Source organism: Petaurus breviceps, unplaced genomic scaffold (genome assembly GCF_028583685.1).
Source record: "Petaurus breviceps papuanus isolate PSGF00001 unplaced genomic scaffold, PetGlider_PUasm1.0 138, whole genome shotgun sequence".
Taxonomy (NCBI): Eukaryota; Metazoa; Chordata; class Mammalia; order Diprotodontia; family Petauridae; genus Petaurus; species Petaurus breviceps.
In genome coordinates, this window is record NW_027185694.1 from 1,987,858 (window position 1) to 2,059,946 (window position 72,089).

At 37.9% G+C, this 72,089-nt stretch overlaps 1 protein-coding gene and 1 pseudogene across 5 annotated transcripts in view; one reads left to right on the forward strand and one right to left on the reverse strand.

Moving 5' to 3' along the window:
- Nucleotides 1-20,737: 20,737 nt before the first annotated feature.
- On the forward strand, nucleotides 20,738-38,060 carry LOC138144019 (proline-rich protein PRCC pseudogene; annotated as a pseudogene).
- A 32,391-nt stretch (nucleotides 38,061-70,451) lies between these two features.
- Nucleotides 70,452-72,089, reverse strand: part of RMI1 (RecQ mediated genome instability 1) — a 26,430-nt gene continuing 24,792 nt past the window's right edge. For all 5 annotated transcript variants that reach the window (XM_069105108.1, XM_069105099.1, XM_069105101.1 and 2 more), the window contains one exon: nucleotides 70,452-72,089. This exon is cut by the window's right edge and continues 6,111 nt beyond it. The gene's annotated coding sequence lies outside the window, so the exon portion shown is untranslated.

Below are 72,089 nucleotides of genomic sequence, written 5' to 3' on the forward strand. Positions count from 1 at the left end.
CCAGGGCCATCTCTAGTCATCCTGGCCTATATCTGGCCACTGGACCCAGATGGCTCCAGAAAAGAAAGTGAGGCTGGTGACTTTGCACAGCCTTGCCTCACTTAAATCCAATTCACTTGTATGTCATGGTATCACCTTCCTGATGTCATGGTCCCCTTTGAAAATGAAGGACAGACAAACAACAACAACCACTGGACCACTGACGACTTATCTAAGTCACAAATAGGTTGTGATCTATACTGGTGGAGAAAGTTCCCACACCTAGACTTCCATATCCTTCAGTTTTTTTAGTATCTGTGATTTTGTCAATGCCAGGACTCCCTCCAAAGATGCAGATCTCAACTCCTGTTCCCCTTAATCAACAATCTCCATGAGCTACCAGAGCAAAAAATAAAAAGAGAAAGAGAAAAAAAAGAATAATCAATCAGTGGTCAACCTTCTGGTGATGACCCTCTTTGAACTTGTCTTGGCTAGTCCTCAGATGACAGAAGCCATTGCCAATCTTGTACTTGATGCCTTTCCAAAGTAGTAGGATCTGCTATAGATTATGCTCCACTGGCATTATGTTCAAAAAACAAGGGTCACCTTCATGCCATGATAAGATATCAGATAAGGTTTTAGTGGAAAAGGGTATGTTGTTTCAAAGCAGGAACCATAAAAGGAAACATCACTATGGAATCCTGGCACACTGGACAGAAGGCTTCATCCTCCTAACAGGAGCCGTAAGAGGAAACATCAGTATGAAATCCTAAATACTGGACAGGAGGCTTCATCCTCCTTACTTAACAACTAACTTTAATTACTGATACAATTCAGGACTAGACGTGTTGATCTTCATCACAAATCACAGCTATTATTGGAATAATTTTACTGCTGTTAAACACCTAAATGATGCTACAATCACTTAAATATCTGGAGTACATGTATTAAAACCATAATTTATCTTCATTTTGCCTAAACACTTCTGTAAGAATTTAATTTAATTTCTTCCTATCTTAGTGTTCCAAGTTCATCATTACATTTAATTCCCATCTCTCAGTCAAGGGTACAGTCTCCTTGGTTATTCTTGCTAAGTAATGGAAAACATAAGTGGATGTCCCTAACTCTAAATTTATTGCAAAACTGTGAGTTCTTAAGCTTTTAGTGATTATATTCCATTGTTCTCAGTTGTTAAATCTAGAGATGTTTGTCCGTTTGGGTGTTATTTAAGAGCCAAATAATATCACATCAGACTGCTAATGATAAAATAAACACGGAATTACATTTCAAACATATTGCAGGACTGAAGCTTGACCAAACAATCAATGAGAAAGCAAGCAGAAACAGGCTTTGAGGGGGTTAGCAACCTATGAGAGACATACTCTTAAAAGCTGGTAGTGTCCTAACCCTCCCCAATGTCAAAAGGAAAGGTGTCATACATTGGAAGACCACTTAGTAAACGGTACCAACCCCTATACAACTGGCTAAATCAATACCACCACCACCACCACCCCCAAAGGAGGTAAAAAAGACAGAAGGAAAGGTCCCATGGATACAAAAATATTTGTAGTAGCAATTTTTGTGGCAATAAAAAATTTTGAAACAAAGCTGGTACCTAGCAACTGGGAAATGGCTAACAGCCACTAGACCTATGCTTTCATTTATATAGATAAGGAACTCCCTGGTCAGGAACTTAGAGGGTTGCCTAGAAAACAGAAAGATGAAGCGATTTGCTTACAATGATACAGCCAGTATGTATCAGAAGCAGGACTCAAACCCAGGTCTTACCACTCTGTTCACTACATTGTATCATCTCTCATATGAATGCAATGGAATGTTATTTTGCCAAAAGAAATAACGAATATGAATAATTCAGAGATGCGTGGAAGATTTTTATTAACTGATGCAAAGTGGCATTAATAGAAAGTGTCTTATCTCAGTTCTTTTCTTCTCTCTCATTTTCTGTTCTGTTCATATCTTGTTTGGCTTCCAAAAATCATTTAGTAAGCTATTACATCTATACATTGCAGAGTACTGCCTAGTGCCTTTATTTCACTTACCTCGTAAGAAAAGCCATTCCTGATTCCCCCTTAGTACTTTCTCCCTCCTCAAATTACCATGCTTATTTTATGTTTATATGAGATATTCCTGCTCCCTGATGCTACACAGCCACCCCATGTAAGCTCCTTGGGGGTCAGTGACTGTGCTTCCTTTCATATCTGTAAAGTGCTTAGCATGGAGTCTGACACATAGTAAGTGCTATATAAATGTTTATTCCATCCTCTCTCATACCCTACCCCTTCCAACCCCAGGTCATCTAGGTCCCATAACAAATATTGTACCTGACTATGAGTGACTAAGACCTGAGTTCAAATCCAGAAGACAAAATATATGACAACAACAATGCAAATGAAAACATTAAGAAACAAACAAATTCAGATTAATTGTAAAGACCAGGATCATCTAGAGAAGCCATGATGAAACACTTCTCACTCCTTGAGGCAGAGACATGGAAACTACACACAGGACCAGAATGTGGCATTGTTCTGTGGTTCCTGGGTCAGCTGGTTTGGCTTAGCTATTTTCTTTTTATTATAGAATAGGATTTCACAAGGCTACACCAGGAAATGACTGTAATATAAAAAGAAAAGGGATAAGTAAAACTTTATTTAAAAAAAAAACAAACTAGTAATTCTGAGGGAGGCTCACATAAAACCTAGAGAAGTTTCTGGCCTAGGATCAATGCCAGAGAGGATAAGGGCTTAAGAAGCCATCTAGTCTGATCCTTTTGTTTTAACAGATGTAATAACTGAGGCCCAGAGAGAAATTACTTTTCCAAGGTCCCACACAGCTGATTACTAACAGAACCAGTACTGGAAGCTGGGCCTCTGTAATAGGAATGGAATTTAAAGATTCCCCCTGTATTGGCTTGGTTTTCAAATTGGGTTCCAAGACTTCTGCAACAACAGCACTGTCCTTCACCAGTGGACAGTATTCACTCTGTCTGCAGAACAGTCTCTGGAGCTCTGAACCAACAGCAAGGTTCCCTGCCTTCTGCAACAACAGGACTGTCCTTCACCAGTGGACAAATCTGGCAAAACAACATCATAACAGACAAAGTACCAGCATAACAGCCATGTCTCCTCAGTCCTTGGCAGCTCTGGGTGGCAGCTCTCAAAAGTCCTGGGCAATTCAAACTGGCCCTCAGCAATCCTCTCTATCTCTCTCTGCCTCCAAAATGCTGCTTCCAAAAAGTTCTTCTGCCTCTCTCTTGTGTCTCTCCAAATTTATGTCACCAGCTTCTCCCAGTTCAGCCCTCTCTTTTTACGTCAACAAGTCCATCCCACAAGTGGGATTCACAAGCTCTGGGTTTTAACACGATCAAACCAAAAACCAAGCCAATAGGGGGGAATCTTTAAATTCCATTACTATTACAACCTCCTGACTCTCAATGTCTTGTGGTATTCTCCATCATACTATATTGCCTCCTATTAAAGAACAGAAAATGAGGGAGAAAAGAAGAACTGAGAGAAGACACTCTAGTGAAAGGATTTTATAAAAGAGGAGAAAGGAGAGAGAAGCACTAATGAGGTGACTAAAATGGGTAGGAAATAAGATGCAACCACTAACTAGGAGAATTTCATTGCTATAATTTTGCAAATCTTACTTCTTTATTCAACAAGAGCAAACATTTCATGAAACTAAAGAAAATCTTCCCTGTTTTCCTGCACTGATGATGCCATGACTATCAAGAATTCTAAGGTACAGGGGCAGCTAGGTGGCACAGTGAATAGAGCACCGGCCCTGGAGTCAGGAGGACCTGAGTTCAAATCTGGCCTCAGACACTTAACACACACACACAGAGACAAAACTAGCCGCGTGACCTTGGGCAAGTCACTTAACCCCAATTCTAAAGTACATTTCTTCTGAATCACCAGACACCACAGAGCATGTTACCTATCTAATCCCATCATGAACAACTAACTGCTTCTACTACTACTAAGCTAATACTTATATAGCACTTTAAACTTTGCTTTCCAGTTTTTTTCTTACAAAATATTCGCAAATTTTTTTTTGCTTACAGAAATGCTTACCAATCTCATTTGTCCTGCCTCAGACACCAACTAGATGTGTGACTCTGGGCAAGTCGTTTAAACTCCTAAAGGATTAGATTTAGCTTTAGTTTCCTCATCAGTAAAATGGGAATAATAACAGTATTTACTTCACAGGGTTGTTGTGAGGACAAATGAGATTGGTAAGCATTTCTGTAAGCAAAAAAAAACATTCAACAGGAGGAATAGAGACTAGATCATATTTGGGAAACTGCATTGTTTTCAATGATCCCAAGGGACTCACTAACCTCCAAAGTCCATCTTGTTAATATTCACATTATCCCAGTGATATTCTCCATCTGTAAATCATGGAAAATTATGATCTTGGTAGAATCTAAACTTCAAGACCCAAAGATCAATGGAATGATGCATGGTGGGTCTAAAAAGGCTGTAGGAAATAAATAAAAATGTGTTACACAAAGAAGTGGAGTTAAGATACATTATTCAGGAACATATCTTGGGAAAAAGCAATAAGCCAGTGAGGGAATAACAGGACAGCCCAAGTCCTGCACCAGTATTCATAAAAATCTATGTATTTTAAACTTAGAGGGAGGCCTCTCCCATACTGAGTAGACATTAACAAGAATCATCCAGGAGAATCACAGAATTTCAGAGCTGATTCACAGTGAAAAATGCCATCCACCTCCAGAAAGAGACCGGATGGAGTCTGAGTGTAGACTGAATCATAATTTTTCACTTTCTTCATTTTTCTTGCTTTTCTTTTTGTAACATGGCTAGTATGGAAATACATTTGTATGATTTCACATATATAATTGATATCACATGGCTTGCCTTCTCAGTGGGTGGGGAGGTACTGGAGGGGGAAGAGAATTCAGAACTTAAATTTTAAAAAATGTTTTAAAAATACAAATTATATGTTTATTTGAACATAAATATTTATGTGAATATACATTTATTTAAAATAAATATATTTTAAACAACTACAACAAGAATTTCAGAGTTAGAAGGGACCTCAGGGCCAGTTCACATCCAAAAATGAATCCTTACTACAATACAGCTGACAAAACTATAGCATACCCAGCAAGTGGTCATCCGCTTCTCCTTAAATGCTTCTAGTGAAGAGAAGCCCAGCACTTGCCAAGTTAGTCCATTCTGCTTTGGGAAAGCTTTACATGTTAGGAAGTTTGTCCTTATCTCAAGTCTAAATGCACCTGTTTACAATTTTAGCACTTCCTTTCATTGTTCCTACTTCTGTCCCTTGTGACCAAGCAGAGCAAATATAATCTTTCTTCTACATGGCAGACAACTATCATGTGTCTCCCCTCCTTCCCTCACCCCCTTGCGTCTTCTCTTCTCTAGGCTAACCATCCCTAATTCTTTTAACCAATCTTCATAGGTTATGGACCCTTCATTACTCCAGTCGTATTACTCTGGACATTCTCCAGTTTATCAATGAAGATGGATGGATTGCAGTCAGCACCAATGAAGGGACAACCTATATCAGTGAAATCACAGATCAATCAATATATTGAAGTAATAAGGTACTGTGGTAAACTCACCTCAAATAAAGTAGTGAATGGAACAAAAGGAAGGAACTAAAGTCTAGTACAACTAAAAAAATCATTCTTTATGAAAAAGAGAGTTTGTACATACAAAGGCAAGTAGGTGGCAGAAGACATGAGCTCAAATCCTGCTTCACACTTTTACTAGCTTTGTGACCCAAGGCAACTCGTTTAAGTCTCTCAGCTTTGGTGTGTGTTCCCCCAAGGTTCTGTTCTGGTCTCTCTTTTTTTCCTCTATACTACCACTTGATGATATGATCAGCTCACATGGGCTCATTGAACAAGTTTATGCAGATGTTTCTGACATCTATATATCCAGTCCTAACATCTCTCCTGAGTTTCAACGTTGCATCACCAGCTGTCTCTTAGACATCTCAAACTAACTGTCCCAAATTCGACATGTCCAAAACAGAACTCCACTATCTTCCCACCCTATCCTCCAAACCCATCCCTCTTGCCAATTTAAGGGCATCACGATCCTCCCAAGTTACCCAGGTTCAAAATCTTGGTGTGATCCACAATTCCTCTCTTACACTTTCCCCATTTAGCCAATCTGTTACCAAGTTCCGTCATTTCTACCTTCACATTACTACTATGCATCTCCTCTCTCTATTCACAAAGTAACTATCTTGGTGCAGGACCTTATCACTTCATGACTGGACTATTCTGGTTGATCTCCCTGCCTCAAATCTCTTCCCATTCCAGACCATTCTCTACTCAAGTATCATCAAAATACTCATCCTAATGACATACCTCCCACACACACATCCTACACATTAAACTCTATTGACTGCCTATTACTTCCAGGATGTAAAAAAGAAACTGGGAAGCCTCTCTGGGCAAAGAAACCCTCCTTTATTAATAGAAACAAAGATGTGGTCTACAGTTCTCCCAGCATGGTCTGAGACCACAAGATATAGAATTCACAGTTATTTATAGGTCTCAATTTACGTATGGTGAAACAAAGTGCTCTAGACACTGATTCATGCAAAATTGCATTTTGCAGGTCATTATGTTCTAACTTTATATGACATCTTAACTCTGTGCTTTCCATGATGTCTCAGTCAGCCCTTTGTTATCTCAATTAGCCTTTTACAGGACTTTCTTACTTTATCACTTTAATACAAAGATTAATATATAGGCATGATTGTTATGGTCACATACTTAAGATACACACTTTATAATAATTTAGCTACACTTCAAAGGTTAGCTAACACAGGAATTTTCCTAGAACTATGTCATAGCTTGACAAATTTACTATAAATCACACAGTTATTTCTTATCCTAATGATTATAGCTGATAAAAAATTTGCAAGGCAATAGAGAGCAGAGCACTTAAGGCACTGATTACTGATCTTTTTCCTTTGAAGGATCAAATAATTCCCTGTTTGCTTCTTAAACACCTTCAAAACCCACCCCCTTCCTAGATTTTCAGTCTTTTTACTTTTGAATTTCCTCTACATACTCTGTGATCCATGGACACTAGCCTCCTTGCTATGCCTTGAACAAGACACTCCATCACCACACTGTGCATCCTCACTCTGTGTCCCTCATGCCTGGAATTCTCTCATTTTTCTTCTCCATCTCCTGATTTTCCTGGTTTCTTTCAAATACCAGCTAAAATTCCACCTTCGGTGAGAAACCTTTTCCAACTCCCATAATGCTAAGGCTTTCCCTCTATTGATTATCTCCAAATTATCCTCTCTGTACTGGTTTTTGTATAAGTTGTTTTTGTACAAAGTTGTTTGCATATTCTCTTTCCCATTAAACTGTAAGCTTTTGAAGACCAGGGCCTGGTTTTGTCTTTATTTATATCCCTAAGCTTAGCTCAGTGCCTGGCATACCATAAGCCTTTATTAAATGTTTGTTGACTACCACACAGGGTTATTGTAAGGATCAGATAAGATGATATATGTAAAGCATATAACCCTTAATGTGCTCCATAAATGTTAGCTACCATTATAATTATTATCATTTCTATAATTACATGCTTTGATCCTAGTGTGTAATGGCTCTGCACTCTACCTTGGTCTAGAGTATTGTGTTCAGTTCTGAGAGTCACAACGTGGGAAAGACCCTGACAAACTGACGCATGTCTAGAGGAACACAATCAGAATGGGGGCAACCTGGAAACCCTTCCATCCAGGGACTGGTTGAAGGAACTAGAGAAGTAAAGCCTGGAAGAGCAATGGGAAGAGAATGGAGAGATTTAAAGCTACCTTCAAGTATTTGCAGAGCAGTCATGTAGAAGAGATCAGATGTTAGCACCAAAGGGCAAAACTAAGAACAATGAGTAGAACTTGCCAAAAGCAGATTCTGGCTCCATGAAAGGGAAACGCTCTGAACACTTAGAGTCACCCATAAATGGGATGGGCTGCCTTGGAAAATTGTGGGTTCCCCATCATAAGAGGTCTTCAAACAGAGACTGGATGCTTACTTGCCTAGGATACTTGTAGAGGAGGTTTAATGTGGGATTAGATGATCTCTTCCAACTCTGTGATTTTTTTCTCTACTATAAACTCTTCAAATATGCAGTCTGCCTTATGAATGAGCACAAGTAATTGCCTTTAGGGTTTAAGATATCTGCATCCAAAAATACTTCAGTCTGATTATTGAGCCTGAAATTTTAGGATTCTTTCCTGTGAATTACAACATTAAAATGAAAATAACTTGAGTAGTGACAATGCTGTATTGCAATACTTCACTACACATGTGAAGTGATCTATGTGGGTACTCCTCCCATTATTGAATCACAATCCAACAGTATCTTATCAATCAACAAATATTTATTAAGCACCTACTGCATGCCAGGCATTGTTCTAGATGTTAGGTACAGAAATTTAAAAAATGAAACGATCATCCTAGCAAGGAACTTAATTTCTAATGAGGGATAACACAGGATATATAAACACATGATATATACAAAATAAATATGTAGCCATTTGGTGTGGGGCTCTAACAACTAGGAAAGTCAGGAAAGACCTCCTGAAGAAGGTAGTAATTGAGCTGAGCATTTAAGGAGTTAAGGGCTTCTAAGAGGCAGAAGTGCAGATAGTCTACACAAAAGGAAAGAGGTAAAAGGTAGAATGTCATGTATGGGCAACAGAAAGTAGGACAGTTTATCTGGAACGTATAATGAAGGAAAGAAATACATAATTAGCTTGAAAGGAAAGATTGGCTAGATTGGGAAGGGCTTTAAATGCCAAATAGAGGAGCTTGTATTTTATCCAAAAGGAAGAAGGAATGGTGAAGTTCCTTGAGCATGTGAGTGACATGATCAGATCAATATTTTAGGAATATCAGTTTGACAGCTACGTAAAGGATCCATTGGTGGAGGAGAGGATCTATACCTAGAGACCAATTAGGAGTCTATTGCAATAATCTGAGTGAGAAATGATGAGGTTCTTGAATGTGGGGTATGAGATGTGAGAAGACAGAAAGGGACAGAAGTGAGAGATATTGAGGAGGTAGAAATAATGAGACTTTGACACCTGTCTCGCTATGGAAGATGAATGACAGTAAAGAGTTTAGGGGAACTCTTTGGTTGAAAATATGAGTAACTAAAAGCATAGTGATACCTTCAACAGAAATAGGAAAGTTAAGAGTAGTGCTATGTTTAGGGAGAAAGATAATGAATTCTGTTTTAAATATGTTGAGCCTGCGTTGTCTATGGTAATGGAGATGTCCAAAAGACAACCAGAAACAAGGCACCAGAGCACAGGAAAGAGATGAGGGCTGGATATGTAGTTTGGGCCATCACAGGCATGGAGATGATACTTGAATCCACGGGATCTGATGAGAGCACTAAAGTGAAAGAAAAGGGAAAAAAAGGATGGCCCAAGACGGAGTTCTAGGCTATATCCATGTATATGTGGAAAGATACAGATGAAAATTTTGCATCAATCTGACACATGGAAAGAGAAAAACAACACAGCAGAACAAAAGCCCAGGGAAGAGAGAATCGAGAAGACGGGGATGGATAGCAATATCAGGAAACATGGAATGTTGAAGGATAAAGACTTAGATATGGCTGTTAAATGTAGCAATAAAGAAAAAATGGAGAACTTTGGAGAAGGTAATTTCAATTGAGTGTAGAGACAGAAGCCAAATTGTAAGGAGTTGAAAAATGACTAGGAAATAAGAAAGTGAAGGCATTATATGTAGATTATTTATTCTAGAAGTTTGGCTGCCTGTGAGGTCCTTATCCATGTCCTTCCTATGTAAAAGGTTCTATCCAACCTGCTAGGAGCCTTTTTCTAGGTCTGGGTACCAGTGCAGAACACAGGCTGTCCATTTGTCATTCCTTGCTTTCCCTACATTAACAATACACCTCCAGTTCCAATCATATTAATCATGCATAATATATATTATTATACTTCTGGTACCCATAATTCTCAGTAATATACTACAGCCTACATTTGTTCAAGATGAATCTCTTCATTGCTGCTTTTGTCACCCATAATTTTGATTCTTCAGCATTGTAGTGTTCTATAATTCATTCAGCATTCAGCATATAAATAATAAAATAAAATATAACACCAGGAGAATATTCCAACATTCCAATGGATATAGAATCTTATCAATATAGGTATTTTCTCAGTACAGATAAAAAAAAATCTGGGCCTACCCATCCTGTGTGTGACTTTCATACATAAATTCACCACAATGAGTCCAGCCATTGTGCTGTGGTCCTTCCTTGAATTCCCATCACACTGCAAGAATACCAGTGGAACACAGACTATTAGTTCTCCCTTGATCTCATTACATGAATGACATATCTTTTTTATATATGCAAGTATTTATCTAATGATGGCCTTCATACTTCTGCACAAGCCCTCATTTGTAATGTTCTGAAGCCTGCATGCACCTCTCCCTTGTCTTTTGGGTGATACTCCACATCAATTCTTTGGAGGCTATGTTGTTATTCAGTCATTTTTAGTTGTGTCTAACTCTTTGTGACCCCATTTGGAGTTTTCTTGGCAGATACTAGAGTAGTTTGCCATTTTCTTCTCTAGCTTATTTTACAGATGAGGCAAATAGGGTTAAGTGACTTGCCCAGGGACACATAGCTAGTATCTGAAACCAGATTTGAACTTGGGAGGATGAGCAAGTGCTTTGTGGGCCCAAGTTGGGGTCTGCATTACCTCTTGCTTAGATTACTCCTAACTGGTCTCCTTACCTTAAGCCTCTCCCATACACTGAAACAAAGTAATTTTCCTTAAGCACAGATCTGCCACTTCCCTATTCAATAAACTCCAGTGACTCCCTGTTTGTTTCCTATATGATAAAAGATGAACTCTTATTTTTAGTAAACTTTGCAACCTAGCCACAATCTATCTTTCTAGACTCACTGTACATTACTCCAGCTCTGTACCCTGCAATCCAGCCAAATGGAACTTCTCTTAGTTCTTCATAGAAAATAAAAAATCCCATCTCTATTCTCATGGGCCAATAAAAAGTGTGTTTCATCATCTCAAAGGGCATGTACATAAACACACTGTGTGTGTGTGTGTGTGTGTGTGTGTGTGTGTGTGTAGACATTTATATAAGGAGAGGGACTTAAGAGAACAAGGAAGTGATTATCAGGGCTCATTTCACATCTACCAGATACTTCATTTGCATCTAATCCAAAATCAGTCATCCATTCCCCAAAGCCTAAATAAAGTTAGTAACACTCTGTGATAGTAATGGCAATTAAAGATTCCCCTGTATTGGCTTGGTTTTCAAATTGATTATGTTAAAACCCAGAGTTTGTTAATCCCACCTGTGGGATGGGCTTGTTGATATGAAGGGAGGGTCCTGAGCTGGGAGGAGCTGGCGATGTAGATTTGGAGAGACACTTGTATCTTGTGGCTTTGCTAAGCCTTGTCTCCCCAGGAACTAAGATTGCTGAGAACTTGCCTCCTGTCAAGATGAAGAAAAGACCTCCATTTGGGTATTAAGTGCTGTGTTTAAACTTGATGTAACTCTGGGGTAGATTCAACTGTGATCCAGGGGTGGGGAACTTTTGACCTTATGTTTGGAAACTAATCTCCATTTGAGAAGAGGGGCTTTGTGGTGGACTTAATTAAGGTATAGCCTAGGGGTGGAGAAGTATTTAGAACAGAGACTTTGTAATTGATTGAATGATTGGAAGGTCCGGGGGTGGGGTAGTACTTGGAGATTATTTAATCACGCTTAGTAAATGCTGTATTTGGAATGATGTCATGTTTTAATCTTCTCTGTTCTTGGTTGGTCACTGAATAAAATAGAGAGCACCTATGCTGGTATTTTGAACCTGGGAAGTTGCCTTTGCTTGATATTACATTACACACTCAAAAAAGGAGCATTGGCTATCTATGGACATGTAGGTCATGTCCTACATATAATTACTTTAAGCTGCTGCATCAGTCCATACAATAAAGTATTCTATTACCATATTAGTTCTAATGGGGAGCAGGGATAAATGAGTAAATGTATTAGTTTTAACCTCTTCAGCCTATCAAACCTTTTGGAGAGTTAATAAAGAACAAAAATAGATTATTTAAATTTTGCCTCCTCTCCCTTCTTTTATTTGACCTGTGGATAGAGGCTGATCAGCATTAAAATAAGTGAAAAGACCTGGGGCTGAATACTCCACAGATTCTGACATCTATAACAGCTAAAAAAAATGAGCACTGATTTTTCTGTACAAGGTAAGTTTTAAGATCACCACTGGAAACTCAGTGTTACACTGGATACCTACTCTCTGGGTGTTACAAAAGCACTTTCTCTGGCCCTTTTTCCCTATACATGGTTTTTTTAAAAGCATCTTTTTTTAAATCAGGGTGCAGCAGGGAAGGGAGAATATGTACTGAAGCCAGACCTTCACACGGTACCTGACATATAGTAAGTATTTAATAAATGCTTGTTGACTTGACGTAGATCACTCAATCACTAGATTATTGGGTTGACCTATCAATCAATCAAAAAGTATTTCTCAAACATTTATTATGTACCAGACACTGTGCTGGGCCCTAGGGATATAAATACCATGGGACAGTTATCTAGCTTCCCCAGGTTTCAGTTGGCTCATCCATTAGATTGCTAAGATCCCTTCTGGCAATGAAATTCTATTGTTTATAGGCTGACTATGAATAGACTCATATAAAGGGACAGAATGAGGGCGACCGCTGGATGGACTGGTAAAAGTGACGATTGTCAGTGGTGCCCAAAGTAGGGAAAGGACCAAACTAGAGAGAAAGGAGGGAAAGAGGAAGACAAAGACAAATATCATCTTCTTCACAAGCTTGAGTAGAAACACAGGATGAGCAGCCATAAAATTCTAAGTTTCTACTTAGCCTATGAGTTTCCTGATTGGTAAAATCAGGGAGTCACACCAGGGTTATACTAAAGTCCTTTCCTTCACCAAATAATGACCACCACAACAATAATAATAACTGAAGGTAGGGAAGGAGGCCAGATATGCCATTTCATTGCTATATGGAACTCCCTCTGAGGAATTTCCTGGGACCAATGCCAAAAGAAAGAAAAAAAATCAGCAAAACCAATGAACACATTTTAAAAACTGCCATTATAGGAAATGTTCTGTTCCCATTGACCCACTGCCTCTACAAAGGAGTGGGAGAAGGGGGGGGGGGGGTTTGCTCATTTCTCTTCTTTGGAACCAAGTAGCTTTTTTATAATTTTGCAACATTAATTTTCAATTTTGTAGCTGTTCTTTCCCTTTACATTGTTGTAGTCTATTACTTTCCTGGCTCTGCTTACTTCACTTTTCATCAGTTCACATAATGGGGGGCATGCTTCTCTGTATTCATCATGTTGATCATTTCTACCAACCCAATAACAGCCCATTACATTCATGAACTACAATATGTTTAGGCATTTCCCAACTGATGGGCATCTACTTTGTTTCCAATTCTTTGTTAAAGCAAAAAGTGCTACTATGAATATTTTGGTGTATATAAAGTCTTTTGATTTGAAGAGACTGAGTAGCCATGCAGGTGTTGAGGATCATTTTTTCCACCACTTCTATCACAGAGAATCTGCCCTCTTTGCACATTCGTAGCTAGCAAAAAGCCTCTTGAAAGAATGAGAGAGTGTGGGGGTTTGTGGTGGTGGTGAGTCTCTGGGCACAAATGAACAGTCTGACTCCTTACCCTTTTTCCTTTTGTATTTGAGAGTTTTGGGGGTGTCAATATTGCACATGGTGAATGGAGGGGGAAGACACTACTGTTTTGTCCGAACATTGAAAATATCTGGGAAATGATGGAGGCAATAGTCATAGTTTAATGCTGCTACTGCTGTTGCTCTTGGTGACCATTCTAGGGGCCATGATGAGGAAGCTGAAATTGGGTCAGGGGTAAGGAGCATAGGACCAGCACTGGAAGAGATGTATCCAGAGTAAGGGGTTTGAAAAAAAAAAAGGCAGCTTTCAAAACCTTCAGTGATTGAGAAATCAGGTAAGACCAGACCAGTAGACCAATCTAATCCCTTGGCAATCTCTGTCCTTTGCCTGAAGAGTTGACCCTGAAGGTTCCAGATGTGATTGATTCTCCCTCCAGACCCATCTTTTCCTACTAACTAGAAGGAAAGTGGGAGCTAACCGGAGAGGGAACATCAGAAGGTTGGGGGGGGGGGGGTTGGTTTGGGGGAGACAACCTGGAGAAAGTAAGCACTTCATTTCTTTATTTTTCATTTTTGTTCCCTTGTGCAATAGACTAAGTGGCTTCAGAATGATGTTTCCCAGATTCTTATGAATGTTATGGATGGTCAACAGCAAGCAGAAAATTTCCCTGATGTGGAGTAAAGATGAGGGCAGTCATAGGTTCTATAATCTTACTATTTCAGAGTGGTTTTTCCATGCCCTACCTGGAATTCAGGACCTGGTCAACAAGAATTGGGTTTGGGTGACTTGGGAGGGTTGAGCTAACTGCATATGCTCATAAGAGAAAATCTTTTGTTCATATATTAAAGGGACCTTAATGGGACCATGAGTCTGACCTCAACAGAACACCATCACCAATGAGCAAATGAAATACTATGCTTCCTAACTGGATGTTTCAATGCCACATGACACTTTGTCTTCTGTAAGCCTATGGAAGGCAAGACATAATAAGACAATAAACATGACTTCTCATACTTTGGCATCAGATACTACATCCAGTGTCACACAGGATAGATACTATGTTCATATGCAACCTGCTCCTAAGTTACATATAGATGAGGAAAGTGAGGACCAGATTGATTAAGTGACTTATCTATGGTCACACATATTGTAAGCATCAGAGCTAGAATTTGAATGCAGGCCTCTACTGACACTGAATCCAACATACTTTCCAACAGGATTCTATGCTTAAGGTTGACCCTGCTGGCATCCTAGGACCATGTAACTGAGCCATTAGTCAATCTAGAAGCATATACTATTAAGCAGCTGTTAGTTGCTGGATCCTGTACTAAGAGCTGGGAATATAAAGAAAATGCAAAAAATCAGGCCCTGTCTTCAAATACAGATAAGCAGGAATCAGAAGCATCTCAGAAGATGACAGAATCTCCAGTGAAATCAAGAGAATGAATGGTTATCCCTGAGATAATACTACTGTACTTTTTTTTCTAGGTCACTAAATGACCAGGCACAGGTGACCCAGTCCTTCAACTTTATGGACATCATGGTGTCTTCTAACTATATCTTCTAGTGGTGCCTCACTCTCCAATTTACCCTTGTTTGAAGACAGTCAAGACTCCTGTATTATCTATGATCTATGGCAGTGGCACACGAAAACCTAAATCCACTTTTTACTATATGGAGAGGTTGGGTCACCCAACTTATCCCTGCCATCTCTCTATACCCCCACTCTACTTCACAACTATCTCCGTGGTCAACAAAATTATGCAAATACTATCTATGCCAAACATCAAATTTCCTATTGGCTATCCTGAGAAACAGATCCTTGTAAAAATTTTAGGCAAGTTTACAATATTAGAAACCAAAATCTCAAAGTTCAAATTAACATCTCAATTTGCCCTTTGAAGGACCTCAGAGCTATTGACAGTAAGAGAATGCTATATCAACATGACATTTTCAATCAACCACAGGAGTAGAGAATTTCATGCATTCCTTAGATTTACTTTAAGAGGAAATGCTTCAAGAGCCACATTTTTAGTTATCTTTATTTCCTAGGAAATCCAATTATTCACAAGTAAAAAATTGGAATAAAATAGAACTGAAGAGAATATCGTAATATTTAATGACTTAATAAAAAGGCTGGTCCTATTTATAGCCACAACAGAATCTGAGAAGCAGGATTTTAGGCAGCTATCTATGGATATAGTTTGAGCATCTAGAAGCATCCCCTCCTCACTACTCTAACCCCAAATTTCTACACTGCCAATGTGTCACTGATGCTATATCAGGCTAAGTACTGTCTTTATTATTTAAATTTTTTTCAATAAAATTTGCCCATCAAGGGGATAAAAACAAAAATATAGTTTATCTATCAGATCTATGGAAAAAGGAAGAATTTATGACTAAACAAGAGATAGAGGGCATTACAAGGTATAAAATAGATAATTTTGATTATATAAAATTTAAAAGTTTTTACATAAACAAAACCAATGCAACCAAGATTAGAAGAAAAGCAGAAAGCTGGGAAACATTTTTTACAGAAAGTGTCTCTGATAAAGGCCTCATTTCTCAAATATAGTCAGATTTTAAGAATATGTCACTCCCCAACTGATAATCAAACAACATGAACAGGTGGTTTTCAGATGAAGAAATAAAAACTATCTATAGGCATATGAAAAAATTCTCTAAATCACTATTGATCAGAGAAATGTAAATTAAAACAACTCTGATGTACCATCTCACACCTATCAGATTGGCTAATGTGACAAAACAGGAAAATGATAAATGTTGGAAGGGATGAGGGGAAAATAGGTACACTAATGAATTGGTGGAGTAGTAAATTGGTCCAATCATTCTGTAGACAATCTGGAACTAGATCCAGAAGGCAATCAAACTGTGCATACCCTTTAATCTAGCAATACCACTAAGTCTGTATCCCCAAACTACCACTACTAAATCTGTATCCCAAAGAGGTTAACACCAGGGAAAAGGACCTATTTTTACCAAAATATTTATAGTAGCTCTTTTTGTGGTAGCAAAGAAATGGAAATTGAGGGGATGACCATCAATTGGGGAATGGTTGAACAAATTGTGGCATATGTAATGGTGCTATTAGAAATGATGAGCAGGCTGATTTCAGAAAAACCTGGAAAGACTTACACGAATTGATGCAAAGTGAAGTAAGCACTACCAGAATATGTCCCAGTAACAACAACACTGTATGATGATCAACTATGAATAACTTGGGTATTCTCAGCAATACAATGATCTAAGACAAATCCAAAGGACTCACAATGAAAAATGCTATCCACTTGCAGAGAAAGAACTAATGGAATATGAATGTAGATCAAAGCACATATTTTTCACTTTATTTTTTCATGGGTTTTTTTTCTTTTGGTCTGTTTCTTCTTTTACAACATGACTAATATGGAAATAAGTTTTACATGATCGCACATATATAGCCTGTATCAAATTGCTTACCATTTTAAGGAGAAAGGAGGTGAGGGAGAAAATATGGAACTCAAAAATGTTTAAAAATAAAAAATTGTCTTTACATGTAATTGGGAAAAATACTATAAAAAAGGAAAAAATTTAAAGTAATTCACATGTAAAAAAATTTGCTTATGTGAGGTATTGTCCATCTTTAGAGGTTTATTCCTTTGTGTTAATCAAGGATTCCCAATAAAAATGCAAATGCCCACAGGATAACATAAGAAAATTTTGTTCATAATAATAACTCACATTTACACTTTCATACACCTTACCTCATTTGATCCTCAGAACAGCCTAGTTAGGTAAGCTAAGTATCCCCATTTTATAGAACTGCACTTCACCCAGCAAGCAAGCAAGTTGCACAATGAAGATTTGTGTTCTTTCTGCTAAAGTGCTTCTGTCTTAAAATCAGTAACTGTAACATGCTGAGGCAGCAATGTCTTTAATGCCTCAATGTGAATTGTTTTATCTGATATGCTTGAAAATAGATTTCCCTTAGAGTTAAAAAGAGAAAAATTAGATCATGGTCAGCGCTGTCTGAGGGTAACAGGCCTAGGAAGGGACTCCTGAGTCAAGAAACAACATGAGGGCATGGGATCTCCCCTTGGTGGGCTCTTTGAAATGTATATGCTCTTTGCTTTTTTTTTTAATTAAATATATGTATGTGCATACATATTTGTGTGCATGTATATGCACATATATGTATATATAATTCCATCTAGCATTATCAAAGTTTACAGGCAAAAGAAAAACATAATTTTAGATTTTTTATTCTTTTTAACTTCATACTTTCCTTGCTTTGCTTTTATAACTGCGCACATAATTACTATGTCTTTGCTTCTCATCTGGTGACTTTTAAGTGGCCAGTTCAACAGGAGTAACTATTTGTTTGGGCCTGTATTGGAGTTCTGGCAAGCACTGTGAAGAGGAACTTAAGCAGACAATACCGGAAGAAGGAAAATCACTGAAACTTTAATCAATCAATCAATATTTATTAAGTGCTTACAACATGCTAAGCATTGTGCTAAACACTGGGATACAAATACATAAAAGAAAGATTGAGTCTCTGCCCTCCCTGGAGGAGCTTATAATTTAATGGGGGAAGGGGAAGGTGCCTCAAGTGAGGTGGGGACATCAGAGAGATGGAACAGCCCAGAGAGAAATGAGGTGTTGTCTGAGTTGAGCTCTCTCCTTCAAAGGAGTTTTGGAAGTCGTGGCTCTACCTTCCAATCAGAGAGGCAGAGGGCAGTGATGAGATAGAATACCAAGGCTGATGAGCTTCTCTTAATAATGAGTTTCCTAGGGTCTGGTGAAGTCCCAAAGTAGCTTAGGATGGAAATGAGACATCTAAATCAAGCTCCTTCCTTAAATGGAGGTTTGGAGTTCATAGCCACACACCCAATCAGAGAGGTGAAGGGCAGCAATGAGGTGTAATAACTTTCTTCAACATAAGAACAAAAATCCAGTTTGGATATTCTTTCACTGAATTGACTCCATCTTACATCCTGCTTCAGAAATTAGCCATTTTATCATGCCACTCCCCTTCTTCAAGAACCTGTACTGGTTCCCTTTCGACTACTTGTTAAGATTGACTGTCAAGCCTTCATCAAATGGTCCAGTATCACAGTCCACTTCTCCCCAACTGGAATCCCACTCTGGAAGTCCCCTAGTATTCTCCTGATTTCACTGTGGCTGCCTCTCATTCAGTTAAGTGTAACACATTAAACCCTCAAGATAGATTAACACCTTAGTGTGAATTAACTTTTAGAAACTGTCAAGAGATAAATATCTCTTCTTTGATTTCATGTGGTAGGTTATTTCTGCCAAAATAAATCTACCACAATGTAAAAACCTAGGCTTTATTATGATTAAGTATAGATTCCAGAGGTAGAATAATCAACCTGAACCTGAATTGGAATTTCTGACAAGCTTTTATGGAGAAAATTATATCAGAGAGACAGAAAAATAAATTCTTTTACATATTGCAATCTTATACATTCTTTTAAAAATTAAGAAACTCAGATTCCAGGGCAGCTAGGTGGCACAGTGAATAGATCACAGGCCTTGAAGTCAGAAGGACCTGAGTTCAAATCCAACCTCAGACACTTAACACTTATTAGAGTGTGACCTTGGGCAAGTCACTTAACCCCAATTGCCCTACCTTCTCCCCTCCTTTTTAAAAAGAAAAAAAATTGAGATTCATAATCCCATGTTTCTTTCAATGTCATAAAAGATAAACAAACAAAAGCATAACATATATCTTTTATGGAAAAAAAACTAGTTAGGCTCTACAGGTCAACTAAGTCAGATTACAAATTAAACTACATTTAGAGAGTTCACAATGGGTTGTTTGAAAGGAGAGATTTACATGCCTACAGAGTCCATACCAGCAGAAGCCTTTCACAAATAATTAAATCACTTTAAGAAACTCAAATTCCCCTTTGGCTTTTTATCTGAAGAATGTCAAAAATTATATCATTCCATGAATTAGGTTTTTGCCAAGAGAAGTTGACATTAACAATAAATAGTCCAAATATCTATGAGAAATGGCACAATAAAATTTAATGAAAGAAAAATGAAAGATTTCCATCACAAAATTAAGACCCTTTCCAAAGGCTTTATTCAATCTCCTATATAAACTATGCTTATATGTTTTTGCTTATGCAATTCACCTGTCTCGGATGACTTCTTTTTCTTTCCCATGAATCGATATCCTCTATTTCCTTCAAGGTTCAGTTTAAACTTGGGAGTTGCTGTATCAGACAACATGAGGCACTGTGAGACCATTTCTAAAGAGTCCTAAGGTGGAAAGAGGACATCTGTTAGACTATGAGTTATTCATTAGACTGTGAGTTCCTTAAGAGCAGGAATTTTTTTCTTTTCTTTAAAAATTCAATAAATAAATTTATACAGAAATTGCTATAGAATCATGTTTACCTTAATGCATATAAGGATTTGTCACAAACCCAAAAAACAAGGAAAGAAAAAAAGTAAAAACAAAACAAAAAAGTTCATAAGAAACCAAACCCAGTCAAGTAAAAATAATAAGATGGTCTTATTTGGCAGGTAATAAACCCATTTTCCACCTCATAGGAGTAATGGCAAAACAAAGGAATGCCAGTCAAGGTGATTTATATCAGGTACTCTATGTGCCCTAGGATTACTATAGTAACTGTAAAGATCTGTCAGAAACACTGGTCATTTGGGTTCTGGCAATATCATTAATTGGTTTAGCACTCTGGTCAGTGTGATAAAACTGCTTCTGTGAGTCAAAGAAATAGTTGGTATACCCTAGCATTATAGAATGACCCCACTCAAAACCAAAATGATAATTAGCTGAACAAGGAAGACAACAGAAAAAATGACACCCTTGTTTTCTGGTACCACAAGAAAGATTACAGCAAAACTAATAAGAAATACAAGTACTCTGCTAGAAATGTTTTAAGTGCAAATGGTTGTGATCAGCAAAGTAGGCAAATTAAGCATATGTGAAACAGACTAAAAACATGACTATCTCCCCTTACAGCATGACTTCTCATCAGATGCTATCAGAAAATGGTAAAACCCACAGTAGAGATGAGAGCCACCAAGAGAATGGCGGAAGAGCTCAACAAAAGGCTCTGATTGGCTATTGCATTTTGAAGGTACCCTCAGTACTGACTATTCAACCTATCAAAAAGACATATCCTAAGACTAGAGCTAGTCATGGAATGTCTATTTATGTTCCAAAGTCTCTTCAAGATATTAATTACATTACATGTCATCACAATTCTATGGGAAGTAGAATCTGTAGCTTCTTCCACATCAGAAACTGCATCAGCCTGATGGGGTACAGGCTCTGGGAGCCCCCTTGAGCTCTCCTTGAATCTCTGAGGTACAGGCTCTGGGAACTCCCCTTGAACTCTGATTAAGTCATCCCATTTGATGAGGCATTTGCATGAGGCCATAAGTCTTACATTGTGGCTAGGCCCAAACCTCTGTTATCAATCCACCCTTGAACTGGCCTAGCCCACCATTATCTGTAGTCTCCAAGTAGCCTCCAGCAACCTCCCACCCTTAATCACTTGTTGACCCTCCCCAAACTCCTCCTCTAGACCACACCTAGATTCCTCCCACAACCTTCTGTTGAGACCCCATCTTGTCTCCATGTGTGTGAGAGTGCCATAGAATGACCTAGCACAGACTTATTCTGTGTCTAATACAAGTGAACTTTTAATAAATTTTACTTTTCTTTGGCTGAGAGAAGACTTGAGTCAAATTCATTCAGCAGGACCCAGCGTGTTAGTATTTTGGGGTCTCCAGAGCAACCCTAACCCTCTTTATCAGTAACCTCTTCAAGCCCAAGATGATGAAGCACTTTGTTTAAGGTTTTAAGGAATGAGCCCACTGGCCAATCCCCATTATTTTTATATAAGTAAATGTTATATTTCCTGTTAGAATATAAGGTGCTTGAGGTCAGAGATTGTTAACTTTTGGTTTTATATCCCTAGTTGCATGTAACAGTGGCTTAACAAATGTCAATTAATTGATCTATACTTAACAATCCAGAAGTGCTACCTAATAATAAATGGAAATGTAAAAATAATGCCAATATCTCAAGTGGTTTTGAAGGGAGATAGAAACCACTTAGGATGGAATTTCAAAAAGTCAATTTTTTATTTGGTGGCACAAATTCTACTTTAAAAAAAAAGACCAACCATACCAAAATAAAGTAATTCCAAAAAATTGATACCTACTATAACTATCATGAACAGATAAATTCTCCCTCAATATTTAACAGAGAGTAAAAATCATTTTAGGACCTGCATATAACACTGTATCCAGCAGCTGTTCCCTTGGTAAAGATTAAAGAAGAAAAGGCAGAATTATATAGTAATACTCTTAAGAGCTGGTGTTAAATACCACCTTGACAGAAGTACCTTGAGAAAAACAATGGAAGACCTACAGAACAACTGTGGAAGATAATATCAATATCTACACAATATGAGCAGGAGAAAACCCAAGCACCATATCACCTGATTAAAGGCAATGAAAAAGAAACAGGCGAAATAAAATTCAGAAAATAAAAATATGCCCCAAATTCTTGACACCCTTAATCAACAATTAAAAGCAAAAGTTAGCGGTTTAAAGTGATGTGAGGAGTCAACAGAGTACAAAGTACAAAATAAGTAATTCAACACTAAATCCAAAACTATGCTATAGAAGCTATAGAAGCAAGTAAATTAGAAGGGGTAAAAAAATCCCTGAAAAGGAAGATGTGGAAAATTTCTGATTATCTACATAGTCGTGAAAACATAAGTTGGATCAAAAACTAAACAGAGAGGTGGGGTTAAAATAATGAGCAACAAAACAATTACACTAAGGGAGCTGACTGAGATTTTAGCTTCTCTGAAAAAAAATGGAAAGTATAGAATCCAGATTAGATCTTTAATTGTCGTCTCAAATATTTCACAAGTGACACACTTGCAGCATAGCACTTTACAAACTCCTTCTCTGGTGTAGACCTGATCCCATCTTTTCTTTCAGAAGGTAACACATATTTAATATTAAAATATACGAATCTCACCAGCCCCGCCAAATAGTGGCCAATTATATAATTCTGCACTTTACACAAAGTATTCACAGCTTTTATTGACCAAAAAAATATATATATACTTACCCCCAAACCTCCAATATCTTGGCTATTGGTGGGGGAAAGGATGTGCTAAAAAAAAAAATCCCATAGGTATAAAAAGCAATTGATTATTGATTTGATGATTACTGAACAAGCCACTCAAAAGTACCATAACATCACATTTATTAACAGAAAACCTTTGACTCAGTCCTACACTCATCACTTAGTCATATAATACAAACATTTAAAATACCTTTAAACATAAAAAAAAATTAGAGTATTCAATTTCCACATGAAAAATTATTCTGGATTTAAAACATGCTACTAATACAATGTCAAGGTCATTTAGCATGAAACATGGCATCTTTCATGGAGATAGTGTAAACCTATTATGGTTCTATCTACATTAAATACAATATCATTCCTAAATAGAACCCGAAAAGGGCTTTGGAGTCAAAAAAGAATATTGAACTAAAACATCATATGAACCACCTGATGCATGTGGATAATAATATCATATGGTTCCACTGCAACACACATTAAACAGCTTCTCCACCTAAGGAAACTTCCTTCAAGAATATAAAAATATAATTTGAATAGAAATAATATAAATAGGCATAAATTCTTCACACATTCCATGGAAAAAATAGAGACTAAAGAATTTCAGCTTGAATCTAGAGGTCAAAATTAAGCTGCTTCTCAAAATACCACATTCTCCCTAAGGCACATTAAGCATAAAGCTATCAAGAAAACAGTTGAGGCTGTGTGTGTAAAGGGACTGACTGGCATCCTGAAGTCAAAACCTGATGGGAAAAATACATTTAGAGCAATTAATATGAATACATGCCAGCTTTAATGTATATTTTTGACATGGTAAAACAGATGACAATGGACTGAGAAGGTATCCAAGCAAAAACCCATGCATTAGTGAAACCGGGTTCAAAAGCAGCTGTAGAAAGAATAATACTTCATCATCAAAAGAGAAGAGGAATGACAGGTCTTCTCAGAGTATGTGGTAAACAGGTTAAAATGCTAATGCTTTTGAAATAAACAGACCTCATTTCACAAAATAATAAGCAAAGCTTTACAACACATAGACACTGATAGTTTTGACAAAGGTAAGGAAACCACTCAATCAGCCAATAACAATAAAATTAACACTCCTATGGCATTTTAACATCTGCAAAGTGCTTTATATATATTTTATTTCATTTGATCCGCACAACAACCCAAAGAAATAAGTGGCATTATTATTATATATTATCAAGCAAATTCCTTTGACAGATGGGGAAACTATGGCTGAGGAAAATTAAGCAATCGTCTCAGGGTTATACAGCTAGTGTTAGGATTCTAGTTTGGGTCTTCCTAACTCCAAGTCCTACAGTCTATTCATTACATCTAGCTGCACTTATTAAGCACCTACTCTTTCCCAGGTACTAGTGCTGAGAATACAAAACAAAAAAATGCAATAACCCCAAAGAGTTTATACTCTACTGGGGGAAGACAAATTGTGCATATAAAAGCACATATACAACAAATATTAAATAAATACTAACTACTTAGGGAAAGTACTAATAGATGGGAGGATTAGGAAAGGCATTGTGTAGAAGGTAGTATTTGAGCTATGTCTTAAAGAAGTGAGGGGGCTTATGAGGCAGATTTAAAGAAGGGGTATGTCCCAGGCATTGAGGATGACCAATACAAAGACACAGAGATAAAAACTGGAATGCTTTATGTGAGAAAAAGTGAGATGGTCAGTTTAAATGAATTTTATCTAAATGAATTTATCTATCTCCATGAAAGATGCCATGTTTTATGCTAAATGACCTTGACGTTGTATTAGTAGCATGTTTTAAATCCAGAATAATTTTTCATGTGGAAATTGAATACTCTAATTTTTTTTATGTTTAAAGGTATTTTAAATGTTTGTATTATATGACTAAGTGATGAGTGTAGGACTGAGTCAAAGGTTTTCTGTTAATAAATGTGATGTTATGGTACTTTTGAGTGGCTTGTTCAGTAATCATCAAATCAATAATCAATTGCTTTTTATACCTATGGGATTTTTTTTAGCACATCCTTTCCCCCCACCAATAGCCAAGATATTGGAGGTTTGGGGGTAAGTATATATATATTTTTTTGGTCAATAAAAGCTGTGAATACTTTGTGTAAAGTGCAGAATTATATAATTGGCCACTATTTGGTGGGGCTGGTGAGATTCGTATATTTTAATATTAAATATGTGTTACCTTCTGATAGATAAATTTTGTTACATAACAATAGGCTGTGAAAGAGGTAGCAATACATAATGCAGCTAGAAAGACAGGTGCTGACCAGGTTGTGATATATTTAAAAAAGTAACAAAGGAAATTATATTTTATTCTAGAAGTTATGAAGCTATTGAAGTTTATTGGGTAGGAAAGTTACATGGTTAGAAATGTGTCAAAAGTGGTTTATCTTTAGATGGAAACAGCTACAATCTAAGAGTGAAATCAAAAGGCATTCCATTGAAAAGAACCTATATGTATAAAAATAAACTATCTATAGCAACATGTTTTGTTATAGCAAAGAATTAGAAACTAAAGGGGATCAACTGAGAAATGGCTGAACAAATTATGGTATATGAATGTAATGGAATATTATTTGGCCATAAAATATGATGAAAGAGATACCTTTAGAGAAACCTGGGAAAACCAGTATGAATCGATGCAAGAGTAAAGTGAATAGTCAAGGGAATAATTTATACAAAAACATCACTGTAAAAAAAAAAACCTTCAGAAAGACTTAACAACTTGCATAAATGCAATGACCAGCCACAATTCCAGAGAGCTAATAATAAAGCATGTTCCCCACCTGCACAGAAGGGTGATGGCTTCAAGGTATAAAATGAAATATACATTTTCAGAAACTTCTGATGTCGAATTTTTTTTTTGCTTGATTATGCATATTTGTTAACAAGGTTGGTTGGTTTTAAATTTGGAGGGAGTGGGGTGAGGAGGGAAAGTAGTTAGCAACAGAATAGCTAAACAAAACCAAAAAAAGGCTTATTTTTAAAGGCACATAAGAGAAGAAAGGTAACAAGGAAACACAATAAGCATAACAGGTTTGAAAGTTAATGTATTGGGTAGATTAGAGGCAACACAGGTGAACAACTTAAATGCCCATAATCAAATTTTGGAGCATCTTCCTATGGTCAAGATATTTTTCTTCTGTTTGCTCATTTTCCAGCTTATTTCTTGACTTTTAATTCCATGCTAAAGTGGGGGGTCTGCTTCCAGAGTGTAGAGGATACCATTCCAAGCTTCAGGTGTTTTGTATAGCTGTTTTCAGAGATAATCTGGAGACCCGAAAGTTTTTGGTTCTTTCAAGGTGGTATGATCTAGGGAGAATTATATTTGTTTCTCTCCTGTACTGTGCACTGCTCTATGAGAGGCCACAAGCACTCTTCTCCACCTGGAACTGTGACCAGGGTCCCCACTCCCTGCAAGTCCAGCAAGCTCTGGTGTGCTGTACCCTGGGACTGAGACCCAGGATTGTGACCCAGATCCAAGTATGGGCAATACCGAGCAGCAGAAACAACAAAAGGTCAGAATGAGACATTTTTCCAATCTAAGAAAACTTAGGAGGTTGGCAAGAGAAGTGTGTGACATCAACTAGAAGCCTGTCCTGAACCCACACATACTGTGGTGCTGCTGTGACTAGCACTTGTGACTTCAGGGGACCAGGGGGCCTTCCTGATTAAAGACCAGAGCACAGATTAGGAAAGCAGTGACCACACCTCTCCCCAGATCATAACACCTTGGTAGCACTAAAAATTTGCAGAGCCACAGAGTTAGCAATGAAAACAGCAGCACAAAAACAGCCTGAAGATTGGAACAGTGCCTCCCCACCCCCAGATGAACAGAGCCCAACTTCAACATAAAGTTCAAAGTCAAAAATAGGCTGGAAGAATTAGCAAACAACAAAAAAAGAATTTGAGCATAAAAAGCTACTATGGCAGGGAAGAGCAAGACATAAACTTAGAAGAAAATAGCAACATAAAAATAGCCACAAAGCTTCAAAAGTGTTAATTGGATCAAAACCAACAAGAATTCCTGGAAGAGTTAAAAAAAGAAATTAAGAGTGGTAAAGGAAAAATTGAGAAAAGAAAAGAGAGTGATATAAGAAAATTATGAAAAGATAATTAACAGTTTGCTTTTTAAAGTGCACAAAATAATACCAGAGAAAATAACAACTTAAAAAACAAAACTGACCAAATGGAAAAAAAGCACAAAAATCCACTGAAGACAAAAAAAAAAAAACTCCTTAAAAAGCTGAATAGGTCAAATAGAAAAAAAAGGTACAAAAATTTACTGGAAAAAAAATAAAGGTGTGTAAGGAAGAGCTTTTACAATGGAGGGAAAAATTAAAGGTAATACTTGAACTTCACTCTCATTGGAATTGGTTCAAGAGGGAAGATATTGTATACACATTCAGTTCTGTGTAGAAATGTAATTACCCAATAGGAAAATAGGAGGGGAAGGGGATAAAAGAAAGGGAGGGATGATAAAAAGTAGAACAGATTAAGGGAGGCAGTGGTTAAAAGCAAAACAGGCTTTTGAGGACAGAAAGGATAAAAAGAGAGAGAGGAGAAACAAGAGAAAATGTGATAGAGGGAAAAACATAGTTATCATAACTATGAATGTGAATGGGATGAGCTCACTCATAAAATGGAGGCAAATAGCAGAACAGAAACAGAATTCAACAATATGCTGCTTACAAGAAACACATTTGAAACAGAAAGACATACACAGAATTAAAATCAAGGACTGGAGCACTACCTAATATTCTTCAGCTAAACTAAAAAAAAAATGCAGGGCAAAGCAAAAGCAAAAATAGACATACTTAAAAGGGATAATCATGAAACTGTATTTTGCTAAAGGCACCATAGATAATGAATATCAAAAAATTTTACAGCAAGTTTCTCTGTTAAAGGCTTTATTTCTCAAACATATACTGAAAATAGAACTGAGTCAGACTTATAAAAATAAGCTATTCTCCAATTGGTAAATGGTCAAAGGAAATAAATAGGCAGTTCTCAGAAGAAGAAATCAAAATGACTATCTATAAGCACATTAAAAAAATTCTCTAAATCACAAATTAAAACTACTCTGAGGTACCACCTCACATCTATCAGAAATGACAAACACTCAAGGGATGAGGAAAAAACTGGCACACTAATGAATTGTTGATAGAGTAGTGAACTGGTCTAATCATTCTGGAGAACAATTTGGAACTAGGCCCAAAGTCCTGTGCATACACTTTGACCCCAGCAAAACCACTACTAGGTCTGTATCCCAAAGAGATCAAAGAAAAAGGAAAATGACACATATGCACAAAAATTTTTTTAGCAGCTCTTTTTGTGATAGCAAAAGGAAACAGTGGGGTTACTCTGCAATTGGAAAATGGCTAAACAAACTGTGGCATGTGATTGTTACAGAGGACTGTTATGCTGTGGGAAATGACTAGGAGAAGTAGTTTCAGAAAAACATGGCAAGGTCCATATGAACTGATGCAAAGTGAAGGGAAGAACTAGGAGACCACTGTGCCAGTAACAGCAATGTTGTCATGATGATCAACCATGAAAGACTCTAATCAATAAAATACAATGATCCAAGACAATTCCAAAGAACTAATGATGAAAAATGCCACCTACCTCCAGGGAGAGAACTGATGAAATGTGAGAGTAAATTGAAGTATAATTTTATCACTTTATTTTTCTTGATTTTTAAAAATACGGCTAATATGTACATGTTTGAATGATTTCACATGTATAATTGGTATAATATTGCTTGCTTTCTCAGTGGATGAAGAAGGTGGTGGGAGAAAATTTGGAACTGAAAATTTAAAAATAAAAGAACGTTAAAAATAAATGAATATTTTTTTAAAAGAAGAGTTAGTAGGTATTGTATTTCATAACATAATTGTCATAGATTTCATGCCAAATTTCCTTGCAAAAAAAGTGGGGTGCAACCATTATGTGAAACTTTTTAAAAAACCATTTATACCGAGGATTACTTAAAATTCATTTATTACTAAACTATCTTTGGCACAAGATTAGGATGCATAGAATACTTGTGAATATACATTAAAATTGAATAGTCCAAATTGATGCATACCATTTCTTTGAGACAGTTTAGCAAACATTTTTATAGTCTGAAAAATAAAGTTAACACAATTGTTATTGATTTGTGCATTAAATGGTGCAAGTGGTCTTTAACTGGCTTGCTTACACATAGATAATGTGCATGTTCTGAAAATTCTAGGCTTGGGGCTCCCAATGTGCAAGAAATAAATGTGCATTCATATGCCATATGATGAACAGAATTATACCATGACACAATTACACGATGAAGATATCAGACAATTTTTGAACTGAAAAAACAGGATGCAACAATTATGCAGTGGTGACAAGTATGCAGTGAAATACAGTACTAGACACAGCAAGCACAGTATAATGTTGCCAAAAAAAATTTTTTTTAATAGCTCTACCTTACAAGGAGCATAAATAGCATTGATTTGAAATTTTTTGTAATTTTTTTGTAATTTTACTATTATTTACTTATAGTTTCTTCTATCTGAATAACTGTATTATTTTTGCCTTAAATAGTATTTTTCCCACAATTACATACCAAGAAAAATTTTAGCATTCATTTTTACAAGATTTTGAGTTCCAAATTTTTCTCCTTCCCAGAATCCCCTCCACTCTTCTAAAAACAGTAGGCAGTTTGATATATTTCATACATATGCTATCATGTAAAGCATATTTCCATATTCATCACAGCTGTGGAAGAAAAAAATAGATAAAAAGGGAAAAAACACAAGAAAGTATAAAGTAAGTGAAAAAAAATATGCCTTGATCTCCATCCAGAATTCATCATTTCTTTATCTGGATATGAATAGCTTTTTCCTTTATGAGTCCTTTGCACTTAGATCATTGTGTTGCTGAGAAAAACTGTATCATTCATTGTTGATCATCACATGATGTTGCTGATCCTGTGTACAGTGTTTTCCTGGTTCTGCTCATTTCATTTTGCATCAGTTTTTACAATTCCTTCCAAGTTTTCCTAATATGTGCCTGTTCATCATTCTGCATTGCATGATAGATAGCATTCCATTACCTTCATATGCCACAGCTTGTTCAGCCATTTGCCAACTGATGGCCATCCCCTCAATTTCCAATATTTTGCCACCACAAATAGGGCTGCTACAAATATTTTTGCACATGTAGGTCACTTCCCCTTTTTTATGATCTCTTTGGGATACAGACCTAGTAGTGGTATTACTAGATTGAAGGGTATGTACAGTTTGATTTTCCCTTGGGCATAGTTCCAAATTGCTCTTTAGAATGGTTAGATCAGTTCTCAACTCCATCAACAATGCAATAGTGTTTAAATTTTCCCACATCCTCTCCAACATTTATCATTGTACTTTTTTGTTGTATTAGCTAATCTGATTGATGGGAGGTGGTATTTCAGCGTTATCTTAATTTACATTTCTCTAATCAAAAGTGATTTAGAGCACTTCTTCATATGCCTTTAGATGGCTTTGATTTCTTTATCTGAAAACTGCCTGTTCATATCTTTAGCCATTTATCAATTGGGGAATTGTGGTATTCTCAAAAATTTGACTCAGTTATCTATGTATTTGAGAAATAAAGTTTTATCAGAGACACTTGCTATAATGATCATTTCCCGACTTCCTGCTTTCCTTCTAATCTTGGTTGCATTGGTTTTGTTTGCACAAAACCTTTTCGATTTAATATGATTAAAATTACCTCTTCTACATTTTGTAATGCTCTCTGTCTCTTGTTTGGTCATGAATTCTTCCCCTCCCCATAAATATGACAGGTAGACTATTTCTGCTCTTCTAATTTGATTGCTTCATTGTCTATGGTACAAGATGTAGTTTCCTTCCTTATCTCTTTTAATTAGGTCTATTTTTTCTTTTACTTTGTCTAAGATCAGGATTGCTATCTCTGCTTTTTAAAATGTTATTTCAGCTGTGGGGTGGTGAGGTGGTGCAATGAGTAGAGCACTGGCCCTGGAATCATGGAAGGCCTGAGTTCAAATCTGACCTCAGACATTTCACACTAGCCGTGTGACCGTGGGCAAGTCACTTAACCCCAATTTCCTTGCCTTCCCCCCCAAAAAAAAGTTAAAAAAAAAAGTTATTTTATTTCAACTGAAGCATAATATATTCTGTTCCAGTCCCTTACCATTACTCTGTATGTGTCTCTCTTCTTCAAGTGTGCTTCCTGTAAGCAATATATTGTAGGATTCTGGTTTTTGATCCACTCTGCTATCTGCTTCCATTTTGTGAGAGTTCATCCCATTCACATTCACACTTAAGATTACTATCTGTATATTTCCCTCCGTCCTATTCTTTCTCTTGTTTGTTCTCTCTCTCCATTCACCCTTCCCCACATCACCAGTATTTTGCCTCTGTCTACCTCCCCTGATATTTTCTCCCTTCTGTCAGTCTCTACCCTACCTCTCTTCACTTAATCTCCTCTCCTACTTCCCTGTCAGGTAAAATAGATTTCTATATTCATCTGACTGTATATATTATTCCCTCTTTGAATCAATACTAATGAGAGTAAGATTAAAGCAATACCCATTGCCCCCTCCCTCTCATCTTCCCCTCCATTGTAATAGGTCTTTCTCACCTCATTATGTGAGATAATTTACCCCATTCTACCTCTCCCTTCCTTCTGTACCTATCATATTCCTCTTTCTCTTCCTTTAATTTTTTTATGTCATTCTCTCAAATATACCTTATACCCATACCCTCTGTCTATGTATATTCCTTCTATCTGTATTGTTAGTAATACAATTTTTAATAGTTATAAGTATCATCTTCCCATGTAGTGATGTAAACAATTTAGCTCTATTGAATCCCTTATGTATTCTTTTCCCTTTTTACTTGTTTATGCTTCTCTTGGGCCTTGATATTGGAGGTCAAATTTTTTATTTAGCTCTAGTCTTCTTATGAAAGCTTGAAGTTCTTCTTTCATTGAATGACCATTTTTCCCCCTTAATGTATTATGTTTAATTTTGCCAGGTAAGTGATTCTCAGTTGTAGTCCTCACTCCTTTGCCCTCTGGAATATCATGTTCCATGACCTATGATTCTTTAAGGTTGCAGCTGCCAAGTCCTGTGTGATCCTGATTGTGACTCCCTGATTTTGAATTGTTTCTTTCTGGCCACTTATATATTTTCCTTGGCCTGATAGTTCTGAAATTTGGCTATAATGTTCCTTGAGGTTTTTATTTGGGGATCTCTTTCCTGAGGTGACCTGGGGGTTCTTTCAATGTCTGTTTTGTCCTCTAGTTCTAGGACATCAATGCAGTTTTCCTTGACAATTTCTTGAAAGATGCTGTCTAGGTCTTCCTTTTGGTTATGGCTTTCAGGTAGTTCAATGATTCTGATATTGTCTCTACTATTTTCCAGGTCAGGTGTTTTTCCCATGAGTATTTTAAATTTCCCTCCATTTTTTCATTCTTTTGAACTTATTTGATTGATTTGTGATGTCTCATAGGGTCATTAGTTTCCACTTGACCAATTTTAAGGTGTTGTTTTCTTCAATTGACTTTTTATACTTTCTTTTCCATTTGGCCAAGAGTATTCTTTAAGAAGCTGTTTTCTTCAGTGGATTTTTTAATCCCCTTTTCCATTGGCCAATTCTACTTTTTAAGCAGTTTTCTACACTATTGATTTTTTTCCCACAATTCTCTTGAATCATTCTTATTTCTTTTCCCAATTTTTCTTCTTCTTCTTATATGATTTTAAAGCTACTTTTTAAGTTCTTCCATGAGATCTTTCTGGGTTGAGACGATTTCCTGTTTTTCTTTGGGTTTTGCCTATAGGTGTTTTGACATTGTTGTCCTCTTCTGAATTTGTGTCTTGGTCTTCTCTGTCACCATAATAACTTTCTATGGCCAGATACTTCTTTTGTTGTTTTTTGCTCATTTTATTGGCCTTTTTCCTTTTCTTTTAAAATTGATCTCTACTCCCAGGGTGGAAGGGACTCTGTCTCAGGTTTCTTGTACCTATGGCTATAGGCACTGGCTGTTTGCCTGGTACTGCACTGATGTTGTCCTGAGGCCCCAGGGGGGACCCCCATGTCTGGTGCTGTGTTGAGAGTGGTTGAGAGTGTGTGGTGAAGGATGGCTGGTGCTACTGAAGGCTGTAGGGGTCTGGCAGCTTATCTGGTGTAGAGCTGGGGTCCTAGTGGTCAGGTTTGGCTACAAATGTACTTTAAAACACATGATTATAAAGAGATATTATATGTTTACATTGCAATAAACATTTTCATTTTACTACCTCTAGTATGTGCAAATGTGTCAACTGATGCAACCTGAACCTTCAAAGTATTTTTAAATTCTGATCCTTCTATTAACAAATGGGAAATAATTATTTTAATATCTGCAAGATAGGTAACTAGTTACTATAGAGTAATTATTTTAATACCCTTAGAGTAGGTATTTTAAAACCTGTGGTAAATTAACATCCCCATTTTAAAGAGGAAAAAATTGAAGCTTTAAGTGACCTCTCTGTGATAACTGGCAAGCTTCTATTAAGGGTTTATTAAGTCTTTACTTATCGATTAGGAGTTAGAAGTGAGCTTTTAATCTGTTCATTTACTCCAATTCCAGCACTGTATATACTATCCCATGTTAGATATAGCCAGCTACTAATGGATAGGAAGTCATTTTTGAAATAGCTGATTATACAAGGTTAGATTGTTAAATTCTTAGAGCAAAAATTAAAGTCAACAACAAATTAGAAGAAAGCATAAAGATGAGAAAATATGGTCTGCAATTTAAACAGCTCTAATCTGATCAATTATTAAATGTTATTTAATAATAAGTACCAATAATACCAAATTTCCTAAAAGGGAAAATGGATAAGGAATAGATATCAAGACTAAGGCTGTTTCCTATGGAAGTTTAACCAATGTAAAACAATGATCACAACAGCAAACCGAAAGATACCTAAAACTGCTTCACTGAGCAAACACTTGATAGCCTTGGAAATCAAAGAGATATGGCAGCCAAATACTGCTTTATTAAATATATAATGCAAGATCATTAGTAATAATGCCTTGTTAAGGGGTGGCTAGGTGGTACAGTGAATAGAGCACTGGCCCTGGAGTCAGGAGGACCTGAGTTCAAATCCAGCCTCAGACACTTGACACACTAGCTGTGTGACTTTGGGCAAGTCACTTAAACCCAATTGCCCTCCCCCCCCAAAAAATAATGCCTTGTTAAATCCCAGAGAGAAAGTTCAAAAAGCTTGGCTTGAGACAAATTAAGCAGATTCATACCAAGAACATAGAAAGATGAAATGGGGATAGGTGGTGATGACAGCAAAAAAATAAAAAAAGGAAAAATATGCAACAAATTATTTGCTCTGAATAAATGCAATAAATGCTATATCTGGGGGGGGGGGAAGTTAATGTGCTGAATTTAATGTATACCTAAAAGGGAAAAGTTAATTGTATGTAATAAATTTGAAATTTCATATGCAATCTTCTTTTTCTATTCTACTTTGTATATAGAAATGTTTGTTTTATTAGGTACTTGTTAAATTCAAAATATAAATTTTTTTTTAATTTATAGGCAGCCCATGAACAACACCCATATGAACTCAACCAACATGTTGATAAAGATAGGCCAAACAAATGGCTAAATCATGCATATATGCTTATTTAAAAGAAATGGTTCATGGTATCCCTGCAGGAGCAGATAATTTACACTATAAATTACAAAAACATCCTTGAGAGTCTGGATATATTAATTGATACAAATTATGCTATAAAGTAGTGGAATCTACAATGTATCACTGAAGTTTGTAAAAATTTAACATCTACAAGATACAAGGAAAGGCACAATCAGGTAACTAGCTAAAATTATATGCCAAAAGCTTCCTTTTATAAACTACTAGCAAATAGAAAACTCAAATAGAATCAGTCATTTTATCCAACCATGCGATAGCCTGCAGAACATTACATTCAAAAGAAAAATAGCAAAATAGTGACTTGTCCTTGACAATTTCTATCCCTGAGAATTCAACAAATAAACCCAGAAAATCATCACAGACAGAACTCTTGTCCATGACCACACAGACATACATTATCCATTAAAATGTAAGAACATTTTAATCGATGGCACCAGAACAAATATTTATAATCTCCATGCTACATGGAACAAAAAGCTTTCAAAATATAGAGACTTACTTGGCAAAGAAATTTTAAAAGATGTAGGAATAGGACAAGGTATGTGCCATATACCTCTAGTCAGATACTATATTTTTGAGTTGGGAATGTTCATTCTTATTTCTAGTTTCTAATGTATTCAGAAAGGGAAACAGAAAGGCCAAGAACATTTCTCTCTGGCCACCTGAGCAAGCACAAATGGTTCATCTCCGCTTCTCCAAAAAGGCAGCAATTAGCAACTCCTCGGAAGGAGGAAGGAGGAAAGGGAATAGAGGAAGAGAGAAGTGCCCCACTCTACACACACTCCCCCCCCCCCCCCCACTGGACTTCAGAAGAAAGCAACAAGAGAAAGAACTAAAAAGCACTGAGAATAGTCTGGCAGTCCTCTTTAATATGCCAGCATGGGGTAGGGAGGTGGCTTCTCCAGTGAGAGGTGCAAGAATCATTGGAAACAAATAGTTGTCTTTTGTCCTTTTAATGAGAAGCCAATGGGCATCTCTATGGGAAGGACTTTCCTAATTCTACAAGCTGACAGCTGTGGAAACTAATCAAGATTACTTGGGGAATGCCCTTAAGCAGCCCTAACATAGACCTAAAGCAGACAAATGTACCCCACCCCATACACACACACACACACACACACACACACACACATACATATATGGGGGGGGGAGCCTTAATTGAGTCATTTACCTCAAGTCACTTAAGATACTCTAGCCATTATATCTTTTTCTAGTGAGAACTATTCTTTTGAATCTAAATTAATGTATGTTCTGTAATATCTGGAGGGGCTTCTATGAAATGGCAAGGCCATTCAGCTTCCAGCATTCTCCTGGCAAGCCAGGAAAGCACAGTTCCAGTCAAGCCCTGGAGAGGGAATCACTGGAAGGAAGGGAGGGAGGAGAGGCTCAGTTTCCTCCTCCCCTTGCCATTCAGATCAGATGAGGATTTCACAAACTTCAAATGGTCATTGGGTTTGGACCTTTCATCAGAATTTTAGCAGTGTCTCCAAACTGGCAGCAGTGTCAGAATTGTCTACGGGTGTCCCTAAAGTCTGGACACATAGGACATCTCATTAACTATGCATATTTTCAAGAAATGAAATGAATGAAATTTTCAATATTTTATTTAATTAGCATAAATGAGATTTCATAGGAAGACATAGGAGACACATAGGAAATCTCATTAGTTAATCAAATTAAATTAATTTCATTAATGGAAAATAGTCCCCAATAGCTAATGAAAACTTTTATTTCATATGAAATTGTCATGGCTAAAATTTATGCTAGCTAAATAAAATGTTGAAAATCACATTCATTTCATTTCTTTAAAATATGCATAGCTAATGAGATTTTCTATGTTTCTAGTCTTTGGGGAGACCCTGTATGTAAGGGAGCTGAGGCCAGGCCAAGCACAATGAAGAAAGATCGCTTCGGGATTCAGTAAGGTGTCCAGAAGAAAGCTGCACCATGCATTTGTTACCTGTACGGAGCTGCCGGGGACCGGGAGCCCAAACGAATAGGGAGGCGTTAGTCGGGAGAGGATGCCACCGCAGCCTTGGGCTCGAGGCCAAGCCTCAAAGAGTGAAGCAGGGGATCCTCTCCAGACTGCCCACTAGGCCTCTGTGCATCCCCGGCCTCATTTAGACCGCTCCTTCCAGGAAGGGAGCCCCAAGGCGGGCAGGCAGAGCCAGCAGAGAAGAGAGAGAGAAAAGCACCGCGGACCTGGAGGAGTCGCTGCTGCTGCCCCCATCGCCGGCAGGAAACCCCCGGCTGTAGCCCCGGCCCCCACTGCCCTTCGGCCTGGGTGGCTTCCCCCACCCTCTGCCTCACTACTGCAGCCTGTCCCCTCTGGGACTCCCCAGTCCAAAGAAGAGGACAACGGTGAAGCACAAAGAGGCCGGTGCGGATCACGGCGCCCGAGCTGCATCAGGGAGACTGAGATTCAGAGGAAGATGAACCTACAAAAAAGAAAAAGTTTTCAGGGATCTGGTTTATCTGCTTTGCTTCCTCAACCCCAAAACCAGACCATAAAAGAGACTACAACCGAGTGCTCCTGCCCCACGTTTTCTCCTGAAAACTCACTGACTGCTCTGCCAGCACCAAACTGTCCAGACCAGATCTGCTGCTTCTGCTTCCTCCTCTGCCCCTGTTGTGGGTGCCACCACGACCACCCCGTGGCCCCAGTCATCAGAGCAGCTGTCCACAAGAGTGCTGCCCTACAGGGGACAAAGCAGACCACACGAGAGGAGGACATAGCCCCTGAGAACTTCTTTCTTCTAGTCAAGGGAGAGCCCTGCCCTTACCGCTGTCCCTGCTGCTTCTGAAGAGCCACCCCCAGCACAGAACCAGATGCCACCTTCCAGGACAATGCAGCCAATGCTTCCCTTGAATTCAAGATTGTGGCTGGTTCAAGTGGGGCTCCCTGGGTGCCTTACCCTAGGGAGGACTATAGCAGTCAGCCCTACAACCTGTTCCCTACCTGTATTGATGCCAGGAGGCATTTACTATCAGGATTATTACAGAAGTAGATACTACCCTGACCCAGCCTTAGCTCCCCTTCCCCAGTAGATTGCTCATGATCCTTCTTTCATTGATGATTCAATGAAAGAATTCAAGAAAGCATTCAAGAGCCTTCAGGGCGAGTGGAACCAAGAGAAGGAGGAGGTGAACTTTGTGGAGATTGGAGGGGATGACCAGCAGTGGGTGACAGGTCTTGACTGAAGAAAAAATCATGGAGTCATTCAGCAAGAAGAAAGGTAAGCAACCAACAGGCCTCCAGAGGCAGAAACACCGAATTATGTCTCTGATTCACTTAAGCCAAGGAGCAAGAGCGAGAGCTGAAGAGTGCATGGTCGGAGAACAAGCTCAATAGTTGGCAGGACCGAGGCCAAATATGGATTCCAGGTTTCTGATTTCCTCAAGGAGGCCATCTTCCCCTTTACCCATCACTGGGTGGCCTGGCTTTGCCCTTCCTAGCTAATACCTCTTGGGGCCATAGCAGCTCCAAGTCTAGGACCTTGTTCCTTAGGGTGCTAGCCATTACCTCCTTGAGAATGAACACATGATTTCATTTTCTTTGTAAAACTTAGAAATTGCAGCTTCTATCCTTCTTTGGGCCAGCAAAGACTCCCAAGTGACTCTTCCAGAAACAACTGTTGAATTTTTTTTAATGTATTTATTATTAGTTTACAACATTCAGTTCCACAAGTTTTTGAGTTCCAAATTTTCTCCCCCCCCCCACCTCCCCGCCATGGCGGCATGCAATCCGCCAATAGGTTCTACATAGGTTCCCTGCCCCAGAGCCCCAGGAAAAATCACATTAAACATTAGTCAAGTTGTAAAAAAGAATTATAACCAATGGAATGAATGACAGGGAAGAAGAAACAAAACAAAATGAAAAAAGAGAGGAAGCAAGTATTGCTTCAGTCTACATTCAGGCTCCATAATTCTTTCTCTGGATGTGGATAGCCTTTTTCATCATGAGTCTTTTGGACAACTCTTGAATTCTAGGTTGGGAACTTGGCTCCATAACAGAGTGAGATGACTGGTTGAATTCCGGATTTTGTTTTAATTTTCCAGACAAAAATAAATTTGTCTATTGAAATAAAACATCCTTCCTGACAGAAAAAATAAAAGCTACACCATCCATAAGGGGGATGTCATGAGGGTTCTACCCTGGAGACAGACTTCCAACAAAAGGCCCTGAGGATCTATAAGTCTGACAACTCATATGTTCTAAGCTCGAGTCCACTTTCCCCTTGACTTTATACACTTATTGGAGACTGAGCCCCTGAGTTGTGGGGTTTGGGGGAGGGAAGGATGTTTTATACCAGCTGTTCTTATTATGCAGCTTTAGTAAATACCTATTTATAAGAGGTAATTACACCTGACTAATTGATATGAACTACAGTAAATGGGAGAAATACATTGGTGGGGACTCAGGAACTATAGTATCAAAGAACTGTCCCCTAACCTGAACTTCATCAGAAGCTCCCCAGGTTAGAAGTAGCAGCCACCTCCAACCTGGTAGGGTAATATTGGAATAGTAACCCCAAAGCATGTGCTACACAAGAAAATAATTTACCTTGTTGCAGGATCTTTGTGGGTTAAACAAAACAAGCAAAAAAGAAAGAATCCAGGTTATGGTTTTCAGAGATTTGACACTACCAGCTAGATGGTTGCCCATATCCTTGTAGAGCTGTTAGCACCCAAGAAGTCATAAGAAAAAGGAGGAAGTACTGTGAAATTAACACGGTGCTATGCATTGTCACTATTTTAACCTCATATTCTCATGCCCTTAATCACTAAACCCAAATTAAACGTAACTGTGATACTATTATTGAAACAAATAGAGTCAATTTAATATCTGACATTTTCACAGCTATAGTAGTAACAGCTTATTTCTCCAATCCCTACCCTAATAGACCCTGATGGTACCACAATCAAATTATACTATTATTTCTTTCTAGTACTGGAGAAAACAAGATTGGACCAAGTGGTAGAAGTTTTCATGTAAAATACTAACAGATTTCCTTAATATTTGAAGTATATTGTTCTGCTTTTTGGGAAAAACACACTTTCTACACATGCTGTCCCCTGTTAACCCAGTGTTGCATGCAATTAATTGGTAGCAATAGAAGATGCTGCTTAGCAGATTCTGACCTATTTACATAGACCTCCAGGAGCACTGCAAAGTTTACTAAGCGTACAGACACATGGCTTTTAATTTCAGGTTTTCTCACTTTGGTCATTTTATTCAAAATCATGCATCAACCTCAAAATACCCTCAGTACCCTCAAAAGTCAGGTACACTTTCAGTGTCAAAAGGCAAATCAAAGCAGAAGCCTTTATGTAGCTGAGTTGAGGTGTTATTTCTTTCTAGTCAATAAGAAAATGAGACAGCAACAAAACCCAAAATGGTGATAACAAGGCTATTTTACATAGATGTTTCCTGTTTTGCTCTGTCTCCCCAGGGATTTGTTTTTAATTATCTAGAAAACTGAACTTTTTATCATATTAGGCCTTTTCAAGAAGTTTATTTTTTTCTGGGTGTATATGTAGGGTTATTTTCGTTGTGTGTTTTTTCCAAATCATGAGGAAAGGAAGATGGGAACAAATTAAAATGAAAAAAAAAATAGCAATAATGATTAAAGAATGCAGTGCTTACAAGAAGAGGTTGCAACAGACATCAAAATGTGAGAGAGCAGGGAAAGAGAATCACCCAGGACCAACATTTTCTAAGCAGAGACCTTAGAATTTCAGAGCTGGAAGTGTTCTTAGTAGCATTTAGTCTAACCCATATACCTGAGCTGTATTGCCTATCCCAAACATATGCAGTGAGGTAGGTAGTAGACAAGGTGCTAAGCCTGGAGTCAGGAAGACCTGAGTGCAAATTTGGCCTCAGACACTTATGGGCTGTGCAACCCTGGACAAGTGACTTAATTACTGTTTTGTATGACCCTACACAAGTCACTCCTCCTCTATTTGCTTCAGTTTCCTCATCTACAAAATGGGGGTAATAATACCTATCTTGCAGGGTTATTGTGAAGCTCAAATGAGATAAAGCACTTAGCACAATGCCTGCCACACAGTAGGTACTATATAAATACTGGTTATTATTACCCAGCCTCTGCTGTAAGACCTCTAGTGAGGGGAGAACCATTATTATATAGGCATCCCTCATTTTATTTTGGTTTGCTTTATTGCACTTCAATATTATGTTGTTTGGTTTGCTTGATTTTTACAAATTGAAGGTTTGTGACAATCCTGCATAGAGCAAGTCTACTGGAGCCATTTTCTAACACCATGTGCTCATATCGTGTCTCTGTGCACATTTTAGTAATCCTTGAAAATATTTCAAACTTTTTCATTATTATTTTTTCCCATTATGATGACCTCTGATTATTGATCTTTGATGCTACTATTGTAATTGTTTTGGGGAGCCACAAATAAAAGAAAGTGAACCTAACTGGTAAATGTGTGTGTTCTGACTGCTCTAACCCTACAATCGCCTCTTAAGTGCTCAAGTGAAAGGAAGAGTCAATCAATGCAGAAGACTTGACAACCACCCCAGCCTTCAGCAACCACCACTCTGGTCACTCAGCAGCCATTGACATCAAGGTAAGACCCTCCACCAGCAATGTGATTACAATTCACTGAAGACTCAGATTAGAATTTTTTAGCAATAAAGTATTTTTAATTAAGGTATGTACATTGGTCTTCTTAGACACAACACTATTGCACACTTAATATGGTGCACACTTAGTATGGTGCAAACATCACTTTTATCTGCTCTGGGAAACCAAAAACTTCATGTGACTCACATCATTGCCATATTTGCTTTATTGGACCTGAACCAGTGCCATGTCCAAAGTATGCCCATATCTAGAGGCAGCTCTTCCACTTTTGGATAGCTCTGATTGGTTTACAATTTTTCCTTACATCAAGCCAAAATTTGGTTCTCCCCAACCTGCACTGGGGAGAAAGGGTTTCAGAGCCCAGATTATCTTACAGGTATGGTCATCTAGAATCCTCATACCCCAACTTCCACTCACTCCCAAATTCATTTGGGAAGCTGATGATGGTTAACATATGCATTTTCAAAAGGCCAAGAGTTTTTAAAGAAGAAAATGGAAAATTATAGGAACATAAACATTTATTAAGTGCCTGCTATGTGCCAGGAGGAAGCTAGGTAGTACCAGACCAGGAGTCAGGAAGACTCATCTTTCTGAGTTGAAATCCAGACTCAGACACTTCCTAGTTATATGACTTGAGTCACTTAACCCTGTTTGCCTCAATTTCCTTATCTGTAAAATGAGCTGGAGAAGGAAATGGCAAACCCCTCCAGTATCTTTGCCAAGAAAACCCCAAAGGGAGTCATGAAGAGTTAGGCACAACTGAAAAAACATCTGAACAACATGTGCCAGACACTGCTAAGTGCTGGATCATAAATTTAAAGTTAAAAAAGAACCTTAGAGATCATCTAGTTCAACTTCCTAATTTTAAAGATGAGGAAACTAAGGCCTAGAAAGGGTAAGAGCTGACTTGTCCAAGGATATACAAGAAATAACAGACATGAAATTCTAATTCAGCTCATTTAACTCCCAATCTGGGATGCTTGTCCACTATACCATAAATGACTCTTACATACAACAGGGTAAGAGTATTTTCTTACTGGTCAAAATCCGACCCAGAATTTGTAACTGACTTAATGCCATGACCTTTGTTATATGTTGGATACAAATTCAAGATGTAAGCTTTTAATATTCCTAAAAAGAGAGTTTTGTGAATGGCATTTAGTTGGTAATTAAAATTATCACTTCACTCTTTACAAGCAAAAGAGGCTCTCTTTTTGATGATTACAAATCATTCTTTATTTTACATTAAGGACCCATTATAAAATCAAATTTTCAATTTATTCTCTTGCAATACATAATTCAATTTGGAGTGTTCTGGGAATGTTTAAACTCTGCCAGTGCACAAAATTAAAAATCAGTGATTCATCCACTACTACCAGTATATACTTTCTCTATCATTCCTCTATCTATATTCATTTAACCTTTCTTTCCCAAAAGAAAAAGTAAAGGAATCCTAGGAAAAGTGGCCTTTCATTCAATTCTTTGTTATAGAGTCTAATGTTTAAATACAATTATTATTCTAATACCTGTTTAGGCCAACTTCTTTTCCTTAGCATTTCCCTATATTTTCCCACCTGGAAGTCTCAAAAGAGAATTATCTCATGGTTTATATATCTTTAAGTGATTAACATAAATAAACCTGCTAGCCTAGAGGTCATGGTTCATTTGGCCTTGCCCACCAACGGGATCCAGCTCTGGGCTCAGGGCTGAATCCTGAGGAGGTAGCTTGGTTTTCAAAGGGAGGAGGACTCTTATCCTCTCTGGCTCTTTATGCTCTCACCCCCTGCCCCAGAGCCCCAGGAAAAATCACTTAAAAGCTTATATTTGACTTATATCTAGGGTTTCCCCAATAAGCAGCAGAAAGATCCTTAATGTACAACATAGATCAGACAGAGTATGGCTATTTATTTCTCATACACACACACACACAAGAGTAAAAGTTAACAAAAGACTTAAAAAGCACCTGTTGACAAAGATCTAAAGCATGACACAGCAACCCATAACTCCTATTATACTCTGCCAAGAGGTAGATATTTAAAATATAAAAACATGAAGCACATCTACCCTAACAGAACTGAGCTCTCTACCATAGGGAATTTAATTTGTCTTTCTTTTCCCTGTTGCCCACCACAGTGCCTGGCACACAGTAGCACTGTCACATCTAATAAGTATTTCTTGAATGTTGGGGGGGCAGGGGGAAGAGAAATGAAGCCCTTAATGGGACTGCTTAAGTAATTTTATCTCCACCTCAGTTGTGCACAGTCTGAACAGCTCCCTCAAGGTCCATGTCTTCTAGCCAGCCAGACCAGGGCTTCCTTGGGTGGCTTTCTCTGAGGTAAGTTACAGATATGGTTGCAGAAAGTACCTCCTACAATGCAACTGGGACAAAAAGAGAGACCCAGAAGATTCTAACCTCTCAAACACACAAAGTTGCCTCCCAGGCTCAAAATAACCATTTCAGGATTACTGTTTGGTCACCTACACTCCAGGAAAAAAATTACAGAGCTATAAGAGGCAACATAGGGGCCCAAGGTCCTGGCTTAGGCTAATCTAGACAGTATGTGTGCCTATTTAGAAGAACTAGTGCCATCACTAACAGAGGGGAGAGATGCTCTCCCCATTTCACAAGAGATCCTAGAGAAAGATAGTCCCTTACACATAAAGAAACAGAGGGACAGAGAGCAATCATCTCTCCTGACTCAGTGACCAAACTTTTTGAAACATCTCCATTTCCCGGCTGCTATCAGAACAACCAAAAGACTGCTGCATCATTCCAAATTTCCACATCTGTCAGCACTGAATCTGCCACATTTGTCTTACCCAAAGTAGCCCAGGGTCCCACAAATCAAGGCTTTGCCTACATCCCCATTATAAATAAACTGAGAACATCTATAACTATCACGCTGAGCAAAGCTTTTAAAACCAAGAAAGAGCACAATTTTACAGTAAGCATACAAGAAAGACTTACAAAGAGATCACATGGACAGGTAGCTGACAGTGTGACAGGTAGAAGGATCACTTTGCCTTCTGAGGAGGGGATTCCCCTTCTTTTTTTAAGTATCTAGGGGTCAGAGGATATAGCCTCCTAGAGGCTAAAAAGGTCAGCAAGCTCTGCTAAAGCTCAAGCAGATAAGGAAGAAACAGTGAAAAAAATAAAGAAAAAGGGAGACAGGATGCTAGATAGAGACTGAAGGGGATGTTGTATATTAAGTGCTCTTCTGTAAGTCAGCAGTTCTGGGTTCTGTGATATAAAAAATCATTTGCTTTGTTCATTCAGAGACAGTTCAGAAAACAACTACACAAAACATAAATACACTTTTGACAGAGCTGTGAACTGATCTTATTATTCCAGAAAACAATAGGGATGGAATTTTACAACTCAGAGATCCTACTGCTAGATGTACACCACAAGGAGACCCAAAGACAGGGAAAATCGGTTCCATATATGCTAAAAATGCAAGTGCATTTACTAAGATGGCATAACAACAGTGATTTAAAAACATTCCTCCTGGGGCAGAGTCAAAATGGCAGGGTAGAAACAGGACTTCCACAGGCTCCAGCTTCCACCTCCTCCAATTCATGTAAAAGGAGACTCTGGACAAACTCTGGAGCTACAGAACCCACAAAATGACACAGAGAAGCCAACCTCGCACTGAGGACAACCCAGCAGGCTGGCAGGAACCAGCCCCACACAAGCCCGAGGTTTTAGCCTCAGGGCAGACCTGACCGGCCACCGTCTGGAGGGACTTCAAATCACCAGCAGCTATGGCAGTTTTCAGAATTATCAAACCATAGATGCTAAGGACAAAGTGAGAGGTCAGTGCAGTGTGGATTTTGGGATCCGGTAGTTCAGGAGTTTGGTCCGGCTTTTATCCCCTAGAGGGAGAAGCCTCTGAGGTGCCACAGTCGTGCAGCCGCCACCACATGGCAGCTTCAGCTCCTGGCCTGCAGAGTGTAGGGGGACCAAGCAACCAGTCTGAGGAGTAATAGCTCTTGCTTTAACCTGCTTGGATTTGGATTGTGGTCTAGGGTGGAGGTCCTGGGGTACATAATCAGTTTGCCAGAGCATGGGGAGGCTTCAGAGAGAGCACCCACTAATACCTTCAGCAGCTGAGAAAACCCCACCGATTTGGGACAAAGCTCCCCCCTCTGGTAGCAGAGTTCTACTGTGGAAAAAACTCAAAAGTCAAGTAATTGAGTGGCAACATGAGCTAACAAGGGAAGTAAGGTAAGCACAGTGGTCTGACTCTGGACTCCTTTTTTGGAGACAAAAAGGATCAAAGCATGGAACTGGAGGAAGACAATGAAGTCAGAACTCCTGCACCAAAAGCTTCCAAGAAAAGAATAAGCTGCTCACAGGCCATAGAGGAGCTTAAGAAGGATTTTGAAAACCAAATAAGAGAAGTGGAGGAAAAATTGGGAAGAGAAATGAGAATGATGCAAGAAAATCATGAAAAGAGAGTCAACAACCTGATTGAAGAAAATAACAATTTAAAAATAGACTAACTCAAATGGTAAAAGAGGCTCAAAAAGCCAATGAGGAGAAGAATATCTTAAAAAGCCGAATTTGCCAGATGGAAAAAGAATCTCAAAAGCTCACTGAAGAGAATCATTCCTTCAGAATTAGATTGGAACAAATGGAAGCTAGTAACTTTATGAGAAATCAAGATACTATTAAACAGATGCAAACAAATGAAAGAATAGAAGGCAATGTGAAATATCTCACTGGAAAAACCACTGACCTGGAAAATAGATCCAGGAGAGAGAATTTAAAAATTATTGGACTACCTGACAGTCATGACCAAAGAAAGAACCTAGAAATCATCCTCCAAGAAATTCTCAAGGAAAAAATTGCCCTGATGTTTTAGAACCAGAGGGCAAAATAGAGGTTGAAAGAATACACTACTCACTTCCTGAAAAAGATCCCAAAAAGAAAACTCCTAGGAATATTATAACCAGGTTACAGAGTTCCCAGATCAAGGAGAAAATGTTACAAGCAGCCAGGAAGACACAATTTGAATACTATGGAAACACAATCAGGATAACACAGAATCTGGCAGGTTCTACACTGAGGGATCAAAGGGTTGGAATATGATTTTGCAGAGGTCAAAGAAGCTGGGATTAAAACCCAGAATCAGCTACCCAGAAAAACCGAGTATCATGTTTCAGGGGAAAATATGATCATTCAATGGAATAGAGGAATTTCAAGCATTCTTGATGGAAAAACCAGAGTTGAATAGAAAAGTTGACATTCAGATACAAGAAGAGAAGCATGAGAAGGTAAACAGGGAAAAGAAATCATAAGGAACTTATCAAAGTTGGACAATTTACATACCTACATGGAAAAACAATAATTATAACTTAGGAAACTTTTCTCAATATGAGAATAGTTGAAAGGAATAGAAATATATACATATGTGTGTATATATATATATATATATATATACACATATATATGCATATGTATGTCTATATAGGAGGGTATATGGGAATATGAATACATATGTGAGTATGTGTATATGTATATATGTACAGGTATACATAGATAAAGGGCATAGGACCAATTGAATAGGAAGGGTTAAGTTAATACTTAAAAGGTGAAATTAAGAGGTGAGAGGAATATAATGAGAGGAGATGGGGAGAGACAGAATGGAGTAAACTATCTCATATAGAAGAGGCAAGGGAAAATGGTTACAATGGAGGGGAAGAATAGGAAGGCAAAAGGGAATGGGTCAACCTTATTCTCACTGAATTTGGCTTAGGGAGGGAATGGCATGCACACTAAATAGGGTATCTCACCCTACAGGAGAGTAGGGGGGAAGAGGATTAGACAGGAGGTAATGGAAGGGAGAGCAGGCTGGAAGAGAGGGAAGTTGGAAGCACCCACTTTTGAAAAGGGACAGGATCAAAGTAGAGAATAGAACAAGTGGGAGGTGGGATAGGAGGGAGGGAAATATAATCAGTCTTTTACAATATATTCACTATGGAAATGTTTTGCATAGCTACACATGTACAACCTATATTGAATGGCTTATCTTCCCAGTAAGATTTGGTGACCAGAGAGGAAGGGAATGAATTCAAAGTTTTAAAATCAAATGTTTAAAAAAAAATTTATATATATATATATATATACTATTATTAATATTACTTTACATGTAACTGGGAAATGAGATATACAGGCACTGGGGTATAGAGATCCACCATACCCTACTGGAAAGTTGAAGGAGGTATGTGTAGCAGCAAGCACCCCAAACGTCCCCAGGGTTGCTGCCAACACAGGTTCTTAGATCCACTTTGATAAAGGAAAGCAACTCAAAATGGGTTAACAAGCTTACTTTAATCAGTCAAATATGTATTGTTTACCTAGTTCAGGGGGAAAAGGTCAGCACCCCAAACTTCAGAGTATACAGACAGAATTATCAAAACAGAAACAGATCAAGTAGACAGCTTTCCAAACTGTCCAACCATTACATCCATACCAAATCAACATCTGGGTTTTTCAAAGCCGGGGAGGGGCTCTCAACAACCAACAGCTTCCCAGAGTCCCATATGATCAAATCACAGAACACTTCTCAAAGTGAGCCCCCAAAACAAAGCTACACATCAGGGCTTATATAGCCTTCTCCTGGCTCAGAGAATGTAACAACCTTATTGACCCACTGGCCAATCAAAAAGTATCTACTGAAAAACAAGCCTCCCACCCCAGGCTCCAGGTGCACTTTAGCCTAGGGGCAGGGAAGATCTTAAAAATTTACATTCCCCTTACAGTATGGAAGAAGATATGGGAGAGAGCAGATTGGAGGAGGGGATGTGCAATGGGATCACTATTTTGGGGTGGTGGTTAGGGGAAAAACAGGGAGAAAATTTATAACTCAAAATCTTGCAGAAATGAATGATATAAACTAGAAGTTAATAAAGCATTAGATTAAAAAAAATCTACTCTTTCCACCAGAAAAAAAAAAAAAAACATTCCTCCCTACATCTTCACTCTACACAGCATCCATGGAAATAGGAAGCACCATTTTAAGATTATGCAGGTAGCAAGATACAAACATGGGAACACTCAGGAGTTAGTCAATTCACAAATCATAAACAGGATCTGGAAGTCTCTTCCCTTCTGTGGAATCCTCACAAAGCTCACCTATTGTATGTGGCATCTCTGTTGGACAGGTTGCTCAGCCAGGCTCCCAGGTACTATTCCTATCCACAGTTCAACTTGCAATTGCAAGGCCTACATCTGGAGTCCATAGATGGCTCTCTTTGCTGCTGCCAACTCTCACTCCTCAAAAGCTTCTTCCTCCTTTCAAGGGATAGCCTCTCTATAGTCATGTCTGTCTGGAATGTGTGTTTTGTTCACATCAACTGGTTCTTGAACTATCTCAAACTAACTCTCCAGAAGGGTGTCTCCTTCTGGATAAGGGCTCTGCCATGATTAATGGGAGGGAATAGAAAGAACCTACCTCTCTCCTATCCCTCCACCCCAAACTATTTCCTGACCTTCATTCACCCTAATAGCCATCTATCATCCAATGATGTTGCTTCCATAATACCATCAGAGAAAGATGTTCACACTTAGGGATCACCAAATATTAACTAATACCTTTTTTTTTTAAACACAATAATTCATTACCTTTGTCAACTACTTTTTACTTTCTGAAACTGTATCAACTAAAGAAGAGGGGCACCAAACCCACCTCCCTTACCAATGAAAAGGAATATTATCATTATTTTTCTTAGCTGTAAGAAATGACAAATATAAAAAATCCAGAGAAACATGGGAAGATATATGAACTTACATAGAGTGAAGTAAATGGAACTAGGAAAACAACATGCAAAATGACTACATAGAAGTAAAATGAAATAAAACTGAACATGATGTAATTATAATTACCAATTTTGGCTCAGAGAAGAGATGAGGGATTATGGGTGTGGATTATTTCATACATAATCAGATACAGTTACATGACCATTGGCTTTGTTTAATGGCTTATTTTGTTATAAGGAAAGGTTTCGGGTCTGGAAGGGAAGAGGTATATTTGTAAATGACTATGGTAATAAAAGAAATAAAAGTAAAATCTTTTAAGGTCTGTGCACAGATGTGTGCTTAATACTGTATATAATAATACTAATAATGAAAAAATTGCCTTGAAAGGCAGTGATTTCAATTTGGAAATAAACAAATAAGGTGATTAAAATGTCCATATCCTTAGACCTAGAAATTCTACTGCAAGGCTTATACCCCAAGGAGGCCATTGATAAGAACTTCCCATATACAACAAAATATTTATTAGCAGCACTTTTTGTGATAGCAAAGAACCAGAAACAAAGTAGATGCCCATTGATTGGTGAATGACAAAATAAATAGTGGTACATGAATAAAATGGAATATTACTGTACAGCAACAATGATAAAAGTGATTAATATAGAGAAAGATGGGAAATCTACATTAACTAATAATACATAGTGAAATAAGCTGAGCTAGGAAATCAATGCATTTATACACAATTACAAAAAATGTAAAAAAAATCTATGAAAAAGTAAAAGGTTAATATTTCAAAATTATAAAGAGCAAGCATGACCTAAAGAAAGAGATACCCTCATACCATCCCTTTGCAGATGGAGGAAGTTCATAAGTATTGTACATTATACATGTTTTCAGACTATTTCAATGCATTTATCAATTAAGCTGACATTTCCTTTACTTTTTTGCTTAAAAAATACTATTTGTTACATGGGATGGCTACATGGAGAGGAGGATGGAGAGGAATATTAGGGGAAATTATGGTGATGTAAAAGACATCAATAGAAACTTGTTTTTTTTTAAATAACTTCTCCACAAAGCTGGGAAACGATTTTTATAGCCACTGTCTCTGATAAAGGCCTCCTTCCTAAAATATATAGAGAACTGAGTCAAATTTATAAGAATTCAATTCATTTGCCAATTGATAAATGATCAAAGGATATGAACAGGTAGTTTTCAGATGAAGAAATTAAATCTATCTATATGTATATGAAAAAATGCTCTAAATCACTATTGACTAGAAAACTGCAAATCAAAACAACTCTGAGGTACTTACATCCCACCTATCAGATTGGCTAACATAACAAAAAAGGAAAGTGATAAATGTTGAAGAAGATGTGGGAAAATTGGAACACTAATGCCTGGAGTTGTGAATTGATCCAACCATTCTGGAGAGCAGTACCACTACTAGATCTGTATCCTAAAGAGATCATAAAAATGGGAAAAAGAACCCACATGTACAAAAATGTTTATTGCAGCTCTTTTTGTAGCAGCAAAGAACTGGAAATTGAGGGGATATCCATCAATTGGGGAATGGCTAAACAAGTTGTAGTATGAATGTAAAGGAATACCACTATGCTATAAAAAATGATGAGGAGCATATTTCAGAAAAACCTGGACTTATGTGAACTGATGCTGAATGAAGTGAGCAGAACCAGGAGAACATTGTACACAGTAACAGGAACACTGACAGACTTAGCTCTTCTCAGCAATACGATGATCTTAGACAATTCCAAAAGACTCATGATGGAAAATGCTATCCACATCTAGAGAAAGAGCTATGGAGTCTGAATGCAGATTGAGGCATATTATTTTTCTCTCCTTTTTTTCTTTCCTGCTTTTGTCCTTTTTGTTCTGATTCTTTTTTCACAACATGACTAACGTAGAAATATGTTTAATATGATTGTACATGTATAGCCTATATCAGACTGCACATCATCTTGGGGAAGGGGAGGGAGGAAGGGAGAAAAAAATGGAACTCAAAATCTTATAAAGTAAATGTTGAAAAAATTTTAAAATAATTCCTTTAAAAAAAGATTACTACTTGGGCTGTATTCCCAAATTTTGGGTATATCATCTCTAAAGAAAAATAATTAATTAAAAGGTGATTTCTTATAGGTTCTGAAGCAGAAATTAGATGACAGGAGGAAAATACAGGAAAAAAAAAAGCACCGAATTTGGAGTCAGAGGACCCACATCTGAAACCAAACTCTGTCTCTTACTTCCTGCATGACCTAGGGCAAATCACAAATTCTTGTCCTCCATTTCGTCATCTGTAAAATGAAGGCAATAGACTAGATGACTTTTAATGCTGCTTCTAGTTCTAAATCTTATTAATGTCTGTCTGGTGTTACCCCAAGATGATTGGCTGGAACCTTTATGATCACGTTGACTTATAAGGGATAGTACCAAAGGGATTCTAAGCCAGGTTTTGGCTATACTAAATAGCCTCCTCAGTCTGTTCTGACTCAGAAATTTCTGAATAGAGCTTGTAACTAGGCCTCCACAGATATGGTTAACCCATACAAGCACTTAAGGCAACAATGCATAGATTGAGCATAAGAAAGCCTTTATTCTATCTCACAAAAATTCTGTTAGTCCCTCACATCAAGAGCTAACAGCAGCATGGGGCGGCCAGGTAGCACAGCGAGTAAGAGCACCGGCTCCAGTGTCAGGATGACCTGGGGATTGAATCCGGGCTCAGACACTTAGCACCCACCCAGAAACACCTGGCTGTGTAACCTTGAGCAAGTTACTTAACCCCAATTGCTTAAAAAAAGAAAAGAGCTAATAGCAACCCACAACCAATACAATTTTCCTCTTTGTCCAATGAGTCCTAAAGTCCTCCAGGCTCACAGCGTTACCCAAAGGGACTGCTTTGGAAAAAAACAAATAAGAGGTAGTGTGAAATTCTTTAGTTTCCTCCATCCCATTCAGACTTAAACTGTCCAAATGGCTTATAACAGAGTGAAAAGTTCAGAACTTTTGGATCCCTAAATTGTTGCTTAGGAAGGCCAGAGCATTTTCTAGTGCAGACTTACTCTGTGTCAGATTATTCTGACCCTTTTGTCCAATACAAGCATCACAGATACCAAGACTCTTTAAGAATCAACCCATTATCGCAAATCTTTAATAAACCTTGCTTTCCTTTGGCTGAAAGAAGACTTGAGTCGAATTCACTCCATAGGAGCCGGCGTGTTGGTATTTCGGGTTCTCGCACACTCCTAAACCTATACCTCAACATTTTATGTTTCTTTGGCCTCTACATTTTCATGATTCCCTGATCCCAGGAAATACTGCTAATCTCAAGTTCTTCTCCGGCCAGTACTGGAAGGTACCTAAGCCTCTCTCTTTCCCTATTCCTTCCTTGCTCTCCAGGTACCTTGGAGGTGGTTTTGGGGGGGCCTGACCTCTCAATCCCATGAGGTCAGACAGCTAGGAGGCTGTCTCATACTCATCCTGACACTCTCAGGTTCTCGGTCCAGTTTGACTATGTTGGAGGCCATGGACCTGGGCGAGGCTTCTGAAGAATGGAGGACAAAGACATACCCCATCCAGAAGTGTAAATTAGATTCTTTCAATTCTCTTGGCACTAGAGAATTGGGAAAACTTCAGGTTTGTCTCCTCCAGGGTTCAAACCATCAATCTCTGGATGACCACTAAGGCTATGCAAATCTCCTACTGAATTCAAGTTCTCCAGCCCACTGGACCTGGCATCATCCACATTCCAGAGTCTGACCCCTTGAATGTGAAGTCTGACCCCCTTGAACAGGACCCAGAGAGGCAGAGACAGCTCTATGCCCCTTGCCAGCAGGAAGTGATGAGGTGCAGGCTCTGGGAACCCCCCTTGAACTCTGATTAAATCATCCCATTTGATGAGGCATTTGCATGAGGCCATAAGCCTTACATTGTGGCTGGGCCCAGACCTCTGTTACTAGCCTAGCCCTCCATTGTCCATCTACTTCCCACCCTTGAGCCTATCAAAATATCAATCCACCCTTGAACTGGCCTAGCCCACCATTGTCTGTTGGCTCCAGATAGCCTCCAGCAACTTCCCACCTTTAATCCCTCATTGACCTCATCCGGAAGCACTTTCAGAAGCCGAGACTTTCACCCTTTACCCCACTGGAATTTGGGTCCCATTTGTTTAAGAGGGGAATGATGAGGTACAGGCTCTGGGAACCCCCTTTAAGTCTGAATCTTCCCATTTGATGAGGCATTTGCCGGAGGCCACAAGCCTTTCTCTGTGGCTGGGCCCAAATCTCTGTTACTGGCCCAGCCCTCCTTTGTCCAGCTACTTCACACCCTTGATCATCCCAAAATATCTATACACCCTTAAACTAGCCTTGCCCTCCATTGTCTCATCTCCTGGCAGCCTCCAGCTACTTCCCACCCTTAATCACTCATCACAGGAGTCTGACTTCATTTGGTTCCTCCTGAAGACCCTCCCCAAATTCTTCTTCTAGACCACCCCTAGCTTCCTCCCACAACCTTCCTGTATATAAGCACCTATCTTGCCTCCATGAGAGAGAAGGCCAGAGAATTTTCTAGTGCATACTCACTCTGTGTCAGATTATTCTGGCGGCTTTTGTCCAGTACAAGCATCACAGATACCTAGGCTTCCTTAAGAATTAACCCATTATGGTGAATCTTTAATAAACCTGGCTTTTGTTTGACTGAGAAAAATAAATAAGTTGTTGCTTAGGCAGCTTCATGGCTCAGGGAATCACAAAGAGTGGCACAACTGACCAGCAACAAAATACTGTTGCTTAAGATTCTTTTTGTTTTTTGCTTTTTGCAGGGGGGAAGTTAGGGCGGTTGGAGTTAAGTGACTTGCCCAAGGTCACACGGCTAGTTTTTTTGTGTGTGTGTTAAGTGTCTGAGGCTAGATTTGAACTCACTGTGCCACCTAGCTGCCCCCTTTTGCTTAGATTCTACTGCGACACCTTAGGGCCATGTTCATGTTCCTCTTTTCTCTCTTAGAGGCTGCTGATGTCCAGGAATCCCCTTCTTCTAATCCCAAAATGGGGCTTAGGAATTCTCAACACTTCCAGGTGTGGTTCAGAAATTTCCATGCCTCAGACCACATGGTAGACCTCGGCATGGCTGCCATGTTTTAGGCTGAGAGATTACACTACTGCCTCTCCAAGGAGCTTGACTCCTAAGTAGGGGAAATAACATGCAACTGTGACCATGGAAACTGCAACAGGGCTGTTTGGATGGAATTGGAGTATGGATATGAATGTGGATGCATATGCTCATGCAGACTTCTGTATATGGGAAAGAGATGCATTTTCAGATTCTAAGCTTAAATGCCAGCATCCAGTTATGCCTTTTGGCTAAAACAGATACAACTGGCAAGATAATTAATGGTAGGGGTGGCTAGGTGACGCAGTGAATAGAGCAGTGACTCTGGAGTCAGGAGGACCTGAGTTCAAATCTGGCCTCAGACACTTAACCAAAAAAACTAGCCATGTGACCTTAGGCAAGTCACTTAACCCCAATTGCCCTACCCTCCCCCCTCCAAAAAGCAAAAAAAAAAAAAAAGATACTTAATGGCAGAGCCTCTTCACCTGTTTTACACAATGTGGTGGTATGATCAAACCTAATAAGTGATCATAGAGAATGGCATGATCTGAAAAGCTGAAAATGATCTCCAATCTTTTTCTGATTTGTGAACTCTTGCTGAGACACCAGAGAACCTAGTGATTAGGAAAGGAAAAATCTTGGGGGGGAGGGGGCAACGTGGAAAGAAAAGGATGAAACCGATCCAAATACAAAGAATTACTTCAATAATCTATGAGAAAACAGTAGCTACAAGAGGAATTGTCAAATTCTACAACACACTTTTCCTAATTCCTCCAGTTGTAAGTGTTCCCCTCTCCCAAATTATTCTGTATAGATTTTGTACATATATACATATTTTTTAATTTACTTATTTGATACATGTTTACCCTTGAAGAATATAATTCTTTAAAGGCAGGAACTATTTCTTCTTTGCTTTTTATATGTTGAATTTAATCTACAAAGGTAGCAGGTAAAGTGCTTTTAGGGAACCAGCTGGGGGTAGGGGAGAGGTGAAGTGAGTTGCCCAAGGCAATACAGGTAGTAAAGAATAGAGCCAGAATTTGAACCCAAGCTCATTGTTTTTAAATATAGAACTCTTTCTTACACACTGCTGGTTTCACTGCTGCCATACTTTGGCATCAGGAGAAATGAAGTTTTTCCTTTGGGGGTAAAAAAAGATTCTTGAAAGCACACAAAGTCATGGTCAAAATTATCAGAAGTTACAATATTTTGAGTTACAACTCCTATATAAATACATTTGCTTTTTTTCAGTGAAAACAAAGTTCAAATCACATTCAACGAAAGCAAGACTAAAACAGTAAATTTTCTCCAACTGAGTGAAGTATGAATTCAATATAGTATATATAAAAAAGGTCAAACTTAAGTTATTTGATCCAATCTGTCACCAGCACTGTTGTAGAGGCAACCACACTGGCATACCCAGGATGGTTGCTAGCACAGTTTCTTAGATTTGCTTTACTAGGAAACATAGCTGTTTAAGGGGTCAACAAGCTTTTGGGGTTTTTTTTTTTTTTGCTTTTTGGAGGGCAATTGGGGTTAAGTGACTTGCCCAAGGTCACATGGCTACTTTCTGTGTTAAGTGTCTGAGGCTGGATTTGAACTCAGGTCCTCCTGACTCCAGGGCCGGTGTTCTTATTCACTGTGCCACCTAGCCACCCCCTCAACAAGCTTTTTTAATTACATTCACTAGTTCAGGGGGAAAATCACCACCCTGAACTTCAGAGAAAAATGCAAGCAGAGAAATAAAGACCAAAAGAATAGGTTCTGACTATCTGTATCAAAGTAATATTGCTATACACTTTACATCTGAGCAGTCAGGGAGCTCTGAACATAAGGCCATTCAGAATCTTGACCTGGAATTTACAAGATCCTTCTCATAAGCCAGCCCCAAAGCAAAATCATACTCAGAGTATGTATATATATATATATATATATATATATATATATATATATATATATATATATATATACACTTCTCAGTGCCAGATGGCATCACAACCCTCAAGACTTGGTGCCTAATTAGAAATTAGCAAAAGGTGTGAAAGCTTTCCTACAAGCAAGCTTCCCTCTAAGCTCCTCCTTAGGCAAATCCCTCTCCCAATGGGCTCCACTAGAGGCCTATTAAGAGAGGGGGAAGATCTTGTTATCCCATTAACATTACAACTGTCAATCAGCAGGTCTAGGCCATGACACAAATGGGTTATATTATCATGTTATTTGCTGCATTTTAAAGTTATATGTAAATTCAGCTAAGCATTCTTAGTAAAAAAAATAAATAAAAGGATGATAATGTTATATTTCTCAATTTAATTTATTTTGGTAAGCACAATAATATGGATTCCAAAAAAACTGCAACTTTTTAAAAAACAAGTATAAATAAGTTACAGATTTAACTGATTGAAATGTTCAACAATCAAAATTTAAATTTGTGTTAAATTTTTATTGACTAACAAAATTATATCATTTGGTGTTGGTTAAATGCATAACAGTTTTAAGAGGAAATAAATCCACTGAAGCAACTGAAATGAGTAAAAGCAAAGACAACAGAAGCGGTCTGACTATTGGAAACATAGAAACATAAAATAAAAAGCCCAAATAGTCCACTCTATTTGTCTTTGTAATCTGAAATTATTAACAAATTACTCTAGGAATGTTTTTGCTTCATATGGTATAATAGTTCATAAATTAAAACACCTTAAAAGTATACATGCTGTAGCAGCAAGCACCCCAGAATTCCCAGGATGGCTGCCAACACAGGTTCTTAGATCTGCTTTTCTAAAGGAAAGCAACTCAAAGTGGGTTAACAATCTTGCTTTAATCAATCAAACATATCACTTACTTAGTTCAGGGGAAAAGGTCAGCACCCCGAACTTCAGAGTATACAGAGATTACAAACAAAAATTACAAGACAGAGAAACAAACAAATCAAGCAGACAGGTCTCCAACTGTCCAACCATTACATCCATACCTAGTTAGTTACCAGAGAGGGAAGCATCAACATCTGGGTTTTTCAAAGCTGGGGGGCTCTCAACGGCTGCCCAGAGTCTCATCTGGTCAAATCACACACTTCTCAAAGTGAGCCCCAAAGAAAAGCCTCACATCAAGGTTTTATATAGCCTTCTCCTGGCTCAGAGAATGTCACAACCCTCTTGATCCACTGCCCAATCACAAAGTATCTCCTGAAAAACAAGCCTCTCACCTCAGGCTCCAGGTGCACTTAACCTAGGGGCAGGGAAGATCTTACACAATACAATCTTAGAAAGATGGCAACAACATAAATTTACATTCCTATTATACATGCAGAAGTTTGATATGACAGGAGAACTTTTTCCAGAGAAAATTAGATGCTCTTTAATAAGCTAAAGCAAACTTTTCAAAAACCATATCTACAGTATCAAAAGAAAATTGCTTACATTATATAAGCAAGCTTACAGAAGTGAGAGACATAAAAAAAGCTTCTTCTGATAGGAGAAAAGTTGGTCCTATCTGTAGCCATTGACATGATCTAAACCAGAGATGTCAAACACACAGCCTGAAAAACCATGGTCTACAACATTCCCAAGTGCCACCTGAACCAGATTAAAATAACTAAGAAATATTTAACAAAATAAATTAAAATATAATAAAACATAGATAAGATTGCATTTTAAAACTAAGTCTGAAACAGCTCAGATAGCACAGTGGATAGAATACTGGGCCTGGAGTCAAGAAAACTTGAGTGCAAATCTGAACTCAGACACTTACCAGCTGTGTAACCCTGGGCACATCACTTAACCTCTGTTGGTCTCAGTTTCCTCACCTATAAAGTGGAGATAATATTAGCACCTACCTCCCAGGGTTCTTGTGGGGATCAAACAATATTTTTAAGTCCCTTCACAAAGTGCCTAGCACACTGTAAGTCAAAAGGTTCCCACAGGTATCCCATTTTGAGACTACTGGTCTAAATGACACTTGGTAAATCATATGCAAAGCAATTTCAAATGATTTGACTTGTCCGCAAAGATATGAAGCGCTGCCCATGTCCCAAGACTTTCATAATCAACCAAGAAACTAACATCTTATTTTGCACTGCAAGTGAATAAAGCAACACATGTATAGATGCTCATTTGATTACATTTGTACAACAAATTGCCAAAACTGATGTTAGTAAAGATTTCTTTTGCAAACCTCATGTTGATGTTATGTTGGAGAAATTTCAACATAATTGACAGATATTTTTAATGAAAATGATATAACAAGAGAAGTGTTTAGGACTATAAAGATTAATTGTGTCAAGATGAAATACAAGTCTAAATTCATTTTTTAAATGTGGATTCTCATGCAATTTTGACACTTTGCATACTTCATAGACAATCACTTGTACCAAGAAATATTAGTGAATAACTAGCTACATGCAGTTTTTCAACTTACATGAATAATCAACTTTGTAAAAAATAATCCATTATGAATGAGGCTCTTTGCCAAATTGTGTGATGATATGGAGGGCAGTGTATAGGACGCTTTTCTGTCATTGCAAAATAAATTGGCTCTCTCATGTCAAAATACATCAAAGGGTATCTTAGCTAAAAGAAGAAACTGACATTTTTCTTAGGGATGATAATAATAAAGATGAATATTTTATTTAAAAATTTTCCTCCTAAAACTTGCATATTTGGTGAATTTTTTTTTAATTGCATGCTCTCTCAACGCAAGATCCTCAAATTCATACTTTGATACAGAAAAATAAGATTGCATTTTTTTGAAAAGGTAGAGTTATGGATAATAAATTTACAAAATCATATTTTATATGTTTCTCAATCTAAAAAATACCTGCCTTGCAAATGAAATAGAAGCATGGACCTATTTATTAATCCCTTGACCACTCTATGGAATCAATTCTCATTTTATTTTCAAAACCAAAATATTTCTAAATCTGTCTGGACAATTATGATATATTTGTTCTTATTATATTTGAACAAGAACAGCTAACAGATCTATCTTGTATAACACATTGAACCTGAAGATCTTATTATGTTTTGTTATGAGCAAATAAAGAGCTCTCTGGTTTATTAAACAAAGCAATACAAATTCTATTATTAGCAATATCTTATTTGTGTGAAACAGAGTTCTCAGCTATACCTATTATAAAAAAAATATCAATCTCAATTACTGGTTAAAATACAATTATAAAATTTAGAAATTCTGCACCAAAAATAATCCCACTCATCACATTAACAGTTATAAATATGAAAATTTAAAGGATTTTTATCAATGTTATTTTATGTAATATTTGTGTTAAAAACTAACAAATTCTTGACTTTATTTGAATATAATATGAGCTAAGAAAATTATTTGCATAGATTGTTTTAAGGGGAAAAGGAATAAGCATTTGTATAACATCTGCTATATGTCAGGCACTATATGCTAAGTGCATTACAAATATCTCATTTCATCCTCTCAATAAGCTTTGGAGGTAGGTGCTGTTATTATCCCCATTTTACAGTTGAACAAACAAAGACAAAGAGGTTAAATTACTTTCCCAGAATCACACAACTAATAACTGTGTGAGACTGAATTTGAACTGTGTAACTATAAAGATGTGGTCTATTACAGCCTATCATTTGTGAAAACCCTGCCTTCTCTCATCTCATACCTTAATCAACAATACTTTTGATACCTCAGTAGCATATTTTCATACAGACTTTGTAAAGATGAGAAAGCAGGCATATAGGTCAGTAGCTGCTACTGTTGTACAAGTTTTTTTTTTTTAATGTAATAATATCCATGATTTTTTCAATTATTTCAGTATTTTTCATTTCCTATCCCACCCCAACTAGACATCTTAAGAATCCACGCCCCACATTCTTAACCTGGCAGAGAATTCTTCTATATTTGGTCTAGTCCAAATGCTTTTTACCATTTTGGTGTTCTTCAGTGTCATTTTTACATCCTCTTAAAACACATTGGGAACCATGATGGTAAAAGCTCCAATGTAATGGCTCCACGGCCAGTGAAGTTTGTCATAAAAATGTTGGTAGATCACTGTTTTTCTCTTTTGTTGACCCTTCTTATTCAATTTTTAAATATTAGAATGGTCTGACAACTGGTTGTCCCACCAAACTTTCTGAAAACTTTTCCCTCACTAATTTTTGAGGACCAGTTTTGCCCATAATCTTCTATTGTATTCTTCTTATAAAGTTTTGCATAGGACTTTTCTAAAAAACAGTTTTTCTCTTGGTTGTCATGTCTCTGCCTGTCAAAGACATCAAATTTGCCAGATGAGGCAGTTTTTACCTGTTTTGACCTCCTCATTGCAGCAACTGCTTTACGTTGTCTCCTTAGGAAATTGTGATGTTCTGTGTTGTTTGGTTCCTTTCTTTCCAATTTTTGTGTTGGTAATAGCTTATTTAAATAAGATCAAGTTGAAACTGCTGTAGTTACCAAATTTTCTTACCTTTATTCTTTCTTCTAATTTGGCATTACTCTTTGCACTAAGAAATCAATGGGCTGATTTCACAGTTGACTTGGAATGACTCCCACATTAGTAAGCAAGCTTCCTAAGACAAAATCAATTTAATTTTTTTTGCTTTTTGGAGTAAGAAGGCAAGGCAGTTGGGGTTAGGTGACTTGCCCAAGGTCACACACTAGTAAATGTGTCAAGTGTCTGAGTATGTCAAGTGTTTGAGGCCGGACTTGAACTCAGGTCCTCCTGACTCTAGGGCTGGTGCTCTATTCAATGTGCCACCTAGCCACCCCTCAATTTTATTTTTTAATGGCATTAGGTCAGTACTTGCTTTCTGATCTTGTGCGAAAAAAATTTTTTTTAATTAAAGCTATATATGAGCCCTTTGTAGAGCCCACAAGAAGGCTTTGGCCTCATTTATTTCTTAATATATTTTTGCCACCGTTTGCACGGTCACAAAGTATTAAAGTGTATGCTAATTTAATTTGAAGGGTGCTATCAAGTACTCTGAAGTATTTGTAATACTTTGTAGTATGTTTTCTCCTTGTGGAGCAATTATCTTCATGACGATTTTTTTTTGCTTATACTCATTATAAGCACTGCAAGGCTAGATGACTAAATATACCATGAAATGCTTGTAGTTTCCTTTAGATGATATGTGATAAAACTATCTCCATCAAAAGTTTCATTTCCTTCTCCAAGAAGTCCCTGTAAACCATCCCCATTTAATTATAATTTCCTTATATCTTCTGAATTCACTTACGAGAATGTCAATGTCACCAAAGCTCAGAACTGTAAGGGACCTCTCAAAGATCACTGAGCCAAACCCATACCAGAAAAAAAAAATTTCTATGACATATCCTATAATATCAGTCTTTCTTTGAAGACTGATGAGGGGGAAACTATTTTCTTCCAAGGTGGCCCATTCAACTTCTATATAATACCAAGTTAGAAAATTCTTCATTGCATCAAGAATAAATCTGCCTTAATGCAATGTCCACTCATTGCTCCTACCTCTGAACTCTGAGGCCAAGCAAAACAACTATAATCTCCTCATGATATCATTCAGTTCCAACAATGTTAACTTGTTAACTGGACAAGGATCTCACATTTAAAAAGCTAACAGTTAGTGTAGAAATTGGCCCTCTCAGCATCTTCTGCTTTCTTTTCGTTATTTTACCAGACACTACAGAAGTCATAGGGGGTTGCATGGGAGAGCTATTTTATTTTTATTTCATAAAGTTGTCATAATCAACCTACTAGTGATGTCTCTTTGTACTTACCTAGGCTAGTCACCAGATGGTAGTCTGTTGATTGAACTATTTTTTTTTTTTTACTGGACTTGTCATTGGCTTAGGGAACTCCCTCCACCTATGAGCTCTGCACCTATTCTGCAATGCATAGTCTTTGAGTGTTACCTGGGAAGCCAGTATTCATTAGAGACAAAATTGAACCCAAGTTTTTTTAACTCTTGAAATGGGCTCTATATCCATTATCCCATGTTGCCTTTCACCGGAACCATACTCAAAGCTTTTCCAGGATAGTAGAATTTGCCATCACCTGTATTCCATTGGCATAGCTTAGGGTCATCTCCATACCTTGATGAGGCAACAGAGTAGGACTTTTGTAAAAGATATAAGAGATACCATCCAGGAAATATATAATGGGAAAAGGAAGTAGGCCAATGATGTAGTAAGAACAAAGGGTCACATATGGTCAGCCCTAATGTTACACTGGTACTCATGAATTATTGAAAGACCTAGCAGAAAACCTCCAGCTTATCTGAATACAGATGATCCATTTTGCATATTTTAAGTTACAAAATTACTTTCTTGTCACTACCTAGGATTTCCAAACTTGTTCAGAGAATTCAAAATAATTTTAATATTGGCCTAAGGAAGACATGATCAGGAAGGTACGTTTCCAAAATCATCATATGATCCACCCAATCTTTTATTATATATATTCCAACTCGGTATTGGTGTTGATTCATTAAGAACTGACCACTGAAGAACTCCAAAAGACAACCAAACTACTTTGTTATATAGAAACCTTATTTAAAAATTTATACATTGCTAGAAATAGCATTTATACATTTAGATGCTGCAGTTAGGCTGGATGGGAACAAATGTAAAGAAACTCTTTGAAACTAAAGGAAATTTTCAGAGGGAATATTATCCAGACACCATGTCCATTCCCTTCCTTTATCTTGTCACAGATGAGGTTGTTTTTTAGTAAATAATTGGCAGGGTCACCAATTTAGAGCCTGAAAGGAATTTAGAAGACACAAGTTCAAACCTTTCATTTTACAGATAAGGAACCTGAAACCCAGAGAAATGTCGTGATCAGCCTAAGGTCACACAGATAGTAACTGGCAATCCAGCTCCATCTCTGAATCCAGTGTTCTTTCCACTCTAACATGCTGCTTTCTTGGAATCATATATTTATATTTAGAAGGGAATTTAAAGGGTCATCCAGTTGTTAAATTTTCAGTGTGAGAATGTACAACTCAGAAATCAAAAAAGCACAATCTGTGGCTTGTTTTGTTGATTATCCAATTCTGGACTTAAGAAAATGATGGGAGAAACTGCATATTAAATGTAAAAGTGTGTTGTGGATACATTTTTGGAGAGCCAGTTGCTGAACATTTATCAACACATCTTTGATTTAACCAAAACTCTCATTTTATGGATGAAGAAACTTGAAACCCAAAGAGATTTAATGCCCTGGTCATACTAATGGTAAACAGCAGGGATGGGATCCAAACTCAGGTCCTCTATCACCAGATCCATAACATCACAAATTTAGGAGAATTTTTCTAGTTGCTGATATTTGAGAACAACATATTAATCACAGATAATATAGGATAAGGTGAAGGGGAATTCAAGGGTAATTTATACTTTTCATAAAGACAAAAGACCTGCAAATAACTCAAATACACCTTAGTTCTCCACTATAATATAAAAATTTATAAACATTATTTTTAAAACCATTTAGGTAGTCTTGTCAGAGAAAGGAATTGTTATCTAGTCTTGACTGAGGCCAAAAAAAGCATTTGCTAAAATACAAAAGCAGCAAAATTTAATGAATAAACTGTATCTCAGGATACAAAAAATAACTATATAACATGCTTTATGATATTACATGTGCATTTAACCTGAAATTAACTTCTGGGTCCCTAAATCTTTCTTTTTTTTTAAGTTTCTGCATATGCCACCTCTTATTTAGCATTCATGAAAAATGTTAGATAATACTAACATAACATATAAAATCAACCTGTATTCTTATATAAGAACATCATAAACATTCCTAATATAACATTAATTTCATGTAAGCTTGTTCTGCAAAGCTAATTATTAGTTAATTTAAATTTTCCTATGCTAATAGAAGGGAGCAATGTTATACCGTGTTTCCCCGATAATAAGACACTGTCTTATTATTTTTTTGGACAGAAAAACACCAGAGGGCTTATTTTCAGGGGAGGGCTTATTTTAATGAACATTGACAGCAATTTTAATAAACAGGTAAATGTGAACAAAAAAATGTACCTTTATTCAATAAGCAAATCACTGGGGAAGAACAGGATGAAGCACTCACTGCTGCAGCTCTGATTGGATGCAGCTCGGAGCGCGGCGTGCATTTCACTGGGGGGGAGGGGGGACGGTGCATACAGAGGGTACCGTAATGTAGCATGTAGAGCAGGGGATCACCTTCACTACAGTAGCAATCTCAATAGGGCTTATTTTCGGGGGAGGGCTTATTTTAGAGGAATCTTACACAGTAAGGGCAGGGCTTATTTTCGGGATAGGTCTTATTATCAGGGAAACACGGTAGGTAATCCAAAACTATTTTGGATTTGGCTTCAAAATAAGTATTCATATTTACATTTGACTAGAACACTTCAAATATTCTGGAAATGCACAACTCCTAAAACAAATTGAGAAAGTTACAGTGTGAATACTTAATTTAGGAATACCTGGGAAACTATTGTCTCCAAATTTCTTATTGGATATGGAGAACAGGACTCTAAGAATCATGTAAGAAAACAATCTAATCAGCACTTTTTGTGCTTCCCTCCTATCCCATAACCAAATTTTATTTCTCCTCCATAATCCAGTTCAGGGCAGCTAGGTAATGCAGTGGATAGAGTGCTAAAGACTCATCTTCCTGAGTTCAAATCTGGCCTCAGGCACTTAGTAGTTATGTGACCCTGGACAAGTCACTTAACCCTATTTGTTTGTTTCCTCATCCTTAAAATGAGCTGGAGAAGGGAAGAGCAAATGACTCCATTATCTTTGCCAGGAAAATCCAAAATGGGGTCAGGAAGACACTGAAAAAGAGTGAATGACAATAATCTAGTTCACACCTTCCCTTGGGACAAGGTAACTAGGGCTGGTCAACTAGGTCTTGCCCCAAGGTGTTCAATTTGGAGCTAGGGTGAGTGAGCTATTTTCCTGTCCCACTCTTATCCCACAAGTGGCCTCGTACCAGTGCCATGAAGTGCCCTTCCCTCACATCATAGGGGGAAGTATAGAGTCCTCTCTCCTGCCTTAAGCATGGTCTATGGAGTTTGTTATTAATGCAAAAATTCTTAGGGGTCTGAGGATATTATACATTCTACTGGAGGAGGAAATCTCCTCAATCTTCTGCTCTTTCAATTCTAGTTTGGTTGCTGAATAAATAAGAGGATGAGAACTTTAAGTCAGGTTATCACAGATGATGGTGGAACATAATTCTTTGCTTCTCTAAATCACTACTGATTAGAGAAATGCAAATTAAAACAATTCTGAGGTACAACCTCATACCTATCAGACTGGCTAACATGACAGAAAAAGAAAATGCCAAATGCTGGAGATGTGGACAAATCAGAACACTAGTGAACTATTGGTGGAGTTATGAGCTGGTATAACTATTCTGGGAAACAATCTGGAACTATGTCCAAAGGATTATAAAACTCCATATACCCTTTGACCCAGCAATACCACTACTAGGTCTGCATCCCAAAGAGATCAAAGAAAAGGGAAAAGGACCTATATATACAAAAGTATTTACAGTAGCTGTTTTTGTGGTGGCAAAGAATTGAGAATTGAAGGCATGCCCATCAATTGGGGAATGGCTGAGCAAATTGTGGTATATGATTGTGATGGAATATTATTGTGTTATAAGAAATGATGAACAGAGGATGTCTAGGTGGAGCAGTGAATAGAGTCAGGAGGACCTGAGTTCAAATTCAGCCTCAGACACTTGACTTACTCAGACATTTGACACACTTACTAGCCCGTGTGACTTTGGGCAAGTCACTTAACCCCAACTGCCCTCCCAAAAGCAATCAATCAATCAATCAGTGATGAGCAGGAGGGTTTCAGAAACACCTGGAAAGACTCAGATGATTGTAATGATGGTCAACTGTGAAAGACTGCTTACTCTCATCAAGACAATGATCCAAGATAAATCCAAAGGACAAATGAAAAAATGTTTATTCACCTCCAGAGAATTGATGAACTCTGAGAATTGGTGAATTGAAGCATACTTTTTCCATTTAATTTTTCTTGTTTTGCAACATGGTTAATGTGGAAATGTTTTGTATGACTTCACATGTATAAATTATATCATATTGGTTGCTTTGTCATTGAATGAGGGAGGAGGGAGAAAATTTGGAAATCAAAATTTTTTTAATGTTAGAAATAAATTTTAAAACAAAATAATTCTTTTCTTATTGATATATCATAATGTGTATAACTAGAAATTTAGCAGAATTGTGGGGTTTCCCCATGAGGTCCAGAAATCAGGCAGGTCCAACACTTTTCTAAGCATATTTCAATTTTATTTTCTTAGGAGCCAAGGAAGATTGAAAAAAGGGGCTACCTTATTATAGCTTATAATACTTAACAACTTTTCCAAATTAACCCCTACTCGTATAATTCTCTACAGCAAGGAGGCAACCTGGGGTCTCCAAGGTTGTGCCAGAGGATCACATTCTTTACCTATGTGAACTTGGATGGGAACTGAGGCCAGCTCTCTAGTCACTTCCCCAAGCTACTTTTCATCCATTAACCATAGTTTAAAATACTAGTAAAGAGGACGTGACTGATAGCTGCAATTACATGCTGCTGGTTTTGCTCATTAGGACAGTTCAATTCCATTAAACTGTTGGTTCTCATTTAACTAATTCTTTATTAGGGTTTCTCCTTCTGCAATAAACTATCAATTATCTTCAAAGATTATTCACCTTGGGGATTATCAAGACAGCTCTCAGAACTGTTTTCATTCCTGTTCCCTAGGCCTAAAGCAGTTGTATGTCACTTGGGTCCTAACTAATCCTCTAGGGCTAGTCTTCCCCTAATAGTTGGTTCATTTATACGTCTATTTTTCTGCCTATTTGCATTAACTGAGAGAATGACGTTCATTACCGCAGCTAAGCCAGTCAACTCCAAACATAATTAAAATATATAACTTCCATATAAACAAAAAAAAAAAACCCAGTATCTTTCATGTAAACAAAAGCTCTTCAAAGGCATTAATTCAAGTAGAAGTATAAGAACTATCTTATAGGAGGGGTAGAACATTGAAAATACTTACCCAAAGCACACACAAACTAAACAGGCATAGAATTAAAATATCCCAGTCACTTCTAAAAATTTTTGATTCCTAAAAATGTTTTTTAGTTTTGAAGACAATGTCCTATCCTATATACTACAATCTCTTCAGGTAAAAGAGTAACCAGAGCAATCCTAGTTCTGAAGTATTAATGATTACATAGGTCCCTTTCTATCTTCCTAGTCTTCATGCCCCTTACTCTGTTCCATATATTTCATCATCCAGTGACATAGCCCTTGCTGATCTTCCCATAAGGTACTCCATCTCCCAGATTCAGGATCTCTGCCCCATGTGCGTGAAACTTTGCCTCCTCATCTTCATTTCTTGGCTTCCCTGGCTTCCTTCAAGTCTCAGGAAAAGGCCCATCTTCTGTAAGCCTTTGGCAATTCTCCTTAATGTTACTTGTCCTCTGGGATGACTTCCAATTTTTCCTGTACATGTTATTTGTACATAGTTGTTTGCATGTTGTCTCCGGCAAGACTTCAAGGTCCTTGAAAGCAAGAGCTACTGTCTGTCAGCACTTAGCCCAGTGCCTAGAACACACCAGGTGCTTGACAAATGCTTGCTGACTTGGACAGAGGATAAAGACAGGATCTATGATTATATAAGTACAGGAAGTCCAAGATGAGAAAACTCCTTCTTACCAAAGCAATTCAGCACTGTCTTTGGCAACATATTTTTACACAGTTCCCTGGGTGTCACGGTCAGTATTAGTATGTGGGTGGGACTCGAAATCAGGTCCTCCAGACTCCAAAGCCAACTCTTTGTTTACTATGCAGCACACTTTCTATACAGATTGCTTTAAGATTTCAAGTACAGGGGTGGCTAGGTGGCGCAGTGAGTAGAGAGTCAGCCCCGGAGTCAGGAGGACCCAAGTTCGGTTCTGACCTCAGATACTTAACACCCACACAAAAATACTAGCCATGTAACCTTGGGCAAGTTACTTAACCCCAATTGCCCTCCAAAAAGCAAAAAAAAAAAAAAAAGATTTCAAGTATCATGTGAACTAAAGTAACATATTATTGACAGTAAGAGGAAAAAATTAGAATGCATCAAAATTATATAATGACCAAATTATATTAGTCAACATTCCAAGGCTTCTTGTTTTTCCTGACTTTTTGATCATTTCACTGTTCAGCACCTTCTTTTTTGGCTTTTTATTTTTTTGCTTTTTGGGAGGGGAGAGGGCAGGGAAATTGAGGTTAAGTGACTTGCACAAGGTCACACAGCTAGGAAGTGTTAAGTGTCTGAGGCTGGATTTGAACTCAGGTCCTTCTGACTCCAGGGCCAGTGCTCTATTCACTGTGCCACTTAGCCACCCCCTATACATGGCCTTTTTTTAAGAACCTTTGGTAAAAATCCTGGTGAGGGAGAAGACACAGAACACAAAAAAACTATGTTAATATGCAGAGCATAAGTACTAATATTTAACACTTTTAAAAATTAAATTTTATGTTTTAGTTTACATCATTCATTTCCATAAGATTTTGAGTTACAAATTTTCTCCCCATCTCTCCCCCACTAACCACCCCAAAATGATGATCCCACTGTATAACCCCTCCCCCAATCTGCTCTCTCCTATATCCTCCCCTATCGCCCCTTCAACTTTCCAGTACGGCAAGATGGGTCTCCATACTCCAGTGCCTGTATATCTTATTTCCCAGTTGCATGTAAAATAATAATTTTTTTTAAACATTTGATTTTAAAACTTTGAATTCCAGATTCTTTCCCTTCCTCCCTCATCACCCACCCTTACTGGGAAGATAAACAATTCAATCTAGGTTGTACATGTGTAGTTACATAAAACATTTCCATAATGGATATATTGTCAAAGACTGACCATATTTCACTCCATCCTATCCCGCCCCCCACTTGTTTTATTCTCTACTCTGATCTTGTCCCTTTTCAAAAGTGTGTGTTTCTAACTACCCTCCCTGCCCTCCCCTGTCATCTGCCCTCTTATCCCCTTCCCCCCTACTCTCCTGTAGGGCAATATACCCAATTTATTGTGTATGTCATTCCCTCCCTAAGCCAAATTCAATGAGAGTAAGGTTGACCCATTCCCTTTCGCCTTCCTGTTCTTCCCCTCCATTGTAACAGCTATCCTTGTCTCTTCTATATGAGATAATTTACACCCCATTCTGTCTCTCCCCATTTCCTCTCATTATATTTCTCTCACCTCTCAATTTCACCTTTTAAGTATCAACCCTTCCTATTCAATTGATCTTGTGCCCTCTATGTATACCTGTACACATATATACACTCACATGTGCTCATACATACATATCACCTCCTATATAGACATATAAATGTATGTATACATACATATATACACACATACATTTATATTTCCTTCAACTATCCTCATACTGAGAAAAGTTTCAAAAGTTACAATTATTGTTTTTCCATGTAGGCATGTAAATGTTCCAATTTTGTCCCAACTTTGATAAGTTCCTTATGATTTCTTTTCCCTGTTTAGCTTCTCATGCTTCTTTTATTTGAATGTCAAATTTTCTATTCAACTCTGGTTTTTTCATCAAGAATGCTTGAAAATCCTCTATTCCACTGAATGATCATATTTTCCCCTGAAGCATTATACTGTTTTGCTGAGTAAGTGATTCTTGGTTTTATTCCCAGTTCCTTTGACCTCTGGAATATCATATTCCAAGCCCTTCAATCCCTCAATGTAGAAGCTGCTAGATCCTGTGTTATCCTGAATGTGTTTCACAATATTCAAATTGTTTCTTCTTGGCTGCTTGTAATATTTTTTCCTTGATCTAGAAAGTCTGGAACCTGGCTATAATATCCCTAGAAGTTTTCTTTTTGGGATCGTTTTCAAGAGGTGATCAGTGAATTTTTTCAATTTCTATTTTGCTCTCTGGTTCTAAAATATCAGGGCAATTTTCCTTGAGAATTTCTTGGAGGATGATTTCTAGGTTCTTTTTTGTAATGACTTTCCAGTAGTCCAATAATTTTTAAATTATCTCTCCTGGATCTATTGTCCAGGCCACTAGTTTTCCAATGAGGTATTTCACATTGCCTTCTATTTTTTCATTTGTTTGGATCTGTTTAATAGTCTCTTGACTTCTCATAAAGTTGGCTAGCTTCCATTTGCTCCAATCTAAGTCTGAAGGAATGATTCTCTTCAGTGAGCTTTTGAGACTCTTTTTCCATCTGGCAAATTCGACTTTTTAAGGCATTCTTCTCCTCATTGGCTTTTTGGGCCTCTTTTGCCATTTGAGTTAATCTATTTTTTAGGGTGTTATTTTCTTCAGTCAGGTTGTTGACTCTCTTTTCATGAATTTCTTGCATCATTCTCATTTCTCTTCCCAATTTTTCCTCCCCTTCTCTTATTTGGTTTTCAAAATCCTTCTTGAGCACCTCTATGGCCTGTTACCAATTCATATTTTTCTGGGTGCAGGAGTTCTGACTTCATTGTCTTCCTCCTGTTTTATGCTTTGATCCTTTTTGTACCCCAAAAAGGAATCTAAAGTTGGATTCCTGTGTTTGCTTTGCTTGCTCATGTTGCCAATCAATTACTTGACTTTTGAGCTCTTTGCCATGGTAGAACTCTGCTTCCAGCAGGGAGAGCCTTGTCCCAAATTGCTGTGGTTTTTGCAGCTACTGGAGCTATTAGGAGGGCGCTGTCTCTGCAGCCCCCACAAACTCTGGCTCACTGGTCACACACCTCAGGACCACCACCGAAGACCACAATCCAGATTCAGGCAGGTTAAAGCAGGAGCGATTACCCTCTGAATGTTCACTTGGTCCCCCTATAATCTGTAGGCCAGGCGTTCTGAAGCAGCCACTTGGAGGTGGTTGCAGGGCCACCACACCTCTGCCACTTCTAGCTCTGGGGGCAGGGGCTGGACCTGTTCCTCCATTCCCCCCAGTTCCAACAGAATTCTACAATGACCTCTCACTTTTTCTTTGACATTTGTGGGTTGATAATTCTGGAATCGACCACTGCTGCTGGTGATCCACTATCCGTCTGCTGCAGCTACTGGTTGGGGCTGCCCTGGGGCTAAAACCACAGGCTCCCAGCATGCTGCAATGAATCCTTCTTTTCTGCCTGCCAGGCTGTGTTTAGTGGGAGATTTGTTTCTGTCACTTTGTGGGTTCTGTAGCTCTAAAATTTGTTAAGTCATATTTTATAGGTATTTGAGGCGGTTACGGGGGGAACTCAAGGAGTTTTCCTGCTTCTATGCCACCATCTTGGCTCCACCCCTATTTAACATCTTTTGACACTATTATTCTTCTCTCTCTCATACCTGAGTTTAATGTTTTTGTTAAAGAACATATTTAAACACAAATTTCTGTCAATCAGCATTCAAGTACCTATTATGTGCCAGGCACTAGAGATATAAAGAGCAAAAGGAAACAGGTCCTCCCCTTCAAAAAGCTTATATTATTAGGGGAGATAATCCTTAGATATGCAAGGGCAGCTAGGGATGGAGTGGATAAAGCAATGATCCTTGAATTAAGGTGTTCAAATACTGCCTCAAATACTTACTAGCTGTGTGATACCAGGCAAGTCACATATTCTTGGACTGCTGCAGTTTCTAATGGCACCTACTTTTCAGGGTTATTATGAGGATCAAATGACAAAATTTACAAGGAATACTATGCTAAATATGAACCCTACAAACAGAAAATCAAGCCAGTCTCTGTACTCAAGGAGTTTACAATCTAATAGGGGAACTAGACATATTGTCAAATAACACATATGATCTAAAGCAGGGGTGGGGAACCTGAGGCTTTGAAGTACATGTGGTCTTCTAGGTCCTTGGGTGCAGCCTTTTGACTGAGTCCAAGTTTTACTGAATAAATCCTTTTAAGTGGATTTGTTTCATCAAGTTTGGATTCTGTCAAAAAGCTATGCTTGAGGACCTACACAGCCACATGTGGCCTTGAGGATGCAGGTTGCCCATCCCTGGAAA